The sequence below is a fragment of the Prosopis cineraria genome, unplaced genomic scaffold (assembly GCF_029017545.1).
Source record: "Prosopis cineraria cultivar Desert tree isolate PC_DT_omini unplaced genomic scaffold, ASM2901754v1 PC8, whole genome shotgun sequence".
Lineage (NCBI taxonomy): Eukaryota > Viridiplantae > Streptophyta > Magnoliopsida > Fabales > Fabaceae > Prosopis > Prosopis cineraria.
The window spans coordinates 5,899,815-5,969,662 of record NW_026555339.1 but is presented as its reverse complement, the minus strand read 5'-3'; the positions used below and the strand labels follow the sequence as shown (position 1 = coordinate 5,969,662).

General features: G+C 33.4%; 8 protein-coding genes across 12 annotated transcripts; 6 read left to right on the top strand and 2 right to left on the bottom strand.

Moving 5' to 3' along the window:
* Positions 1-10,650: 10,650 nt before the first annotated feature.
* LOC129318841 (chaperone protein dnaJ 11, chloroplastic) lies at positions 10,651-11,497 on the bottom strand. The gene has a single exon (XM_054963814.1). The coding sequence runs from the start codon at positions 11,374-11,376 to the stop codon at positions 10,891-10,893; it is 486 nt and encodes a 161-aa protein (XP_054819789.1). The 5' UTR covers positions 11,377-11,497; the 3' UTR covers positions 10,651-10,890.
* A 10,089-nt stretch (positions 11,498-21,586) lies between these two features.
* LOC129317785 (probable galactinol--sucrose galactosyltransferase 1) lies at positions 21,587-26,160 on the top strand. The gene is made up of 13 exons (XM_054962162.1): positions 21,587-21,983; positions 22,840-23,087; positions 23,186-23,276; positions 23,426-23,474; positions 23,557-23,648; positions 23,736-23,843; positions 23,959-24,093; positions 24,177-24,587; positions 24,675-24,816; positions 24,914-24,981; positions 25,073-25,207; positions 25,311-25,528; positions 25,613-26,160. The coding sequence occupies exons 1-13, from the start codon at positions 21,793-21,795 to the stop codon at positions 25,990-25,992; spliced, it is 2,268 nt and encodes a 755-aa protein (XP_054818137.1). The 5' UTR covers positions 21,587-21,792; the 3' UTR covers positions 25,993-26,160.
* A 1,140-nt stretch (positions 26,161-27,300) lies between these two features.
* LOC129317787 (cytochrome c oxidase assembly protein COX15) lies at positions 27,301-30,851 on the top strand. 2 transcript variants are annotated; one of them, XM_054962163.1, is made up of 7 exons: positions 27,301-27,570; positions 27,813-28,111; positions 28,575-28,800; positions 28,878-29,123; positions 29,232-29,342; positions 29,709-29,840; positions 30,274-30,851. In XM_054962163.1, exons 1-7 carry the CDS (start codon positions 27,397-27,399, stop codon positions 30,442-30,444), a joined length of 1,359 nt encoding a protein of 452 aa, XP_054818138.1. In that variant the 5' UTR covers positions 27,301-27,396; the 3' UTR covers positions 30,445-30,851. The 2 variants fall into 2 exon arrangements, with proteins under 2 accessions (XP_054818138.1, XP_054818139.1); XM_054962164.1 differs by having other exon boundaries at positions 27,431-27,570; positions 27,743-28,111; positions 30,274-30,599.
* Positions 30,852-31,120: 269 nt separating this feature from the next.
* On the top strand, positions 31,121-36,120 carry LOC129317788 (vacuolar cation/proton exchanger 5). 3 transcript variants are annotated; one of them, XM_054962167.1, is made up of 12 exons: positions 31,121-31,579; positions 31,836-31,877; positions 32,188-32,448; positions 32,588-32,655; positions 32,742-32,770; positions 33,438-33,634; positions 33,706-33,939; positions 34,321-34,455; positions 34,787-34,903; positions 34,984-35,037; positions 35,493-35,609; positions 35,870-36,120. In XM_054962167.1, exons 3-12 carry the CDS (start codon positions 32,188-32,190, stop codon positions 35,963-35,965), a joined length of 1,308 nt encoding a protein of 435 aa, XP_054818142.1. In that variant the 5' UTR covers positions 31,121-31,579; positions 31,836-31,877; the 3' UTR covers positions 35,966-36,120. The 3 variants fall into 3 exon arrangements, with proteins under 3 accessions (XP_054818142.1, XP_054818140.1, XP_054818143.1); XM_054962165.1 differs by having other exon boundaries at positions 31,122-31,579; positions 31,836-31,905; XM_054962168.1 differs by having other exon boundaries at positions 31,127-31,579; positions 31,836-32,448; positions 33,727-33,939.
* A 1,878-nt stretch (positions 36,121-37,998) lies between these two features.
* Positions 37,999-39,907, top strand: LOC129318363 (probable amino acid permease 7). The gene is made up of 2 exons (XM_054963086.1): positions 37,999-38,322; positions 39,639-39,907. Exons 1-2 carry the CDS (start codon positions 38,232-38,234, stop codon positions 39,905-39,907), a joined length of 360 nt encoding a protein of 119 aa, XP_054819061.1. The 5' UTR covers positions 37,999-38,231.
* Positions 39,908-40,022: 115 nt separating this feature from the next.
* On the top strand, positions 40,023-49,631 carry LOC129318116 (probable amino acid permease 7). The gene is made up of 8 exons (XM_054962694.1): positions 40,023-40,041; positions 46,822-46,944; positions 47,062-47,295; positions 47,500-47,593; positions 47,828-48,042; positions 48,382-48,515; positions 48,615-48,842; positions 48,929-49,631. The coding sequence occupies exons 2-8, from the start codon at positions 46,875-46,877 to the stop codon at positions 49,328-49,330; spliced, it is 1,377 nt and encodes a 458-aa protein (XP_054818669.1). The 5' UTR covers positions 40,023-40,041; positions 46,822-46,874; the 3' UTR covers positions 49,331-49,631.
* Positions 49,632-50,680: 1,049 nt separating this feature from the next.
* Positions 50,681-52,727, top strand: LOC129318117 (transcription factor MYB80). The gene is made up of 3 exons (XM_054962695.1): positions 50,681-51,037; positions 51,125-51,254; positions 52,005-52,727. The coding sequence occupies exons 1-3, from the start codon at positions 50,905-50,907 to the stop codon at positions 52,714-52,716; spliced, it is 975 nt and encodes a 324-aa protein (XP_054818670.1). The 5' UTR covers positions 50,681-50,904; the 3' UTR covers positions 52,717-52,727.
* LOC129318115 (proteasome activator subunit 4) lies at positions 52,630-68,477 on the bottom strand. Of its 2 annotated transcripts, XM_054962693.1 has the most exons (35): positions 68,123-68,470; positions 66,909-67,011; positions 66,717-66,829; positions 66,270-66,392; positions 65,525-65,626; positions 65,267-65,432; positions 64,569-64,685; positions 64,414-64,481; positions 64,223-64,324; positions 63,928-64,144; positions 63,504-63,740; positions 63,287-63,414; positions 63,032-63,149; positions 62,720-62,938; positions 62,480-62,635; positions 62,248-62,324; positions 61,952-62,157; positions 61,456-61,669; positions 61,277-61,356; positions 61,060-61,177; positions 60,802-60,972; positions 59,527-59,695; positions 59,397-59,440; positions 59,271-59,313; positions 59,048-59,193; positions 58,793-58,887; positions 57,780-58,678; positions 56,923-57,204; positions 56,746-56,841; positions 54,932-55,110; positions 54,650-54,731; positions 54,169-54,293; positions 53,370-53,462; positions 53,064-53,217; positions 52,630-52,952 (listed from the first exon to the last, which is right to left on the bottom strand). In XM_054962693.1, the coding sequence occupies exons 1-35, from the start codon at positions 68,281-68,283 to the stop codon at positions 52,911-52,913; spliced, it is 5,445 nt and encodes a 1,814-aa protein (XP_054818668.1). In that variant the 5' UTR covers positions 68,284-68,470; the 3' UTR covers positions 52,630-52,910. The 2 variants fall into 2 exon arrangements, 1 of the variants encoding a protein (XP_054818668.1); XR_008595163.1 differs by lacking the exons at positions 52,630-52,952; positions 53,064-53,217; positions 53,370-53,462; ... (2 more) ...; positions 54,932-55,110; positions 56,746-56,841 and having other exon boundaries at positions 57,066-57,204; positions 57,654-58,678; positions 68,123-68,477.
* Positions 68,478-69,848: the final 1,371 nt, after the last annotated feature.

Below are 69,848 nucleotides of genomic sequence, written 5' to 3'. Positions count from 1 at the left end.
TGGATACACTACTTTGATCTAAAATTTAATTTTCAACCAAAATTTTAATCTAATATTAAAGTTTGGGTTGATCTATTCATTTTATCATTCAAATTTAATTTTTCATCAGGACCAACAACTTTTAAATATCATATTTCTTTGCAAGCTTGGGTTTATTTTAATCTGATCTCTATCTCTGAAAAATTACTCAGAGGTTTCCTTTTCTCTCGATAGATAAGCATTTGAACGAAATTTATATATTGAGTGAGCTGATAAAATTAATTAATATATAAAATCAAAATCTAAAACAAAGTTATAGAATCAATTTGAAATAAAATAAAACAAAATAACAAAAGTAAAATTAAAACTAATCAAATGCTATGTCAATGTTGAAAGATAAAACAATTTGAAACAAGCTTATGATAAAAGGAAAAAAAAGTACTTTAACCCATGAGGATTAATTTTAGTAAAAAAGAGCTATGATAACATAAACACGATATCTTGCATTTGAGTCTATCTAAACACATAAAATGATCCAATCAAATGGGTATATAAAAAAGTATTTTAAATTTTGAAATTATTTTTAAAAAAACTGATAATGGATACAAACGGAAAAGTTATTTGGAAGCATAATATGAATCATGAATGGTATAATAAAGAAGTGATACGTGATGCTGTGGGAGGTGAAGTGGTTGAGATGGCCACAACAAAGAGGTTGAAAAAATGGGATGTTATGCCAAAGTGCAGTTGATTAGTCTCTCGTAAAGTAAAGTGGATTCGGAATTTGTTCTCTATCCATGAATTCATACATTCCCAATACATTACGTACAGTCTTAATCTTACCTTTTAATTTCTTTTTTTCAATTTAATGTCATGATATTCTCGTATTATGCAATTATTCTCCTTTTTGTTACTTTTGTTAGGTTTGAATCTTCACCACCATGCCCGCTTAAATGACACACTTTGCATCTATCTGTTGGGCCTCGTTTGGAAGGATCAAAGCCTTTTTCAAAGAATTGCAAGGAAACGAAAATGAAACTGGAATTGAAAAGAGAATAGAACCGTTTATGAACTTTTATGCTTCTAGATATAGAGCAATTTTAAAACTTTTATGAGTAATTAATTTATTTTTTATCAAAAATATTTCTAGGAGAACATCAAAATTGTTTATCTAAGAAAATATTAAAGAAAGGAAAAAAATTTAACAAATAGAATGTTAAATAAAAGTATATGATAATATATAAATTTACATAAAGTTCTCTTTTCTTTTTTACGTGTTTTCACCCACTATGACGCCAATCCATATTTCTAAAGTTATACTTTTTTTTTAATATTATAAATACATTTTTTATTAAATTACATATTTTAATAAATTAGTTCATTATTTTTAAATTTACACACTTCTTTTATATTTAAACTTATTTGATATAGTATTTTAATTAGAAAATTTTAATAATTACATTCATAATTAAGGATGTTTTTAAAAAAACATCATTGATTGTATCTTGAGAGATACAAAATACTCTATACATTTTAACATCTCATTTTAAAAAATATCTTATATTTTTTAATGAAATGATTACTTAGGCTTAACTAATTTGAACCAAATATTATTGAATCATATGAATATTAAATTCTGCCTTCCTCCGACAACTTCATTGTTATTATAAATATTATATTATGAATGTCTCATAAACTCTTAAGATTTTTTTTTTCTTAAGTCCTAATGATGTCCTAATGAGTGATACAAAAGGAGTTTTTTTTATTATTAATAGCCTATAATTCTTAAAAATTACATAATATATCATCATATGCTTCTTCATAGCTTTGTAATATTAGAATATGATTTAAATGTTTAGAGGCTCATAAATAGACGTCATGTCTAAAACCCATACGCCCTAAACGAATAAGAATTTTACTCGATTGTTTTTTCTCTCATTTATATTGTCTTATTATTCTCTACTCTTCATAGTAGTTATATTTTATAACAATTGTTTTTTTTTGGGCTAGCAACAAAATTATTGTCTCTAATTCTCTGTGATTTTATTATAAAGTACTTGAATATCTTTTTAATTGAAAAATCATGTGAAATCAAAATCAAAAGCAACAATAAATCAATAAGTATTCAGTGCAACTAATAAGTAAAATGTACTATCTTAACTAGATATTTTGAATTCGAGACTTATAAATAGAGTAGTACTTGATGACAAAGCTTTCATCTGAAAGAGTCTCAGTAACTTAATGCCTCCTAGTTAAGGAAGATCTCAGGACAACAACTTCCAATTTGGAAAGTGTGCCTCTTTAAAAATCAATAACTTGCTTGTAGAACAAGAATTGCCTATATATGAATCTATTGATTTCTTTCCCTCCTATTTTAAGCTTTTAACAACTTTATATGTATTTTTTTGGTTAATGATTATTTTTATTTATGAACTATATACGAAATATCACAAATACTTTTAAATTTAATTATGAGTCAATTTTATCCATAAAATTTAAAAAAAAATTTCCTCATCATCCTTCCATTTTCTTACAGTTAATTGACCATTAGTGGACTCCATATTATATTTTTAATATTTTATTATTATAAAATATTTGAGTGGAGAGGCAAAAATGACCCTTGACTTGATAAAAAATATTAAAAGAATAATGAGACTTATTGATGACTAACGAACGTCCTGTGTTTTTGATGTTAAGATGATAATGAATGAAATTTTTAAAATTGATAAATAGAATTAATTCATAATTGAGTGTAAGACATTTGTAACTTTTTGTGTATATATTAAAAATAAAAATAATCATTAACATTATTTTTTCTTTCTCATGTTTTCTTTTCACCCAAGCAAGCATATCTAAAAATTGCGTGTTGGGACAGTACTAATTCAAATAGAAAATCACGTGGAAACAAAAAAGAGAAGACAATAATATAAAGAGAAAGACATGACTCATGGGCTCACTTGATTGTGCCATTTTCTCTGACATTTGAAATAATGCACAATAATGTCTATCTCTAAATTAAAGCCAGAAAGCGAGTGGTTTTTGCTCATTCCTTTTCCTTGTTGTGTTTCAGAGAAACATACAGCACAAAAATAATTCATTCAATACATATCAAACTTATTAGATGAACTAAATTTGCTATTTGAAACAAAAATATAACAATATGACACTGATTCAAGAGCAACAACAAGTGTGAGATATTTCTTGGTTAAAAAAATATGTTCTCGAAAGAAATGGAATGGAATAAAACATCTTGATAAAAAAATAAAATTGTGGGATGATGAAGAGATGAGAATTATAAAAAGGTGAGGGTCATAGAGTGATGGATAGGTGGGAATGAAGATTCATGACCTTATTCATATCGATCTCCATTTTCACTCACATGGCCTTTATTTCTATATCATCATCACCTCTCTATCAATTTATAACTTTATTTTAGTTCATTTTATTTTTTATCAATGCAATGCATTTCACTCCATTTTTTTCCACCAATGAAACGGGACCAATATGCAATATTTTAAAAACCTGACAAGATGATGAACTAAAAAGGTTAGCAAGTTATAATTCTAATGGTTTTACCAATTAAACCGAACTAATAACATAATAATTAAATTAAAAAAATAATATTTATATAAACATAAATATATATATATATATATCAATAAAGGTATTGATAATATTATTTCTAATTCATAGTTCATAACATATTAATTTTAATTTTTTTATTTATTTCACGTGTGTATATTTATTTATTATTCATAGGTATCCTTCTATTGAAAATAATTTCGCTCGAGGTACAATTGGACAATAGATGTAGGCATTTCTTCTAGCATGGACTTAAACCTTGGTTCGTCACGTTGTGAGAGTTTAACTCTTTCTATTAGACCCATCCTTCGTTGGTTTTACATATATATATATATATATAGATATATATATATATATCTTTTTATTTACATTATTTGTTCTTTTAAAATAAGATTTCATTGACATAATGCCAACAAACAAATTGTGCATTTAAGATTTTACTATAATAACCAAAAGTAATTTGACATTAATATTTTTAAATTGAATAAAATTTTTTATTAATAAAATAAGAGTAAAAGAAAAAGAACAAATAGGTCAAAGCAATCCAACAATTATGGATTCTGGGTTTTTGCCGAGTTTTCAAAACCCACCCTCAATCAAAGCAAGCTAATTATTATAATGGGTTAAGTGGTCGAATCAAACTGCTTTTTCCATCGAGTGATAATTCAACCATCCAAGTCTCAAAACAATGCCTATAAGCTATATGTTTCCATATATATTATATAGATTTTTTAATGTCAGGAAAAAAAATCCATTTTATTAAACGCAAAAAAAGGAAGTACACACTAAGCATCAACATAATCCAAAATTATTGATACAAATTATAGAGATAGTGACTCTCATCTCCTTAATCATAAAAAGGAAATTACCTCCTTGTCTTTCAAATGAAATGGCACAATAACATAAATGCATCAATAATTCAATATACATGTTATAAAAAATATTGCACTAAGATTAAATTGTCAATATGCATGCGTTCCTTAACGGAAGAAGTTTAATTATTTTTTGGATGAACTATAACTGGTTTCTCCCACTGATAAATTGAATGGAGGAAATTTATCTTATCATGAATAACCCCAACCCCACAATTAAGTTTAAAATAATAAATTTATAATATCCAAAAAATAATAATAAAGTTTATTTCTTTATACCGTACCACACACTATTTTATATAAAAATCCACCCCACCTCCCACCATTTTCAAATATAAACAATTTTTAATCTTGTCACACACAACTTAAGAGAGTTGATTAATTTAAAAAATTATATTTGAAACTAAAAAGTTTATGCTAAAATACCTTTGTAATTACTTCCTCCGTTCAAAAATATAAGGCATTTTTTAAAGAGTTAGATGTTAAAAAATGTAAGGCATTTTAATTTTTTGAGGTGTAATCATTGCATTTTTTTTTCAAAAATACCCTTATTGATAACGACTTTATATTTATTGTAAGGTGTTTAATAGGAGTAAATATAAAAATATAGGGTTAATTTAAAAGTAAATAACTACTTTATTGGTGGTGAGATTCAATTAGAAATACCTTATATTTTTAAACAAAAGAAGTAATATTTACTTTCCTTTATAATTTAATGATATGATTATCCATTTTAGGGGGGTGATTTGAAAAAAATATGATAAATGTTTTTTAAGGATTTGATTTTTTTATGAAAAAATAATGAAGCATATGATCGTATATCTCACATATGGTATCTTTTTTAAATGTTTGTTGATTAATATTTTACCTTTAATTAAAAATTTAAAATGACATGTCTTCAAAGTTTTTCGGATTCAATTTGGACACTTCACTCATGCAAGAAACAACCCAATATTTCGCTCATGCAAGATCCACTCCAAAGAAAGTGATCGTTACATTTCTTTTTCTGTTCTTTTCTTTTCTTTTCTTTTTTTTTTCTTTTTTTGAATTAAGAAAGGCAAGCAAAGCTTGATTACAAAAGAGGGAACAGATTAGCAAGGATGCCCCGTCATGCTTATATTGAGCAGCACATTCGGGAATGATGGAATCAAAAACAGTAATAACATTGGTAGCCCTATGAGCACTTTTGGCTATTAAATATACACAACAAATTGTTTCACGTTGGGTTTGATACAGCTTCAAGTCTGGAAGACCAGCAATCTTGGATAGAATCTCTTGAATCAGATTCCATAACGAGTGATCTTGATTCCCATCTCGAAAAATGAGGTTGAAGGACTCGAGGGAATCAGAATACATATGGACTTGGGGGTATCCACGCCATTGGCAGATTTGGATGCCAGCAAGCATTGCTAATGGTTCAGCTTCGGTGCTTGAGGTATATCCTAATTTTTGTTTGAAGCCAAGATTCCAAATGCCATTAGAGTCTCTGATAATTCCACCACACGCTCCTTGGTGATATGAGTTGACGGATGCTAGACGAATATGGCATGGAGGGTGAGCTATCCACACAGGATCGTTGCGTTTCTCAATTCGTGCTTTCTTGGAATTTCTGTTCTTCAAAGTCATCATCTCAGTGTCTTCTTTACTTGAGATATTGCCGTTTCAATTTCAATCTAATTATGGATTCTGCAGTCCCACGAATTCACGGTCAAACCTTGTTGATCAGAATCATTGAACAAAATATTCTCACCGGACAGGTACCAAAACAGAATATTCTCTAACTCAACACCGAGAAATTTATTTATTTTGAACGACTATAATTGGAATCATATATCTAGAATTTGTCCTAAAAATATAGATAAACTCACCGAACAGGAAATGAATGTAATAGATCAAAACTCATGTATTGCATGAATAAACGAAGGGTAGTCTTTTTTTCTTTTTTTCCTCTTTTAGTAAATGGGATATTTCATTTACTCAGAGATAGCTGTACAAAGAAACGAAAGGGAACAGGACAAAAAATTACATCCAGAGCCTTAAAGTTAAAGGCAGCAAAAGAATGTAAAGTATGGCTTGCTCGAGCTCTAACTTGAGAAATACAGTGTCAATGTTGAAAGTTTCATCAGTAAATAAGTGTCGGTTTCTGATGTCCCACAGCTTCAACATTGCTGATCCCCAACCTTCTATGAGGCGTCCAAATGAGGGTTATGCAGGCAACTAATCAACCAAGAATCAATCTCCTTGCCATAAAAGTCAGTACACATATCAGCTGGTAAAATCTTCTTCCATACTGACGCTGCAAAGGGACATGATTTGATAGCTTGATTAAGATCTTCAACAGGGGCGTCGCATAAAGAGCGTTGTGAATCTTGTGTGAGTCTTCTACGAACTCTCACTCTCTCACTGTTGGTGAGTAATCTTTGAGCAGCAGCCAAATGAAAGTTCTTACCCCATGTGCCATAGGAAGCTTCCAAACTTTGGTCTAAATACCATTTGGATTGTCCCAGTTTAGAGATTCAGAGACAGTGTAAGCAGTTTTAACTGAAAAGTTTCCATGTCCTGTGAGACTCCAAGTACAAGAGTGACTCAAAGGATCACTTACTGTAATGTTAACGCTAGCTATCTGATCAAGAATGTCCGCAGGCAGCAAATGCTCATTTTCTGCTAACACAGATCAAGAAGGCACTCAACAGTTACATTTCATTATCAAGAGCAAAAGAAGAACAACAAATTAATAGTTTATAAATAGTTCTTCGTAATCAACTATCGTTAGACCAGTCTGATTCAGTTGTTGAAAATTATTGTAAAAGACTACACAGTATCCAGGGCATCCACTTAATCATACATACAAAACTTTTGAATTTTCATGATTCTTAATGCATATATATCATATATAAAACTTTTAAATCAGATATTGTGGCTTTATATACTCAATACTCATATGTTGGAAGAAATTAAACTTTCATGAAAATTGGTAGATGTGTGTTAACACACATCCACATATCCCAAAATCAACATCTCTAGAAGAGAACAAGCACAATCACTGCTTCTTCTTAATGACACTGTTCAATACCGCAAACAATAATTAATCAGATGAAAGAGCATGGAGGACCATTAATTGGCAGATGACATGTAAAGTTGCTGAAAATAATCACGATCTACTTGACCAACCACAACATGACAGGAAGAATGTTATTCTTTTATATTCATTACTATTTAGTCACAACAAACTCTTTCTCTGGCTTCCCCTACACATAAATGCAAATCCAACTAGGATATTCATTCCATCTACTCATGTTTAGTACGTATTTTTACTACCATCCTTTCATACAATTTTCAACTAACATCTGCTACATTCATCAAGATTATTCGATTCTGGACCATTTAATTATCGTAGATAATGGGCATATGTATATGGATCAAGTCTATATAAACTAGGGATTTAAAATCATGGCCCTATGGTCCATCTTCTTCTGACATATACAGCGTCTAAATGACTAGTAACCACACCAGTATTAATATTAATAGTAACCTATTGCCTAATTTCTTAAATCAGAGGTATCTATTATTAATATTCATGAGAGGAAGGTTTCAGGTGAAGACATGCTGTGAAGCCTCTCCGAACAGAGGAGACAGATTGAATTTTGAGCTTTCGTACCACAAAAAATGAGAACAAAACATTCACACACTTGGTTTGGTAAAATAAGTGAAATATGAGACGAGTTTGTGGTGATACACACACACATATATATGGTGTTATTGTAGTGCTCTAGAATCATGGAGAGGAGACCAATGGATTTTTGAGATTGTACCGTAAAAAAAAAAAAGCACACATTTCGGTGGAAAATAATTGCTTCAAATGCAGGTTTGAATGTTTTTATTTTCTTTTTGATGGAATGCACAAGCTCAAAAATCCAGAGAGAGAGAGAGAAAGAGAGATGCTTCATATGAAGGAAATTTTTGTTCCAATCAACCATTGATAGCTCGTACTCCATGTGATATGTATTCTGTTCTGTAGGCTTTGAAGGAAACAATAGTGGAATCATACTGTAATCAGATAAAAGCTCATGTGGGTTATAACGTTAGTGGAAATTAGATTCATTGCATCAAAACACAAAATCATGGCATCTTTTACTTTTCAAGCTTCGAATGAATATCCACACTTCCATTCTTAACTAATCAACTTTTGATCCATTTCCTACTCTGTCACGGAATAATAATTAACAAACAAAAACACTATATAGAAAGCCACATGCAAAGGCCACTAATGAGAAGCATCCCTACACCACCAAAATAAATATTCAGAATATCAACACACCATACATGAAAGATTATTCACTGAATATTAGAGTAGAAAAAACAAATTCATCTAACCCCACATGCAAAAACAACTAAGGGGCAATCTCAACTACAATGTAAAGGGGAATCTCAAATACAATGTAAATCTCAGAACAAGTTCAGCCAACAGACATAGATTTACTCAGTCCAGAAACATACTTGAGGAATAGATAAAACTGACCTAAGCGAAGCAAAGCTAATAAAAGAGACGAGCCAAGAGAAGAGGAAAGGAAGAAGAGACTGAAGAGGGCAGTGATGATGTGAGGGTAGGTGAAATGAAGTGAGGCTGAAGAGAAGCTTTGAGAGATGAGGGAAGCAGAAGATTGGACTCACTTGAGAAACTTTGAAAGATGACAATGGAGGAAATGATCGGGATCGACAGCCGAGAACGCGTTCGCAAGAGATGACAAACCGACAGATTTGAAATAACATGGGTTCAAAAAGTATTCTCAAATTATGAAGCAATTAGGATAACATTTGGATTTGGATTTAAGTATCCAAACAAACAAGAAATTTGGCATAAATTCAAATCCAAATCTAAATTCATAGACATCCAAACATAGCATTAAGATCCTTGAGAAGCAATAGTTTTCTACTTTTCTTTGTTTAATGGTGGGTGGTGTGGGTGTGAAAGGCCTGCCGAGCATTTTGTAATGCGTTAGTTATGAAGTTCAGCATTATTAGGTCTTATGATTGAATTGATAACGACAAAGAATTGCATTAGGAGCACTAAGATATGAAGTAGTCTAATCATTAAGGAATCAAAAGTTAAGTGAAAAGGTTGTCCAGTTGTCATCACCAACCTGCACTTTTTTCCCCCCTGAATCGGAAGGGAATGTCTTTAACATCTGGCTGGGACAACGAGCACTGGTTCTAAGATGTAACTACTAATTTTCTTTCTTTTTTTTTTTTTTGGTGGGGGAGGGAGGTTAGATTTTGAGAAGGTATTTTCTTTCAGCGATGATTTAGCAGTAATGCACCCGAAGTCTTGAACTATGGATATGTTCCAACAATTTTATCAGCTTAATTTTCCGGCTTAGGATCCGAGAAAATGGACATTGGATGCAACAAACAGGGAAGCCAGACAGTTCCAAATCTGCAAGATTTTTCACCGGCTTGTTCCATTCAATTTTCTTTGTTACTTTGAATCTTCCTAAATGGGTATATCACAAGATTGGTATAATGTCACTCCTTCCCTATAATTGTATCTTCCTTCTATTCAGTAATTCAGAATACTCCAAAACTCCATAGGTTGGATTTTGAGATTTTGCGTCTTTTATTTGGACTCAAGGAAAATTACACTTCATTCCTAATCGAGTATATAAGAAGGATAAGTTATAATATGAGAAGCAGAGATACCGGCATGCAAAAAATCAGAACCGTCCTGTCCTTTGCCCATATTCAGCTCCAACAACTCACTCAACCATGAATTGCCTGTATGGCAAGGGGGAAAAATCAAGCTCCATTCACACACAGAAGAGAGTTACCCAAAGTATCTTCATAAAATTCACTACTGAATATCTATTGGCAAATGGCACCTACTCTCTGTTCCCTTTCTTTTGCTTTGCCGACTGCGTATGAAAAAAATAGAAACTTTTATCCATCACATTCATACTGCTACCAGACTGCTACACGAAATTTTCGCTTTTGTCTGTCATGAAAATAGAATTGATGCTTTCCAACTTGAGCAATTCATTCCCATTCCCTTTCAATTGACAAGCTTAAGATGCAATCATTAGGATAACAGGGAAAGGACAGACAAGGAAGACTTAATATTTTACATTACGATTATCCCGAGATTAAATAGAAAGAACCCAAAGCTTGGAATCAAATTATAAAGACAAGATTAGATGAAAAGGAAGTAGATAAAAAGAAACACTGAACATTAAAATATATATATATATATATATATAGAGGTAGAATTTACAGAGTCTCCTACATTGCTATGTCTTTTTCCACTCGCATTATCTGCAAAACACTATTGAAAACCTTGTATTTTGCAGAATGCAATTTTTCCCTACTCTACTAAGCACTCGGTTTTTTATCTTCTCTCTCTCTCTCTTTTTTTCCAGCTTTTTTCCTCGGTCTTACTAATTTCCTAAAGCAGAAGCGGCAATCTCTACCAGCATTGATCCGTCTCCCATCTGCGGGTCGTGTAAAAAACGGAAGCGGAATTCTGAACAGAGGACGACGACACCGGGCGCCTCCTCCCATGAACGGCCATCAGAGAAAGATCGTAGATCGCTCTCGCCGAGGGATCGGAGAGCGTGGCATAGGCGTTGTGGATCTCGATGAAGTCCTGGTCGTCATCGGACTCCGAGCGATGCAGGGCCGAATCAGGATGGTAGATCTTAGCCAAACTCCTATAAGCCGATTTGATCTCCCTCGGCGACGCGTTCTGGCTGACTCGAAGCACCTCGTAGAGGCTCGCCGGCCGCCGAGATGCAACCGCCGCAGATCGGGTCTCGGTAGCAAAAGACCGAATAGAAGCCCTACATTGATGAGGGGAGAACCTGACGGAGGAAGCGGAAGCGCCGTTAGAGGAGGAGGAACGAAGAGGATTGACGGTGGAGAGCGGAAGATTTAGGGTTCCAGTTCCAGCCATAGCGAAATGAACAAGGGAATTAAGAGAGAACGAAGGGGCAAATCCGGAAATGAGAATTGTGATATTGGTTTTGATTGTGCGGGACTGTGAGCTTTAGCTTGCAGTTTGCGAGATATGAGGAGCGGAAGTTGTGAGGAGTATCATATATGGTGGTCAAAGGAGAGGGAAGGGCAAAAGAGTCATTTCTCAGGAACGAGCAGGATTCCAGGGGCACAGAATCATGGGAAGGGAAAGTAAAACCGTGTGTTGGTTGTCGGTTTTCGCATTTCAGAGTGGGGGCGAGAGAGAGGCTGTCTACTTCTTGGCCGATGACGTGTCGACGGCCTTTTGTCTGTGCAGGAAGTTGTTCTAGAAGACTGGTCCACATGAGCCCGGTGTGTGGTTCGCGTGGACCGGACCACCCAGTAGCCACACCGTTTTTATTATCAACTCCTCTTGACTGTACTTTTTCCTGCCCCAAGCATACGCGTAATTTTTTACTGTGATTTAAGTGACTGGGGTAATTCAAATTCTACAGTCTCAACAATATGATATGTAGAAAATCAATCAGCTTTTAATTAGTGTTTCACGTCAGCGAAAGAATTGCAGAGAATAGTATTAGATATGACTTTAGTGACTTGCAATATATTTTACCGAACTCAAAAACTTATGTAAACACTTAATAAAGTATAAAAAGAAAAAATATAATAAAAAGTCAATAATATACTTTATAAACATGATAAAAGATATTTTTTATGTTTTTATAAATGTCTTAATTTAAATTATAAATATCACTAGCTTAAATCAGACTCTTGATATGAGGAGTCAAGCTTAACAAGTGACCATCAATCAATAGTTTGATGAACCTGGAGACATACCCCAATCTTAATATTGCATCACAAACCCAACACATGTTGACTGTTTTTCTTACTAAAAAATGGAAGAGGAAGGAGTAACGGGGGCAATGGGACGCAAGGGGAGGGGGAATGAGGACAGTAAGGATAGGGTGAGGTTGACCGGTAACAAAAGGACCAACGTGGCATGACATGTGTAGTGTGGGTTGATTTCATCCTTATCCTCTCTCTCTCTCTCTCTCTCTCTCTCTCTCTCTCTCACCGTCACACACGCACTGTCCTCGCTCCTGTACACTCGCTCTATCCTCCGTCCCGGCCCTACGTTTTAATGAGCCCGCGGTTCCTTGCCCCCTCCCCGCAGCCCCAAAAAACAAAAAACAAAAAACAAAAAAAAACAAAATAGGGATGGCTCCATTAGTATTTTATATTTTATATTAATATTAATATTCTATTGAAAAATTTTATCCCTGATCTTATTTACAAAACATTTCAACAAGTGATTTCTGTGATTCTTTTTATAAGGCATCATATTCACTATTTCTTGTAGTTCTTTTCCCATTATTTGATGTTGATATAAGATGGTTGAACATCCAATGTAATCTATTTGATATGAGTAAAGCAAAAAAAAAAAATATTTTTACACAGGATTAAAAATTTTAATATGATTATTGATTCCAATGAAAAACTCTAGCGGTGACTTAAAATAGTACTCTTCCTAAACTCCTTGCCCTACAGCGGAGAGAATACGAGATTTTTAGTGGCAGTAATGAAAAAAAAAATATAATCTTTAACTCTTATAATTTTATTGAATTTTATTTTTAATTTTTATAATTTTTAATATTTTAAATCCCTGTAAAAACTAAAAATATTAAAAAATTAAAATTACAGAAACTTAAAAAATAAACATCATACAATTTTTTTAAAATTATAAAAATTAAAAATATTTAAAAAATTAAAAAAATTAAAAATAAAATATGATAAAAGTGCAGAGATTAAAAACTATATTTTCGCTAATAATAATAACTATTACTGCTACAGGTTGGTTAAAAAGTTTGTTTTTGGCGTAAGGCAAAAACAATAAAGAAAATCGTCAATATCAATAGTACAATCATTTTTCATTGAAAAAAAAAAATACTACAGGCATTTCAGAAATTGGATGAGACGATGAATAAAAAAGGTCAGAAGTCATGGTTTTTTAAAATTCAACAGGTTTAACTGATACTTGAATGAGTGACATAATAATTAAATAAAAAATAATATTTATATATATAATAATATATTAATAATAGTATTCTTGTATTACAGTTGTTTAGTCATAATATATTAACTTCTAATTTTATCATTTTTTATATCTACATTTTTTATTTATCTTATTTGTCCTCTCGAAGTAAACGAGTTTTAAAACTTTTTCTACACTCTAGTTTACATAATATTAATAAAAATCATTCACTCAAAATTTTATTATAAAATTTAAATGTAAGTCGATATTAATATTTTTAAGTTAAATACAAACAATTATTTTAAAAATAAGAGTAAAAAGAAACTGCTTCAAAACAGTCCACCGCTTTGAATTTTAGGTTAATCCTAGTTCTATAAAAAAAAAAAAATCTCAATTCAAAACAGGTTAACAAATCAAATCGTATCACTTCTACATTTGGGTAGCGATTCAAGCGGTGGGAGACGGAGAATAGTACTACTACTTGAAGTAGTGGAAAATTTGCAAGGCAAGTGGAATTTTGAGGTGACTATGATGGCAAACCTAAAGAGCAAAGAGATAAGGATTGAGTTAGGGGGAGATAAGGGTCGTTCTAGAAGCTTATACATGAATTGTGGCTCCACTTCATGCTGATGTGGAATTCCTGGTAAGTTGCCGGTCATCTGTCCCGACACTTTCTTATTGGGGCCCACTCCCACGCTCTCTTTCTCTGTCCTCCTCTCTATTCCTTCTAGAAAGATTCTCTTTTTTATTCTTTTAATATTTCCCCCCTCCAATTTTGTATGCAATTCTTGTCCATCAAGTTCGGAAAGAATATTATCACAATAAATAATAGAATATACAACTTCCCAAAGTGTTGGTTCCAATTGTTAAACAACATTTTGCACGGACTTCTTCGCCATTCAATTTAAAGTCATCACAATTCCCAATTTCGTGTGCAATGTAAATTTTTTTTCCATATTTTACCTTTGCAATTTTTAAACTAAATTTCTATGTATGTATATTTCTTATTCATCATGAAATGCTTTAATAATTAAAATTGAAGGTAAAAAAAAACTATATTTTCATAGAAATGATAATTTTATTGATATATAATTTTTTTTAAAAATTGTTTATATTTTAAATCGTAGTGAGTATTATTTTCCTTTCACTTTCAAGAAGCTATCATGCTTGTTTATATTTTTATTAATAATCAGAATATGGGTTTCCAGAAATAATAAGATAAGGTATCACATATAAGGGATAATATCTTAAAAATATAGAAATACACAAAAAATATCATAAAATAACTAAAAATATATATATTATTTCTATGCATACATACACACACGAATATATTCTAAAATTTAAAAAATATTCCTTATAATTGCGATTACAAAAAATTCATTCTTCTTTATATAAAATCTTTAGTTCTCTACGCAATAAATTATTTTTCATACAATGTTTAAAATAAAAAACAAATAAATTACTTTTAAATTTAAAACAATCAATATATAAGCATGATAAAATTTATAAAAAAAATTTATTTATAAATTATCAATAATATTCTCATGAAACAATTATAAATAACACTCCCTCAATTTTAAATTATAAGATACTCTTGAAGGAGATTTAACATTCAAAAATATAAGACATTATAGCAAAAATAAGGTTTCATAAATAATATTTTTTCAATATTATCCTTTCCATATATTTTTTATTTTTAATATTTTTGTATAAATGAAGTATTAAATAAATGATATTTTTTAAATTTTATATTTTTATCTTTAAAATACAAAATTATAAAGTATATTCAATGAGCTTTATTTATACCCATTTAATCATATTTATAAGTCACTTCTAACGTATTTTAATATAAATAAAAATATTAAATTTCATTAATTATATGTAAAAATTTAACTAGTTATCAATTTTGCCCACATTAATTATACATACTTTAATAATATTTTTCTCTCTCTAACATTCAATGGAGGATAAAAGGAGAAATTTATGATAAAAATTTTGATAATGTGACAAAAAAATTCTTTTATCTTTGCTCTTTGAATAAAATCAGAGAGAATATGTATAATTTTATTTAAAAGTATTTTATAATTTAAGAGGGAGAGAGTATGATTTATTGTGTCGAAATAATTAATGTCCATGGAAGCTTCTAATGATTTAAATTATGTAAATTTAGGAGCAGCACATGCATTGACAAACCGACTTTGAACGTGTCACAGGTTGACAATTAATTTTAATAACCTTTTATCATGTCTTTTCCTAAAAAATTCTTTTTCCTTCTTGGCACAGTGGTGTGCCTACTATTTTAATTTACATGCAGACTCAATACGTTAACTTGACATTTTTTCTTTGTTGTTTTATTTTTCTGGGGAGGCGGCAGTTAACTTGAGATGGGCTATTTTATAGTTTATTCTCTTTCGTTTCCTATCATTCTCTCTTTTTAATTTGAGATTAGTTAATTTTTTTTCGTGTTGCTTTCATAGTTTCATTCCGTATTTCGTGCATGATTTTGTGGTTTGGCTGTTATTTTCCTTTAGGCAAGACATGTCAATATTTGTTCATTAAATAGATATTAGGATCTCATATGCTTCATATAAGGGGAGAAAGCTGCATGCAAGTCAAGAAAATTAGTTCGAGTTAATTAAACTTCATTAATTTTTTCTCACCTTCAAAATTTCTCCCAAAATTACCCTTACCTAAATAGTGGAACAAGTGGTGGTTTAAAAAAAAAAAATTAGTGGTATGATGTCTACATACCATTTAACGACCCCTGAGATGCATTACGTGATCTCTCTCGTAATTAATGAAGGGTTAATTTTGGCAAAAAGCAAAATTAATGCACCGTCGTGTTGTCTTACTCTTATATTTTGGACGATTTTGTGAAATCCACATCGGCCCATGGGCTTATTATAGTTAGGCCCAACTCCCCCAACCTTCTTTCCTTTAAGTTTTTTGAAGATCAGTTGACTCAAACAAGCTTCCTAAACTTGGGCCTAGGGTTTAGCCGATAATTCATGTGGGCTTGGTCTCAAAAGATTCAACACCCCAGTTCATGTTTTTACAGAAATTCCACATCAATCTTCTTTATGCAAAGTCACATCAATCAATATGCGTGTTTATGAAGATTCATATTATTTATGACGCATAAAAATAAGCACAACTTGTCAGTGGCCTTTGCACTTTGCAAGTTCAACCTTCTGCAGGTGCGATGCCTATGTAGGTTCTATTAATTCCTTCTAAATTATGTCTTGTATTTCTTGTGATAAATTGAATCAACCTCTAGTTTAACGTTAATATTTTCCTACGATATATATATATATATATATATTTCTTAATTTTAAACGTGCTTACAAGTTTCAAGCGTGGAGTCAAAGATGCCATGAATGGGGTTTGAATTGTTTCTTGTTTTGTGCTCTTACTGTGGTGGAGATTTAATGAATATCATGCATTTACAAACTTGGTCATATTTTGTTGTTGTTTATTATGTGCTAAAAAAAAATCTGCAGAGATTTGATACAAAGTTCTCAATCCATCTTCTCTGCAAGTCCTACAAGTGTCAAAAGGATCAGATCTCCGATTACATGCTGATTGTCTCTTTCTTCGCTTACGAAAGGGACCACCTTAACCCTAACCTCACATTCACATAAAAACGACACCAATCCTGTTCCAACTTTTCTTTTCTTTTCTTTCCTTTCCTTTTCTTTTTGACATCTCTCACACTCACCTTTTTCATTTTAAATTTTATTGATCACGATTGGATATTGATTCTGACTCTTGCCCGTCACCGTCTTTGATAAATCTGTATGTAAGAGTTGGCCTGACCTTGAGAGCTCAGTCCTGTAAATTAATCAGCATTTTTTTAAAAAAATCTGGTCCTTATTAAAATAGCTCAAAGCTCGAATAATTATATTAATACATATATAAATCATAAAGCACCTTAATTAAGCATTTAAAAAATGATAATAAACTCTGAATTATAATTGAAAAAATAAATGTCTTAAAATATAATATATATTATATAAGTCCAAATTGGCTAATATAAATATTCTTTAGTCCTCGTCATCAACTTTCAGTCAAAAACAAAACATCATACTCTTTAGACGGAAGTCCACTTGGAGGAGATAGTTTCAACAATTCTACCAACTTCATTTTTATCACCTAAAATAAATATATAACAAGTCATATTATTATCATATACAATTTTTTTAATACAATATATTATAAATTAAAATGTTTTTTTTTAATCTTGCATGGATTTATGAGCTAGCTCGAGCCTAAATTCATCTTTTAGACTTAAATAGGTGGGGGCTTAATTTTTTTTCCATATAAAAATCCTCCATTTTTTGAAGCCAATATTTAAAAGTTAGGAAAAATAGTGATGAAGGACCATCGGAAGAAATTTATATCAATTAGAGATTAATTGTTATCAAAAATTAAATAAAAAAAGTCTGAATAGATTGTTATTAAATTAAAATAAGTTATTAAAACTTAAATAAATAGTTGTTGATAAAAAACTAACTTGAATTAACAAATATCCATTTAAATTTTAACAAGTAATTATTGATTGATATAAATTCCCTCCAATGATCCTTGATTGATATTTTTCTTAAAAATTAATGAGCTTAAAAGGATATACTATCACAGAATATCTTATCACTTGAAAGTTATTTTAACAAATATTTAATAATTTTTAACTATTAAGTAATAAGGCGTCATATATTAGGATCACCCTTACTTAACGATTAAAAACTGTCAAGCATTAAGGGCTTTACTTAATGATTATTTAAAAATAACCATCAAGTATATACTTACATGGTTAGTAATCCATTAGTCACCAGTTACATCAATTTTTCTCTCTTTAATCTTGTCATGAACTTTTAACTAATCAAACTAATAACTGACTTAATTTTAAAAATATATATTGAATATTACACTCAATCAAAACTAAACAAATAACTAAACTAATTAAACTAATAACTAATACCTAACTCAATCTAAAAAGATATATTTTTTTTCTTCAATCTAACAGTGTTATATCTAATTAATTGATGAACAACCAACAATTGAAAAAAATTGGTACTATAACAGTTTAAGATTAAGTATATCCGAAACTTTATGCCCTTAAAGAATCATTTTCTATAATAATATCAACAACAACAATATATAATTTCACAAAACAAGAGTAAGTTTGTGGGAATTTAATAAAATTTCAAAAATATATTACATTTTTAGTTATTATTTTATTAGATATTTTGCATTCAATCAAGATCCATTTGTGAAATTAGTAAAATCTCAAAAATAAGCATTTGATCAATTAAATTTTGACATTCAAATAATCAATCAAACTTTGAATTTTGCAAATTATAATATACTCAACACAATAATTCAAGTAATCAAAAATTCAATTTCAAGCAATGTCTATATATAATTCTCATGAATCAAGCGTTCAAGTAATCAAAAAGAAATCAAGCATTTAAATTTATTTACATATTTTAACAAAAGTATGAACAAATCAAATAAGTTCAAGCTCGATTTAAGGATAAACAACCATCTCCAAACCGCAACAAATAATCTAATTCAAGTTCTTTTCAAGCTCATGAATTCAAAACAATATTTAATGAAGCAAACCAATCTCAGAGATGATCCAAGAGCATCCATACAAGCAAATGACAATGGAAGAGAAAATGAAGAGCACCCACAAGCATAATGATGCTAAGAATCCAAAAACCAAGAAGAATCAAGTGTGAAATGATGGATTTTGGCCACAAGGATGCTGGAAAATTGTCTTTAGAGGGGTTGGAAGCAAATTGAGAGTTGTAGAATATGAAACAAAAACAAAGGGAGAGCTAGAATTTAAAACACAATACTTAACATTTTTGTCATGATAACTGTCAAGTATATAACATATATACTTAACGGTTATTATGAAAAAAGCGTTAAACATATATATTTTTTAAAAATTACTTTAATATTATATAATTGATCATTAAAAAAAACATATATTTGACGGTTATTCTAAAACAAGCGTCAAATATGTTTGTGGTATATAAATGACAGTTTTTAATAAAGAACCATTAAATATATAGTCAAATAATTGACAATTGTTTCAAAATTAGTGGATGAAAAATCAAACTAACTAATCAGTTCAATTGATAACTCGATTAATCGACTAATTGATCGATTTGATTTACAATTAAATCAGGAACATTACTAGCCCGAGCCAACTTGGCTAACTTGGAGTGACCCAATTAACCTCGATTGTAACTTGATGGGTTAAATGGACTGGCCAGGCTATATTTTTCATCTGCCAAAGCCCTAAAATGACATCGTTGGGTTTAAAAAATGAAAAAATAAAAAGAAATTCATGGCTGAAGCCTTTCATGCCTCTCACCGTCAAAGTTTTCTTCTTCTTAAAGTGTCTCTGTCTAAAAGCTTGTTATCACCATTGATTCACTGTCTCTCATCATTGGAGTTGCTTATCTAAAACCTTGCTATCTTTATAAGTGTTGTGAGCCGGAGCTCATCTTTATCGTTGCTGCTCATCTCTGCTTCGCATTGCTTGTCTCAATCTACAATTTTGGAGTTTCGATTTGATTCGTCCCTCCCTCTTACTTTACCTATTCCCACTTTTGCTTTCTTCCCCCACTAACTTTGCCAAAAGTCAGCACTTAATTACTTCCATCTTCACGTGGGTAGAATTGCTTTTATTATTATTTGTCATTTGAATTAAATTATTTAATTGCTTATTGAGATTTTAACCGAGTTCATTGAATTTTAATTGTGATGGTACTTATATGTATAAGATTTTTCTCTCTTTATTAAATCTTTGTTGGGTTATTTGGTTAGAATTAATGATTTTTTATTTAAATCTTCCTTTTTCACATTTTAAATATGAATAATATTATATTATTTTAATTAAAATTGGTTTGACTTCAAGATGACCCCCGATTAAATCACTAATATTTAATTTATTATTTTAATTAGTTTAATAACAGGTCTGATTTTTAACATCTTATTCAATACATCAATTAAATATTTAATGCTTTTTTTATTTAACACTTTCCTTATATAACTGTCAAAATATGGGGCATTATATTTAAATAATTTTGTCATAACTTATTAGGCTCGGCTCTTATTGATGACTTTGCCTCTTGACACTCGAGCATTCGTATCTGAACCAGAGAGCGGAGCGACACTTTGCTCGATTCAATACGCCAAAATGGCATGGATTTTATTTTATTATTTGAACAATTAAAATGATAAAATGCCAGTTAGATCCATTGAATATCTGGTCTGACCACACGTTTTTTGCCACGTGTATCTGAATCCCGTACCTTAGCCTCCACGTCATTTCCACGTACTTCTTTCCTCTTTCGACGTTACCTTTCTCGCTTAAACAAAAATATCTTCAACGCTATTATAAAAAAAAAAAAATCTTTCACGCCAATCATATTGCTGACGCACGAAAGAATCACGTGCACTTTCCCTCACCGGATTATTGGTCCACGACTATTTGATAGAGTTTTTGTTTTGACTAACAAACACCACTTGTCCGGCTGTCCCCCATTTTTCTACGTGCTGCGTCCGCAGTGCCACGTAGATCCAATTCACGAAGCAGATATTTTTCGGCCCGCCAATTATCCACTGCTTGGCCACTACAGTGTTCGACTCTGAGACCGCCTCAATTGCGCTTGATTTTTGTGAACCAACGGTGCAGATCTATCCCTTGAAAATTGGTCTTTTCTTTCCCCCAATCAAACCGGAGTTGGGCCGGTGAAATCACAAGGACCAATCCTACTGGGGCCCACCCGCAGTCATCAAGTTCACTGATTGGTCTTTAAAAGCGAGATTTTAAATACGTGAACGTATATGAGTGCCACTGGGTTGGCGCCATATGTACATCTCAAGCTGTTGAAGCAAGTGGTCGCACACTGCGGCACTCGTATCATTCCAAGCATCGTGATTTGTACCCTATTTTTGTCTGGCCAGCATTGCGCCAAGTTGACTTAATCTCAAAATCGAATTATTATAATTATCATTTTTATATTAAATTATTGCGATGGAGCTTAGTCACGTCGCAAATCGCAAACCCGGCGCGTCTCTTCTGGCAAAAAAAAAGAAAAAAAAAAGAAAAAAGGGGCGTCTCTGCCTTGCATGGTAATTATACAGTTTTTTTGCTTCCTATAAATGCCTATCCCTTCAATTGCCTCTGCCCGTATCTCCGTTCCACATTTTCTGTTTTGAAACTGCAAGTACTGTAAGTACTGACTTCTTTTTCTGCCACTATACTAAACTTGGTTTGAGCCAAGTCGGCATTCATTTTGGGGAGTTTCAGAGCTCAGGAAGAAGAGAGAGATTAACGAGAGAATGACGGTGGGAGCAGGGGTTTCTGTGGCGGATGGCAGCCTGACGGTGTTGGGGAAGAAGGTATTGAACGACGTCCGTCGCAATGTCGTCGTTACTCCGGCTTCAGGCGGTGCTCTGCTTAACGGCGCATTCCTTGGCGTCGACTGTGATCAGAAGGGCAGCCGGAAAGTATTCCCTATCGGGAAACTGGAGTATGTTATTTCTTCTTTCTCAATCGCTGATTTTTTTTTTTTAAGTTCTGTTATTATTTTTTGTTAGTTTCTATCCTTCAGGATGATGGGAAGATTGAGCGAGAGTTTTTAATATGTTAATGATAATGATTAATAAATTGTATTTATTTTTTTAATCTTAATCCCATTTCATTCTAGTAGGCAAACATGATCATTTTCTATCCAACTTGGCGAGTCATAAGGTTACTAAAGCATTAAGCCGGTATAATATAGCTGTGATCATCATGAAATTAAATTATGAGACTACTACAATGATATTAGTCGGGAATCGGTATATTGGCCAATTATGATTATCGAATATATAACTAGATAATGGCTTCGCGCGTTAATAGCGCGCCTTTTTTTTCCCCCACTTATATGTATATATATAATTTATACATGAGTTTTTATTGATATTTTAAATTTTAAATTTAAATAGTTGTAACCTGAATCCTTTCATTTGGTTCAAAATTATACATTCATGTATAGACAATTTAAAAAAAAAAAGACAGATATGTGAGAGAGAGGGAGAGGGGGAGAGAGAATCTTTTACTATTTTTTCGTTTAAAATTGTGTAAAGTTGAATTTATAATTTTTTGTACTAAAACTGCTATTTTGTCCAGGAAAATAACAATTTATTGATTGAAAGACTGAAGTCGGGATTATAAGCTCTGCTCTGGCATGGCATGCACTTACTTACTTATTAGTATTTTGATTCAAAGTTAATTATCGTAACTTCTCATTGAAGTCAAAATATTGTATTAATCCTATAACCGTGTGATCACACAAAATAAGGATAAAGGTTTAATAATAATAATAATAATAATAATTGTTTCAGGGGGTTGCGTTTTATGTGTCTTTTCCGCTTCAAAATGTGGTGGATGACCCAGAGGATGGGTACTTGTGGACGAGATATTCCCTTTGAAACACAGTTCTTGCTTGTGGAAGTACACAACGCTTCTGATCTTGACTTAGAAGAAGACCACTCTGCTGTCTATGCAGTTTTCTTACCCCTCCTGGAAGGAGATTTCAGGGCTGTTCTTCAAGGCAATGAACAAAACGAGCTAGAGATCTGTGTTGAAAGCGGTGCGTCTGAAAATTGCAGAAACTAGATGGATCGCGGGTGATTGAAAAATGATCATTAGTTTTTCAAGGTGATGAAATTAAGATGTGTTTGATTGTAGGATGTCCTGCTGTCGAAGGATTTGATGGGACCAATCTGGTATTTATTGGCGCTGGCTCAGACCCATACCAAGTCATCACAAATGCTGTCAAGTAAGTTACAGCTCTTTCTATGTAATTTTTTCCCCATTACATTATGCATATATATGCCATAATTACACTGTTAGATAGGCAATTTTTTTACCCAAAGATGGTATTTATTTACTGAGGTCATAATTTGATTTCTTTTCCAATTTCTTCAGGACTGTTGAGAAACACTTGCGGACATTTTCTCATCGTGAGAGGAAGAAGGTAGTTTTTGCTTTCTCGTAAAGAGTTTCCTCGGATGTTCTTATGATTAATACTTATTAAATACTCATTTTCTTGTATTCAGATGCCTGGCATGTTGAACTGGTTTGGCTGGTGCACATGGGATGCTTTCTATACTAATGTCACTTCAGAGGGTGTGAATCAAGGATTACAAAGGTGTTACCTCTACCATCCACTGTAACACAACAAATCGGGAAATATAGAATCCGAATTGTGACCATTATTTATTTTTACTTTTTGCAGCTTGGAGAAAGGTGGAATTCCTGCTAAATTTGTTATAATTGATGATGGATGGCAATCTGTTGGTATGGACCTTAATGCTGTAGAATGGAAAGTAGATAATGCAGCCAAGTGAGTATTTATTTCTTAAAAATTTCATTACCATATTTTAACTTCATCCTTCTGCATAATTGGCTTAGTCATGCTATTTCCTTTTCTAATGTTTTCTTTCTTTCTTCTCCATCAGCTTTGCAAATCGTTTAACACATATAAAAGAGAACCACAAATTTCAGAAAGATGGCAAAGAGGGTGAAAGGATAGATGACCCTGCTCTTGGACTTCGTTATATGACCAATGAAATCAAAGAAAAACACGCCATAAAGTTTGCTTAACTTCATTTTTACTTCTTTCTTTCTCTAAAATTTGAGAGAATATTCAATTCATGTATTCAGTTTGAAACTGTAGGTACATATATGTGTGGCATGCGATAACTGGATACTGGGGTGGTGTTAAACCTGGAGTTACAGAAATGGAGCATTATGACTCAAAGATGACCTACCCTGTGTCATCTCCTGGAGTTCAATCAAACCAACCAGATGAAGCTTTAGAAACAATTGCCATAAATGGGCTTGGCCTTGTGAATCCTGAGAAAGTTTTTCACTTTTATGATGAACTCCACTCGTATCTGGCGTCTGCTGGTATCGATGGTGTCAAAGTTGATGTTCAGAACATCCTTGAAACTCTAGGGGCTGGCCATGGAGGGAGGGTCAAACTTGCAAGGAAATATCATCAGGCATTAGAGGCATCCATCAGTAGAAATTTCCCTGACAATGGAATCATTTGCTGCATGAGTCACAACACTGATGGTCTTTACAGGTAAGGATGGTTCACTTGCTTATGTTGAATGCTTTGGTGAGTGACATCATTCATAACATGATATTCTATGAACTTGATTTTGTAAAGTGCAAAACGGTCTGCTGTTGTGAGGGCATCTGATGATTTTTGGCCAAGAGATCCAGCATCCCACACCATACACATTGCATCAGTTGCTTACAACACCATCTTCCTCGGTGAATTTATGCAGCCAGATTGGGATATGTTTCATGTAAGTTGGAAAATGATTAATTCCCCTCTTTTTCTGAAAATTAAATTTGTACTTGGTCTTCTGGAGCTAATCAAATCTGAACCTTTGATTTTGATAGAGCTTACATCCGATGGCTGAATATCATGGTGCAGCTCGAGCCATTGGAGGGTGTCCTATTTATGTTAGGTATGATCGTTGCTGATGAGTGATATGTGTTGATTTTTTTGTTGTTGAATTGGACGAATGGTTTCTTAGTTGGATAGTTTCATTTTTACAGTGATAAGCCTGGGCACCATGACTTTAATCTATTAAAGAAACTTGCACTTCCGGATGGTTCTATATTGAGGGCTAAACTTCCAGGAAGGCCAACCAAAGATTGCTTATTTACTGATCCCGCTAGAGATGGGGAGAGGTAAGGAATCCAAAATGAATTAGCCAACCTAAATACGTCTGAACGATTGACATAGATCATTAACCTTTCAATTCTGAAAACTCATTGGAAGTTGCTATTGCAGCCTTCTGAAGATATGGAACATGAATGATTTTTCTGGAGTTGTTGGGGTGTTCAACTGCCAGGGAGCTGGCTGGTGCAAAGTTGGAAAGAAGAACCTCATCCATGACGAAAATCCGGGCTCAATCACCAGCATCATTAGAGCTAAAGATGTTGATTATTTGTCCAGAGTTGCAGATGACAAATGGACAGGAGATACTGTTATATTTTCCCATGTTGGTGGTATGTTTCTAGCTAGGCTTCGCATAATAAACTTCTATACAGTGTTACTTCAAGAGTTACATGCTGACTTATGGCAATTTGCAGGAGAAGTGGTGTATCTTCCAAAGGATGCATCAATGCCGATCACATTAAAATCTCGAGAATATGAAGTTTTCACAGTAATTCCAATCAAAGAATTGAGTGATGGGGTCAAGTTTGCTCCGATTGGTTTGATCAAGATGTTCAACTCAGGAGGAGCCATCAAGGATTTGTACTGCGAAGAATCTGATGGAACTGCAAAGGTTGTCATGAAAGTTCGTGGGTGTGGTCTATTTGGAGCTTATTCATCAGCTCGACCTGAGAAGATCACAGTTGATTCAGAGGAGGTGGAATTCACACACGAGGGAGCATCTGGATTGATCACTATAGATCTGAGAGTTCCAGAGGAAGAACTGTACCAATGGAACGTATCTATTGAATATTGATTTATGAACAGAGCGGATCTTATGGATTAGCTTTTCTTTCGTGTAGACTTGGAGCACTGCGCATCACTTGATATAAATAATGAGAAGTGAATGGAAAGTTTTCTATATAGCGACGTTTTTTATGTGATAATCACATTCAAAATTGGGATAAAAAAATCATTGTATCAATATGATCCATCAAATGACTAAAATGTCATTCTCTCTCCTTTCATTAATAGCTTCCTTTGTTGGTGGTCACCACCTTCAGTCTACCGACATCTCCCATTTTTGTTATTGGCTTGTGGCCTTTCACTTGATGAAAATTACGGTGAAGTTGAAGGTCAGGAATATCTGAGCTAAGAATTGTATAAAAAAATCCTTAATAAAATTGAATATATTTGAAGATCTAGACTTTTATAATAACTTGCTGGAAAACAAGTTAAAATTATTATTAGCAATGCACGGAAATTTAATGCTCAATTAATCTTATACTCCCAGTGTCTCTTATTGTATGATACCTTTTTAGAAGAGATGAAATACAAATTTAATTTTTTATTTAAATACAAGTAAAATTACTTTTTTGTGTTTGAACAAAATTAATGGTTAAGGAGTGTGTTTGGACAAAATTAATGATTTAACTATTTTTTTTTATTCTGAGATGCTAAGGCATCATACGAATTGAAAGGAGTATATCATTTAATTTAATTATATTTATAAATGCATCTCTTTTTTGTTGGCCCTATACTTTAAATGATAGATAGGTAAAAAATTATTTGAAATAGTCGTACCCAATAATTAGTGAAATATTTTACTTGCAAATAAAGATTAATAATAAGTCATCATTAACAAAAAAGATTTAAGTTCTTATTTTAACAATAATACATTTTGCGTTGATACTTGTCTATAAATAGCATTTTTAACATTTCCTTGCATGCAATTTTCTCAAATTGTTTTATAGTCCACTTATCTAACTTTTTCCCTTATTATCTAACTGGAGCTGCATTTCGGACGGGAGAAGGACGGTTGGGTTTGGCAATTTTTTTTTTAAATTTTTCAGAAGAGTAAAATAAGCTTTTCATATTAAAATTAATTGAAAAAATGACATTTAAGACTCTCTTTTATCAAAAGAACCCAATAATTTGTATTAATTAAATATTATTTTATAAAAACATGTAAATATTATTGAAAATTGAACCTTAGCTCGTATTTTTTTATTAGGATTTTCTTAAATATTTAATAAGGTTCAGTTTTTAATAAGAAATAGAGTATCTGATATAAAACTGACGAGTCTCATAAATTCCATTTCTCCCAAATTAATTGTTGCCCAAAACGACACCGTCGAAGGTCCGCTGCAAGGGATTGCCGCATCGTCGTCTTTGCTAAACGCTGGCTAAGCCCCTCACTGCTCAGGCTAGCTAGAGAGAGATGTTTCGAAGCAGAGTGGCCTGGTCACTTTTGAGGCGCAGCAAAGATGTAATTGGGACGTACAAACTGAGAGGAACAAGGCCAACTTCTAGTTTTCCATCTGACGATTCATCAAGGGTTTTTTACCTGACCATCGCCCGGCAATATTTACACAATTTTCGATCTCAGCCTAAGGTCTTGTGTCTCTTATTCTGACTTCAACATAAACATTTCTTGCTATCTTTTGCATTTCGCCTATTGCTTTCAATAATATGTTGCATGTGTTGCTGATTAACTTAATTGTATCGGGTTCATTAGTTATTATTGATTATGATCATAATAATTGTATGATCATGCAACTCTTCAGGGTGATGAAGCTTTCTTTATTGCGATGCTTTGTATATTTGGTTTGAAGGAAAATGTTGCCATGCTTTTAGGGTCATAATGTACCCTACATGAGGAGCTTTTGTAACGTGGCATCTACTGAGGTGGCACAGAAAGAGGGTGTAAAGCTGCTAGTAACTGCGGGACCTCGTGCCCAGAAAGTGGTTGGAATATGGCTTTTTGGCACAGCCGCATGGGTGTTTAGCATGGTGGTACTTGGGGGTGTGACTAGACTGACGCGATCTGGTCTTTCAATGACTGATTGGAAATTCACTGGCAGTCTCCCTCCTTTGTCAGATGAGGAATGGCAGCAAGAATTTGAGAAATATAAGCAATCACCTGAATACAAGCGGTAAGTAATAAGTGCAAACACCACTATGATTCAAAAGATGTTAATGTAATTTTGCGTTGTTCAGAATGTATGCTTTACTAAACTTCATCTTCTATTTGTATACCTTTAATTCATGGAAATTAGATTGTTAAAATATTATCTAAGACTATCAAATTTTTGGCTAAAAATATTGTAATATTCAATAAGATTAATATGTTAAAAGAGTAGAGTAGTCTGCAAAATTTACTGTTTGCTTACCGTAGTAGAACTTTGTCTATCGAGAAACTTGTTTTACTTTTAGTGTATGTTTAGTATAAATTTTGGGTATTGAATTTTGATTGATTATTAAAAATCGGATTGACCAGAGTTTAAGTGAGTCAAGCTTCCAGGCCAAAAAAAAAAAAAATTGAGTCAAGCTTGGTTTTGAAGATGTAAAAAAATTCTGATGGATGGTAGATGATACTTTCTTTGTCACCTGTTGCAGAGTAAACAAAGGAATGAAGATTGAAGATTTCAAGTTTATATATTGGATGGAGTATGCGCACCGTATGTGGGGAAGGGCATTGGGGGTTATGTTTGCTTTGCCCTTCTCATATTTTCTCCGTAAGGGGTACATTACCTTAAGATTGGGACTCAGACTCTCTACTCTCTTTGCCCTTGGGGCTGGCCAGGGTTTAATTGGGTGGTGGATGGTTAAAAGTGGTTTAGAGGTTGGCAAATTCCTCTCTTGATTTTTCAGTTTTATTGGTTAACAGTATCATATTCTAAAACCAATCTTCTTCCACAGGAACCGGCATCAGAATATTCTCAGCCAAGGGTCAGCCCTTATCGCCTCGCTGCTCATCTTACTTCAGCATTTGCTATTTACTGTGGCCTCTTCTGGACTGCTCTGTCTGTCGTTATGCCTGAACCACCAGCAGAATCACTAGCATGGGTTCATGGGGCTGCTAAAGTGAAGAGACTTGCATTACCTATAAGCTTAGTTGTTGGTTTGACTGCTATCTCAGGTGCATTTGTTGCTGGAAATGATGCTGTATGTTATTATGTCTTTTGTTTCAATGCTTTCTATACTTCTGTCTCCTACATCATTGAAACTTTGATGAGTAAAGAAAAATCTTTCTGCTTGCTTGTTGATTTCCAGGGGCACGCATTCAATACTTTCCCAATGATGGGTGATACATGGATACCAGGTGATATTTTTGAAATGAAACCTCTGATTCGGAATTTCTTTGAGAACACATCAACTGTACAGGTGATTGTCCATAATATGGATAGCGCTTGAAGCACCTTTTTTCTCATGGTTTTCTTATCTGCTTTCAAGAATTGAGGGAATTAGATGGAAATGAAGGGTAGTTAAAATAAAGCAGTATCATGTGAATGTGATGCATCCAGTTTGGCATGGTTACTCACTGGCAGTGCATTTTGGCAACAAAAGTTTTTAATTTCAAGTTGGAGCAACTATTTATTCCATAATTTCTTTAAACAGATCAGCAAATGATTTTTTTTTTTTAAATCTGTAGCACCATTTGTAAGTCAACAAAACCACTAAATGCCAATGTTTATTCTTAGAACTATGCCCATGTGGAATTTAATCATGAGTTTCAAATAAATGTCACAGCTTGATCATCGCATCCTTGCAACTGCAACTCTGATTTCAGTATGTGCTTTATGGTGGTCAACTAGAAAGCTGGACATACATCCTGCCATTCGATCTCTGATCGGAAGTACTGTTGGGATGGCTGCTCTTCAGGTTATTATTTCAATTTGAATGTTACTTATTTGTGTTTGTCTTTTGTTGCTGTTGCCCGTTCTGTATCTTTCCTACTCATGTATCACCTCCTTTGGCTGAGCTGAACGTTCAAACTCAAAAGACGTTTAGTTTTCTTTTGCGTGAGCTCTATGCTTTCTCAATTGCAATCGTGTCATTAGCATCTGTACCTTGACATATTCACATTTAAGTCTCCAAAAGTTTTAGAGAGACCCTTTTATGAAAGATAAGTAATCTAAGGTGATAGAGTGATATTGAAGCATGTTATGCATATTTTTCAGTGAGTCTACTCAATGCTTTTACACGTTACCTCGTGATCAGTCTAGTCCATGTCTTTTGTAGATTGAATTTATTCAAGAATACTTGCCCTCTTGTCTGAGGTATAAAATATAATTGATTTTCTGTTGGCTTGTAGGTTACGTTAGGAGTTTCAACTCTTCTTTCATACGTTCCTGTATCACTGGGCACTGCACATCAGGCTGGTGCTTTAACATTTATGACACTCGTGATGCTGCTCAACCACACTGTTCGAAGGCCCTCATTGTCCCTTCTCAAGTCTCTGCCTCAAGTTGTGAAAGCCAACTAATTGCTTCCCATTAAAATTTTACTAAAAGGACAAAAAAATCGTTGGCATGTCAAATTCCTTTATTGAGGTTGTTAATGGACAGTTAACTTCTTGTAAGTTAGTTTTGGGCTCCTTGGCCAAATTTTATTGGTGGAAAACATGTCAGCTTCTGCATTGATCTGTTTTTGTACCTTTGAAGCCATATGTTCGTGGTGATCACACAAGTGATCTGTTAACAACACGCTGAAATTTTATTATGGGAAGAATTATTCTCAATCTGATATGTGTCTTCATTTCAGATAGAGAAGGCACAACCTTGGGGAAAGGAGGAACAACTTTTGGTTATATTGTCAGTATTTTTCTTTTGAATTAAATATATTATGACTTTATTTAGAACTTATTAATTCAATATAATTTTCTTTTTCTTACTCATAGGTATCCTCATATTAAAGATAATGTTTTTTTGAGTAATATTTTTAAATTAAATAAAAATTATTATTATCAAAACATGAGTATAAAAAGACGTTTTCAACATTTTCTTTCACAGCATCGCATTCTGCCGGTAAAATTTTTATATTTTTGTAAATAAATTGTGTACTTTTAGTTTTCTAATCACATGGACCGTCTAATTTAGCCCTAAACCATACATTAATTACTTGTTGAGGTTAAAATTGAAAACCATTTTAATTGTGCATTGAAGTTATAAATGACCAATAAAAGTGGGACAAAAAAATTTGCCAGAATGACGGTTAAATATGAGTCGGATTGAGGATTCCTTGCAGGCAACATACCCTGGTCTGGTTGGGCCACGTGTGAGAATGAATCTTTCCTAGTTTCCTCACTATATATTGACAAGTACACTTCTTTTGTTGTTGACAGACACAATGCTAACGTTGTCTGAAGTGACGTAATGATATTATTATTATTGGGCAACTAAATTTAATCTATATGAACCACAATATTTAAATCAGAAAATTTGTAAATTTATTTATTAAGATTTATTGTCAACGACTCAACTGATCAGTTTCGAGAGAGAGGGGTGTTTGCTAGAAGAAACTGCTTTGGAGTGACCGTGGTCATTTCCTAACGAAACCACAAGAAGAAACTGAAATGGTCTTTCAAGCCAAAAATTGCCTTCACTCGATTTTTATTACTGGTGAGTCAGATTTATTTATTGTTAATCTTCTCTTGGAATTGCTACGATACCTGCTTGAATCTGCTTGTCCTTTCACCCCCTTTATGCTTGTTTATGACAAGAAGACATGGAGACCCGTCCATTAATGTCAGAACCAACTCTCGAATATTCTAACTTGTGTTTTTACAATTTCATTTTCTTTTTTCAAATGTGGAATTGTTTTTGGGTTCAAGAATGGCTTATACTTTCCTTCACACCGAATATCTTTGCTTTGCAGTGAATGCAACCTGTTGGACGAATTGTCTGAAACGTGCAACGTGTATTCTTTCTCTCGTCCTGAGTATCCGGTTCTAAGTCTTCTTTCAATTCACATGCTGATTTCTATTATGTTTCTTTGATTTTCCCTGTGTTTGTGGTTATGCCTGAGAAAAAATGGATTTTTTTTACTGCATGATGGATCCAAATGCCGATTGAAACAATGTTTCATATTATATTTTCTCATTTCAAAGATTTTAAAAACATACCCAAGAATTAGCTGCCAAAATACTATGTTTTTGGTAATTCATTGTCCTGTGAGTATGAAGGTCTGAAGCATCTTTATAAATACTATATGATGTCTGCTGTAATAGATGGACTCTCTAAATGAAAGGCCAGTTCAAGAGATCGAAAACGAGAGTCCTCATATCCCTGAAAGATCTGCTCAGAATTCAGAATCTACCAAGGAGGCTGAACAAGGATCATGTTCTGGAGCATTGTATGCCACGCATCAGAGAACACTCAGGAGTATGGTTTTCAACAGTATACAAATTGTGATGTTCTCAAATAGACTCAATTTGCTTATGTCTCTTGGGCCTTTGGCAATTATTGTGGAGAAATTGACTAATCATCACGTGAGTTCCAGTTCAAGTTTAAACGGACCTTCACTAAGTTTTCTTTCTTTCCTTTTCTTTTTTCATTTTTCTTTTTTGATGATAACTTCACTAAGTTTTCTTTAGATATCTTATGTTGAAATATAAAGATGGGTTGCAGGGTTGGGTCTTCACTCTGAGTTTGTTGGGTATAATGCCTTTGGCTGAGCGGCTAGGTTATGCTACAGAGTAATATTGCATTTGTCTGTCAAAGTTTGTTTTATCTATCTCGCTTTTAAGGTTTCTGATGTTATTATTCTCTTGGTGTTGTATAGGCAGCTGGCATTTTACTCTGGAGATGCTGGTAATGATGTTAACGGTTTAAATAAGCAGCATTCTACCAGATTCATCTCTTTCCCCCCTTCAAATTAATCTCTTTTAAGTAGTTATACGAAATGTGTGATTTGATTGTGCCACTTTAGATCTTGTGTTTTTTGTATATAGTAAAGTAGTAATCGGACTGGAGAGTGAAGAGGCTTCTCCCCCCGCCCCTAAAAGGGGAGAAAAAGAACTCCGTATAAATATCCTGTTAAATGTCATATGTCATAGTTGACCTTATGGATTCTAGTTTTTCTTCAGTCTACAATTTAGATGGTCTGAGCGATTGCATGGAATTCAACAAAAGAGGAAAAGAATTAAAAAAATAAAAAAAAAGAGATAGAGAAAAAATTGGATAGGCAAAGCAAACTAAAAACCACAACTTAGATGGCTTGAGAAAATGGAATAAACCATAAAAATAAGTTTATATATAGCTTGTTTTCGTTTTTACTTTATCTATGTTTTAGAAACCTGGTCTTGCTCTCCTTTAGCTTCAGCTTGTTATACTAAAAGTTCCCTTGAACATTATAAAAGTTTATAGAAACCATAGAAATTTTGCATATGTGGTATCTAACCAGCTTGTTCTACTAATTTTGTTGCTTAACATATGCTTGTGATGCTTTATATCTAATTTTATTCTATGGATCTTGTAGTTGGGGGTCTTCTGAATGCGACTTTTGGAAATGCGACAGAACTGATCATTTCAATATATGCATTGAAAAGAGGAATGACAAGAGTTGTCCAGCTCTCTTTGCTGGGGTCAATTTTGTCTAACATGTTGTTGGTGCTTGGATGTGCATTTTTTTGTGGTGGGGTTGTTTTTAATAAGAAGGAGCAGGTTTTTAACAAGGTAGACATGTTAGCTTCTGTATCTTACTTTATCTTCCTAACTTCCACCTTTAATAATTGACCTGTCTGTAGCTGATTCATATTAGCATCCAGGCAACAGCTTCAGTGAACACAGGATTGTTGTTGATGGCAGTCATGGGCCTACTTTTTCCTGCTGTTCTTCACTACACACGCACTGAGGTCCATTTTGGGGAGTCAGAGTTGGCCCTTTCAAGATTCAGCAGCTGCATCATGCTTGTAGCTTATACTGCATACCTATTTTTCCAGTTAAATAGTCAAAGAAGTCTCTATCTCTCTTTGAATGAGGTTGGCCCTTTACCTCAAGTTTCCTGCTCATTTTATTTCTTAATTGATTTATTTATTTTTGGTTTGTGCACATGCTGTTCCTTTTGATACTCTTGATTTTTTTTTTTTAAATGCCAAAAGTATTGTCTCTCGCTTTCTCAGAAGTCAGAACATTATCTCTTGAATGAGTGAATAACTGCATGTAAGATGATCAGCTTGTTAAAGAAATTTTCTGACTTGGAAGTAAACAGAGTAATTATTCACTGCTTATATTCTTTTAAGTTTTTAAAAACTAACTGATAGATAGCTTTTCTGGCGTATAACTCTTCTAGTTTATGCTTAAAAATAACATTTTGATCCTTGACTCACAAAATTGTGGTTTAATACATGGTATGAACTCAGGAGGAGGGGAATCATGGAAACTGCATAGAAGACGATGAATCTCCTGATATCTCTAAATGGGAATCAGTAACCTGGCTTTCAATTATGACTGCTTTGATATCAGTTCTATCAGAATATTTAGTTGGTGCTATAGAGGTGACCGATGTTTCATCTTTTCCTCCCTGACATAATGCATGAACTCCTTGAAAGTTTTTGTCTTGGCTAAAATAAAGTAGGATCATCTATCTGAGATTTATCTGTTTCTTTTTACTCTCGTTTATTGTCCCTGGTATGCATATTGACTGAAGAAGAATTGAAGCAGACTCTTCAGAAAGTTTAGCTTCTGATAGCCAGTGTACTAACCTCTTATCATGCCATGTTGTCATATTAAAAAAAAAAAAAAACTATTTGTCTTAGTGACTGCTGAGTTCATGTTCTGAAAGGATTGAAACAAGTGAAGCTTTATATATGATCATCTGTTTCACAGGGAGCATCAACTTCATGGAAAATGCCAGTGTCTTTTATCAGTGTAATATTGCTTCCCCTAGTGGGAAATGCTGCAGAGCATGCCAGTGCTATCATGTTTGCAATGAAAGATAAGCTTGTAAGCTTTCATCAGTTATTTTGTTTTCCTACCATAAAAAGAGCCCATTGTTTCACATTAATAGTTTCTATCACCTACAGGATCTTTCCTTGGGAGTAGCAATAGGTTCATCCACGCAGATATCTATGTTTGTGGTAGGTGCTTAACCCTGCTGAGAATGCATTGTTTTCTAAATTTGTAAATACTTGACTAATTCCAGTTTTTTCCCTTGATTTTTGAAACTTCGTCATTGTTTGTAATTGTAACCTCGCATCCAAATATTTACTAACGTTGGAATCAGACGAGATGGTGTCTAACATGGAGGGTTATAGTTTTATGTAGGACTAGAACCGAATAAAACAAAACAGAATGAAGTGAACTACTTCCTTCATGTAGCAGTTAATGCAACATTGATAGGCTCTCTTCTGCATTATCCATTCTAGACTTCCTCTTGTATCAAAATGCAAATTTCTGTAATTATTCTTTCTTGGATATTTTGTTCATTTCTTGAAACTTTCTGTCTCTGTCTTCCTCCCAATGAGTAGTAAAGTCAATTTTCTTTTCTATATCCTGACGATATTACTTCATTATTTCCTGTGTCTTTCTGCAGATACCACTTTGCGTGATTATTGGGTGGATAATGGGGCATCCTTTGGACTTAAACTTTCAACTTTTTGAGACAGCAACACTGTTTCTAACTGTTATTGTTGTAGTCCTCTTGTTGCAGGTATGTATTCAGAGATAAATAACTTTTCTGCAAAATATTGATATCATTCTAGAAACCAGAAAAAAAAAATGTAAACATATTTAAAAATGAGTTAGCCCACTTTTGCTGGCGGGTGCAGGACCAAAAAGGCCTCATATTATTTGAGCCAGTGATAAGCCAACCCTATTCCCAATTCGATGAGCCAAGCCCATTTTGATTGATTACCGTCATAGTAATCAGAAGAGTACACTTATTCTGATCGCTTTTTCTTGAACTTGCAGGAAGGGACTTCTAATTACTTCAAGGGACTTATGCTTATTCTATGCTATCTGATAGTGGCAGCCAGTTTTTTTGTACATGTAGACCCTTCTTACTAGATCAGACAGTGGACATACTGTCCTAAAAGAATGGTCAAGAGGAAGAGGTTACGTTCTCTTGTCCTATTGTAAATTTAAGAGATAAATTTGTCTTGATTTTTAAACTTCAACCTTCAGCTTATGCTTCCTAAATGCAATACTTCTTTTGCTAACTATATTGCTTGAGGCTGATCAGATGTAGCGGCAACTATTTTTTCTTTTCTATGCATACAAATTCCTTATGACAATATCCTAAAAGAACAAGCAAAGGTTATGTTTTGTTTTCCTACACCGTAAATTTAAAAGATCAGGCTCTCATTCCTCTGGTTTAGCTCCATAAACGCCACTCAGCATCATTCTTCACTGATACATAAGATTCAACTTGAAAAACTGGCAATGGCATGCATGTATTTTGGTGGAGGCAGATAAGCGTTTCACATGCTGAATGGCGAAAACATTTTTCATATTTAATCTATAAAATATCATCTCATAAAAACTATAGTCTCACACGCACTGGTTCTTAATATAAATTTGATAGTGGTTTAGACTCGTACTAGTCATTCTCAAAAAGAAACGAAGTAGGTTTGTTGAGGTTGTGCAGCTGCAGTGATTTGGTAATGGCTTAGGTTGGCAAAAGACTTGCACTAACACTGAAACTTCTAGAAATTAATTGAACCCATTACGCCATTTAATTCACTAGTCAAATGCCGGAAACATCATGACATGACAACAACATTAAATTACTAAATATCATGCACAGTTCAAAACACTATAGTCTCACAAAATGGTTCCTAATATCAATTTGGTAGGGTGATTAGACTCGTAACGGACATAGTCATCATTCTGACAAAGAAGAGAAGTTTGCTTGGTGAAGCTGGAATGGTTTGGTAATGGCTGAGTTTGGTATATGACAAATAGTAACTTTGACGCTTCTGAAAAGTAGATAGGTTGTGATGTGAGTGTTGTTAAATGAAATAAAAAAAAGACTTAGTTTAAGTGTGGTGTTCATCACAGTAATAAAATTTATACCATTCAAATTTTAATTTAAATAATTTAAATTTAAATTATTATTATATATTATATTTTGAAAATAAAAATTATAAAATAATTTTAATAAATTTTTTATTTTTAATATAGTCTAGATTTAATTTAAAAGGTTAAATTTAATATTAACATTTTTATAATTGATATATATTGACTCTTCAAATATACTCTGCATAGTTTAGATTAACACCAGATTTTAATTTAGACTGTATAGAGTATATCTAGATAGTCAATATATATCTATTACAAATATTAAATTAAACCTTTCACATTAAATATAGACCACAATAAAAATAAAAAAATTGTTAAAATTATTTTATAATTTTTATAATTTTATTTTAAAATATAATATATAATAATAATTTAAATCTAGACCATCCAAATCAAAATCTGAATGGTCCAAATCTCATCACGGTGATAAGCACTCAAACAAAACTAATACAAAATGAGTTATATTGTTCATGTGCATGTGAATGATTGGGACCCGGTTTGGGTGCTCATCACTGTAATGAGATTTGGATGGTCCATATTTAAATAATTATTATATATTATGTTTTTAAAAATAAATTTTATAAAAATTATAAAATAATTTTGATAAATTTTTTATTTTTAATATGATCTAAATTTAATTTAAAAGGTCCAATTTAATATTAAAATTTTTATAATTGATATATATTGACCATCTAGATATACTTTGCACAATTTAGATTTAATTTGGTGTTAATCTGAAATGTGCAAAGCACATCTAAACGTTCAATATATATTAATTATAAAAAAATTTATATTAAATTAAACGCTTCAAATTAAATCTAAATTATATTAAAAATAAAAAATATTAAAATTATTTTATAATTTTTATAACTTTTATTTTTTAAAAAATAATATATAATAATAATTTAAATTTAAATCATTTAAATTAAAATTTAAATAGTTTGGATTTCATTACAATGATTGGCATCATAGGTGGGCACCCAAACCAAACTGCAATGTGATTCGATATCAAAGGACCACAATTTTCCAAAGGGAAAAGGCCTTTTGGTATATCCTGGAGATATTATTCAGTAAAATGAAGGACAGGAATGGTCAGAGTATGCGTATGTAAAGGCTTATCTTACAGTCCAACGTTGTACTGTGTCTGGCTTCTTCAAATTCTTCTAGAAATTAAACCCATTACGCCATTTACTTCATATTCTGCTTTACACGAACGAGTTCTCAAAGAGAAGCAAACAATCTTCTTGAAGAAATGATCACAGAGGAGGCCATATGTCAACGACCCTTCATTGAAAGCTCTCTTCCTTCTTCCAATGTGACTCAAGAGCCTCCTCGTAGAACAGGTAATCATTAACTGCGTCCTGCTATTACTCTGTCGAGTAATTATCGTGTAGCTTTCTCGTATGAAATCAGTTAGCCTCTCTCAAAAACTGAGATGGGCACCTAATATCTTGAGTTTCAATCTTCTTTAAAAAATATCAATCATTGAAAAAAATTTATATCAATTAAAGATTATTTATTATTAAAACTTAAATAGATACTTATAAATTCAAATTAATGTTTTATTAATAAATATTTATTTAAATTTTAATGATTTATTCTAAACTAACAATAATTTATTTAAACTTTTTTTATTTAGATTTTGATAACAATTAATTTTTAATTGAAATAAATTTCTTCTAGGAGTCCTTCATCATTATTTTCCCATCTTTTTTTTTACACTTCCCTTCTATATAATCACAAAATAAATTTGTTTTTTTTGGCTGGTCAGTTGATTGATATTTCTCATGGAACTAGTTTAATTTCATAGTGAAATTGAGGTAAATTTGATGTGTCTAATTGTCTGGTGGGTTCAACTTTTATAATATGCATCAGTTCCTCTTATCCTACCCCGTCATGATCTTGGACTAGTAGGACCAGTAACGTAACCCAGAAAAGAAGGAAACCATCAAAGTCTTATGAGACAAACTCTGCAACCAGAACTGGATATTACAATATAATAGAATCGAAGGGCTGAAGAAGAGTGGAACTTTGTGTTGACTTATAGGTGGATATGAATGGTAGCTGGAAGATTAAGAAAATTTGCAAAAGTAATCAGAAAAAATCAATAAAAATTAGTCAATAAAATTAGGGTTAAAGTTCCCTTGCTTTGTTTTATGAGCACTGGGTATCTTATATTAATAAGTGAAGATTTTTTTTCTTTTTAAAAATAATTTAAGAAAAAAAATACTTTACTTATTAATACAGAGTATCCAATATTCCTTGAAGGAAAGTACATAGATAAAAATACACTTTAACTCATAAAATTATAAATTCACATATATATTCTTACCGCTTTTGCATTAATGCATGGAACCCACACCAGTGAAAACGAATAAACCAGGTGTAAATTTAGAATGATGGTCAAGTTTCAAAAGCTCAATTTAATTACATTTAAGTCATAAAAGATTTTATCAAAACATGAGTTGCTAATATTTGATCAAACACAAACACAGAAAAATATGAGCGTCTCATCAGGAGTTACTCATATGACTTGACTTTAATACCATGATTTGCAACTGAAACTCTCATGTCTGCAACACACTCATCCATGATCAAATTTTGACAAGTGATTAGCATGTGACAAAAATAAATTAAACAAACAGTTGATGACAAACAGGGAAGGTGGGGAGTGCAGTGGCACATATAATAACAGCCGTCATAGGAGCCGGAGTGCTGTCTCTGGCTTGGAGCATTGCTCAGCTCGGCTGGCTCGCTGGTCCTATCTCTATCCTTCTCTTTGCTGTCACCACTCTTATTTCCTCCTTTCTCCTCTCTGACTGCTATAGATTCCCTCATTCCCATGGCTCCATCCGCAACTCCACCTACATGCACGCCGTCAAGCTCTACTTAGGTGAGCTGACTCTAACTCGGCTGTTTAAAGTGTGAGTAAACTTGAGTTAATATTGCATCTAAGTGTTTCTTCACAGGAGAGAAAAAGCAGAAGGCTTGTGGAGTGCTGGTGCAAATCTATAGGTTTGGTGGTGCCACTGCTACGTCATCACTTCCGCTTCTAGTGCCAGGTATTCTTTTTTCTTTTTTTTTCTTCTCCATGTTCTTTTTCCTTCAATTTGTTACTTAAATCTCAAATTAAGAAAAACAAAATGTGAAAAAAAATCATCCAGCAACGTTTTTATGTTTTTCTCAACAATTTCGGTCCTGCTTTATTTTCGAATTGGAAAAAAAAAATCAAAAAGATAGTCATTTTAGTCACGTGAATTATTTTTTAAACTTCAAATCAGATAAGGTGTAACATGTATTATGTAAATTTAGGCATTCATTTAAAACAATAATATACAAAACAATGTTATGAGAATCAAATCGGCTAATTTGACTTGTTGAATAGAGAACTGGTCATTAATCCAATCCAGTTACAATAAAAAACCACTTATCTTGAGAATTAGCTCAAAACCAGTCAAAATTGACAAAACTGAAAGGCAAACTAGTTGGATTGGTCTTGCTATTTTTTAAAAAAATTTTAATGTTTAAAATTTTAATTTATATTTATAAACTACAATTTATATATTTACACCTAAAGATGGAAATATGCTAATTTAAGTTAGGTTTTAACTAAATAGGCTTGAACTTTATAGTAAATCAAAGGTTTAAACCTAACCTAAAGCCTGTATAAAACTTTTTTTGTGGCTCAAACTTGAGCTTATCTAAAGCTTGGTTTGGCTTAAAAACCTATTTAAAAGTAAATCTTTTAACTAAGTTTTAGTTTTAATTTTAAACGTCTCAAATATGCTTTAAGACTATTATAGCATGTAATATATAACTTGATTTATCAATTATAATATATAATAATTAAAAGGACTTAGCAATTGCAACACAATAAAATAATAAGGTGACAAAATATGATTAAAAATATAACTAAAAATAAAAATCTGAAATTGATTTAAAATTAAATGGTGAAACTGATGTATTTGTGATACATTATATTATATATGTGTGTGTAAATAAGTTAGTCTGTTGGGCTCATAGGTTAGACCTTAAAAAATAGGCCTGGCCTATATAGTTAAATAGGCCTAATTAAAAAACTAAACTTGACCTGAGCTTATTTAATGAATAAACTAGGTTAGGCCTGAAGTAGGTCAAATTGTAGGTCCTTATTAGGGTCATGGCCTATTCTCACCCTTATTTACACCTAATAAGCATTGATAAATGGAGAAAAATGAACAAAAATGCAATGAATACATTTTAAAGTTCTAAATTATGAATTGTAAAATAAGCATATATATTTTGGATCAAAATGATGGATTATCGATGGATATTACCTTTTTTATTTTATATTATGTTGTTTGAAATTTAAAAATTTATTTTTATCACTATATATAATTATTTCTTCTTATTTTAATTATATATTATTTTATTTATAACTGGTTGGACTTTAATTCAAACCATAATTTAACTATTGAATTGTAAATTAGTATTATATTCAGTTTGGTTCAATTTCCTTAACATTAATATGAAATATAAGTCATCACACTTGATTCCATGAAGGGCTAGGATGGACTCTTGATAATTGGGCTAAAAAATCTAAATGGGTCATTCCCATCCCATAGGCTGGTAGCTGACCCTTTGTGAGAAAGAAAAGAAATGTGACCCTGTGGGAAGCTGATCATTTAAGAAGAAGAGGGAAAAAAAAACTATGAAGAAGAAATTCATAACATTAATAAATATTAATTTAATTAATAAAGATTTAGCTCATAACTTATAAAACCAGAGATTCATATTTTATTACCAATATAATAACCTTATTAGTAGGTAATTCATAAGCATTTTTATAACATATTTTGAAATTGATCCTAATTTTAGTATCAAGACTCAATTCATTTAAACTTTTTGTTATATTAAAAAAACTTAAAAACAAAAATAGAGTAAGGTAGGATATACTTTTCCAATCCCTCCCTCCCTCACCCCTAAACTAATTTTCAATTTTTTTTTCTTTGGTAATCTGCTTTTGATATTTTTTTCAATAGAACTGTTGCTAAAATTAAAGTAAGAGAGATTAACTTGTGAATCTAGGGCCATTTACGCTTAATGGACAGAAATTAAAGGGATAGAGACATTTTTGTCTAATTTTCTTTAATGATACTTGCATCCTAATCCTAAGTAATTGTGGAATTCTTTGTGGCACATGCATTCTTTCTCAGAGACTTTGTCAACATTTTCAATCGTTTCAAAGGGAAGATGTTATAGGGTCATCGGATTTTGAAAGGATTCAAAGGTGACTTTCGATATCAGGATTGAATTGTGTTGATTTGATTTGAGTGGATATGAAGCTTATCTAGATTTAAAAAAAAAAAATGATTTTTTATATTTATATTTTCCTATTTTTTTAATTATATGAAAATTGTTTGCTTGTCAAATTAACGTTAAAAGTGATCCATGTATCACATTGTTTTTGTTTTTGAAAATATACATAATAAAACAAAAAAAATATTTTTTAAATGTTGTAATTTCTAACGACCCCTTTTCTGTGGACGGCATTTGATTAAAAAAAGTGATAATAAAGACAGACAAAATTCACAAGTTGAGCAACTCGTGTTCTGAAACTTTGGAAGTATGAAACAGCTCAAATCAAAGGACGACGACAAAAAGTAGGGACAAGTGTGAGCAAGGCGACATTATTACTGACTTTTTGGTACATTAATAATAATTAATAATGAATAATAATAATCTTAAGGACAATAATTCAGAGCGGAATTGACACGTGAGGAATGGGCTTGGAATGTGGGCCCATCGGAGCATGTCATCTTCGATCAAGCCCAATCAATAGGTCCACGCGGACCATCGTTTCCCAGTGGCGTGAGGGGCCAATTATAATCACCAATATCAAACATCAGTCAACTTATTATTTTTTAAAGGTCAATAAGTCAATTGAGTTTTGATTACACTACACAACTTGCACGATTTGATTTTGACTTAGAGGATCTTGGGTTTCACATTAGTATATGTAAATAACAGATATAAATTGTGGCTTTTCCCTGTTTCTGCATAGATCAGTATCAACATACATGATTTATATCAAACTGTACTATACATAATATATAAGTAATAAGATTAGAAAGTGCATTTTTACCATGAAAGTATTTTCAAGAGTTATGAGCTCTCTAAAAAATTGTAGTGCAGTGTACAAGTACTCTTTCAAAACTAGTGCAATTAATGTTATCTATTTTTAATTGACAATGGATTTTTTTTAACCTAACATTGATTATTTAGGAAAGAAAAACACATACACCTACGCAAATACGCAAACATGTTAAAATTAAATAAAAACTTTGAAGTGGAGGATGTGATGTTGTTATTGAGACAGTTTGATTTGACATCCAATATTGATTATTAATGAAGAACAACAATGCATTAGTTTTGAAAAATCATATATACATTACATTGCTTCACAATTTTTTTAAGGGTGCTCATAATTCTTTCAAAAAATTGGTGTAATTTTTTTTTTTAAATGCACTATGAGTCTATGACTAACCCTTATGTAATGTACAGAGTAAATATCAATACATACACAATACATGTAAAGTCTAAAAACTACACTTCAATTATATATGAATTGTACACCTTAAATTCTATATAATGTAAGAAATTTCATATAGTTTTTTTATGTCATTTATTTGAATCAAGTTTGATGGGAACAAAAGTTATGCACTTCGTTCAAAACTCTCACGCATCCATTTTATGATCAAAATTCAAACCAGGTTGGATGAAATTAAAAAATTCATCTGAAAATGAAAGCAATGTTCTCATTCATTAACCAAAAATCATAAAAGGAATGTTATATAGCATACATGCACCATACATTGTTCTATGATTCTCCATCACTCTTTTAGGTCCTCATATTCATGTTCGTGACCAAATGAATATGACCCTCTAGTTCGTCAGCTACCAAACGGCTTCCCGATAATGATAATAACTCTTTCTAGATATTTAAAAAAAAAAATTCGCTTCATTTTTATTTTTGGTAAAAAAAAATTAAGTAGGCAAAGTTGATAATAAATATTATACATACGCATAACATAAGCATTTATTTATTTATGACCTTTTAGTTTCTAGTTTGGTTGGTGTTATTTTCTCAAGTAGTTTGGTGTGGTTAGTTAGTTCATCGTCCCTTGTTCTATACAAGCCGTGGGAGCTTGCATTTGAGGCTATTAATTTGAGGAAATTCGGTTTTAAATTTTCAATTATTTGAAAGAAATATAATGCACATAGAAAGAAGCTTAAAAACATTTAATAGACAAAAGTTCAATTTTTTTTAAAGATGAATCTCATATCAGTTGTGATTCTTTATCCTCGAATCTTAGAGTACCAAATTCCTTTCTATTAGTGATATAGTTCTAAACAATCTAGTGATTCTCTTTCAAAAAGCACAAATGATGAGAGAAAAAAAAGAAGAAGAAAAAAAAAAGAGCACTCAATTTATTCTAGTGCTCACGAAAAGACAGATCTAAATGGGCAAGGAACGATCCTAACACGTCTATAGCTCTATAAAAAAATAAATAAACCTTTTTTTACTTATAAAAAAATTTAAAGTTGTTTTTTGCCCCCATCATAAAAAATGCTCCTCATCACCACACGACTTGAGAAAACTCTTACAGGACAAAGTTTTAGATGTTAGTTAGATTCACATTTGTAATAATATATCTTAGTTGGAATTAATGCCCCTAAAAAATATAAGATATTTTATTGAAAAATATCACGTTAAAAAATTCAAGATATTTTGTTTTCTATGAATAATTAATGAGATTTAAAAAAATTTAATAAATATTTAAAAAAAAATTTGCATTCATTTATGATTTAGTTACCCCATTAAATAAAGATAGATATACAAATAATAAATAGTTTTAATGATATTAATTGTTTTTTAGTATAGAAGTTTATAATTTTCAACGGACACCTACTTTTTAATTCCCACAAAACCCGCATGAAAGAGGTGAGCCAACCATTAAAAAACGGATCACTAAACAGGCTTGAAGTCACACACTTTCTCTACTAGCAATGGGTACTAGTATTTCATTTTCTGCAATATTCTATCAAGTTTTCAATTTGTCTCTTTACACATTCTGTACATAAAACGGCCAATCGAATCCCCATTTACAAAGGTGCCACATTTAACGTCCGACCTGAATTACTTTTGATAATAATAATAAAATAAAAAAAAACACTCATCACCCCCTCCAAATCGGATAGCTAGTCATTTTAGCAAAAAGCTCAGTTCCATTCTCAATTTCTTGTCATAGTTTGAGTACATGCTGTAATTATTCAGTTACCAGAGTGTCAGGGCCCATCTTGATTTCAATGTTTGATCAACTAAATTTACAACCGAGTGAAAAACAAGTCATGATATTTATAATTTTTGATATGAATTTTATATTATCCATAGATATTGATGAAATATATTGATTCAGACTCTGTTTGAGGAAGGAAAGACAATAACTTTGGCTACTTCTACTTTTATCAAGCTAGCTAGAAAGGATCCAAATTGATGTAGGGTCTGCGTCTAGATGAATACTAGTTACTGGGTAAGGTTTTAACTCTGCATTATTGTTTTTCTTTGTCTGTGGAATATCACAGACAAAGACATTATAACATGCAATAAATATTCTTGTGGTGTTTAATACTGCTAATGTCCATCACGTCTCTAACAACACATCTCCTTCACTTAAAACAAAACAATCCACATCAGGGCTCATTATCAGATTCTTGCCTGGGTTACGAATTTGAGTACTTGATTCTACCTTGAAAACTATCTAAACCATGATGTTAATAAAAACATAATATAGTATAATTTTAATAATTTTTCAGGTGAAACCAAACATTCTCTTTGTTATTTCTCACATTTATATTCTCTTCCGTAAACTTGGCTTCACGAGTACTCAGAGTCCGGCTCAATTTATCGCCATGATTAACCCTTGTGGATAAGGACAAGCTAGCTATCTACCAGCTGATACAACCACTTGCAGGCAGTCACACTTCTCAGTACAGGACAGGATGCTATTGATATGAACAAATATACATGTGTGTGTGTGTGTGTGTGTGTGTGTTTTCCCCGCACTACAATTATTGAGATTCTTTCAACGCTTGAAGGACAAATACATGTTAATTTCTATGACTTGCTTTGTTCAACTCAATCTTCTATATATATGCTCTAGCGTACTGATTACAGACAGACATTACACTGATTGCTTACTGTTATCGAGAACCAACGGAATATTATACAATATATAATAAATAAAAACACGACACTCGTTTTGGACTTGAGGAATTGGTATGGATACCCACTCACATGCCTTGAAAGATCTGGTCCCAAAGGGTTGAATATTTTACTACTTGCCCATAAAGTAGATGGTAGATGATTCCTCCATTATTTTTTATCAAGATGACTAGAGCAGTCTTCAAAGTCTGCTGATAATAATTATAAAGCAATCATATCTTACCTCATTCTTTGCTTCATAGCTTCAAATTAGCAACTACGTCAGCTTCTTTATCCTCTGCAACTTTTTCTTCTCTACTTATAGTGAACCCCAGCGTTAGGTTTGAGCCAGACAGCACAGAGGAGCTTCATTGGTGATTCAGATTTGAGAATTGAGAGTCCTGTTTGGTCATGTATTGAATCATACACAGTCACACCAACATATACTCAATTTCCAGATTTCAACTTCTCTGCTCAGACACTGACACTAGACACGACGCATAGTACCTGAGGCTCTCATGTTTTAATATTTTATATGAGGGCATAGTTTTTCTTGAATGTACTTCGCTTAGGCGTTTTCGTCTTGTGGGATTCACAGGCAGTGACTAAGAACTTCACGGCCTTCTATTGATCTGGGATTTTGGATTAAAGATGGCTGTGCAAAACTCTCTACAAATAGCAAGTGGTTCTTATGATGATGATGGGCGAGCCAAAAGAACCGGTAAAAATCCTCTACAAAATTTTTTTTAAAAAAAATTATCTTCCATGTACTCATCTTCTTCTTCCTCTTCTTGATGAATCTTGAACTGTTATCTCATCCTTCAAATTCCACTACCAGGAACACTGACAAGTGCTGTAGCGCACATCATAACTGCTGTTATTGGTTCTGGTGTGCTTTCATTGGCATGGAGCACTTCCCAATTAGGATGGATTGCTGGTCCAGTTGCTTTGCTTTTATTTGCAATTGTCACATACATTTCCTCCTTCCTCGTCTCTGATTGTTACAGAACGTCAGATTCTAAATCTGGCAAAAGAAACTACTCTTACATTGGAGCTGTTAAAGTCTACCTTGGTACTACTAACACACCATCTCTACCATTCTTCTTGTCTATTTAAAAGGCACAAACACTAATTCAGATACGACATGACCATAAAATATGTATTGCTTAAGTGCAGTTTCAGGTGTGGTGTCGTGTCCGATACAAGTATCAAACATTTGTTGAACACGATGTTGTGTCATGTTTATACCTTCTGATTGAATTTAGTGTTAGTTCAGGAAATAAAAGGAGATGGGTGGCTGGTTTGCTTCAATTTCTGACCTTGTATGGGACCTGTGTTGCTTATGTAATTACCACAGCAACCTGTTTAAGGTATTTCACTTGGTAAACCCCTCATAAAATAAGAAAATTGAAAATGCTAACTAATTAATCTTCTGCTTCATGAACAATTAACTTCAACACTTGCAAGAATACACAATACAGCAGCAAAATATGTAACGTTGAAGTACAATTTGAAGTGTAGTGTACTGATGTTTCATAGGTGATGCTGATAGAGAGGCTGTGTTGCTGATGTTTTAATGACACATGTTTGATCTTCTGATGCAGGGCAATTCTAAAATCAAACTGTTATCACAAGGAAGGGCACAAGGCTCCTTGCAATTATGGGGATACCTTGTTTATGGTTCTATTTGGACTTATTCAGATCATCATGTCATTCATACCAGATCTCCACAACATGGCATGGGTTTCGATTGTGGCTGCAATAATGTCCTTCACATACTCCTTCATTGGACTAGGACTTGGCATTGGTACAGTTATAGGTAAGCTTCAATATTAAGATGCTGATGTAATAATATAAAGCCTTGTCTTCATTTAATAATTTAAACACTCGAGCTTCAATAATTCTTAGCGTGGTATTAAAGAATGATAGGCTTATGCTTTATTAAAGAGGGTATACCTGCAGTCTAACAGATTATCATATAATTATATGTAGTCTTTCAGTTATTTACTTCAAGTTTTCACTTAAAGTAATAGTCTTTGAAAATAAAATCTACTGACTTGAGAAAAAGAAGAGTGTAGTGACCATATTCATGAAACAATGAGTGAAAAAAAAAAATTATTGGAAATCAAGATTTTATATGTTATGGCTGATATTGCAGAAAATGGGAGAATTATGGGGAGCTTAACAGGAGTACCTGCAAGGAATATTGCTGAGAAGCTGTGGTTAGTCTTTCAAGCACTTGGTGACATAGCTTTTGCCTATCCATACTCAGTCATTCTTCTAGAGATACAGGTAACTCTCATATCCCAATCATGGTGAAAAGAAGAAGAAACCCAGTTTAAAGCTAAACTGAAGCATTATTTTTTGTTTCCTTTTTTTCTTTGAGTGAAGGATACATTGGAGTCTCCTCCACCAGAAAACCAGACCATGAAGAAAGCATCCATGATTGCAATCTTCATCACAACATTCTTCTACCTTTGTTGTGGATGCTTTGGATACGCAGCATTTGGAAACAACACACCGGGAAACCTCTTGACAGGCTTTGGCTTCTATGAGCCTTACTGGCTCATTGACTTTGCTAATGCTTGCATTATTCTCCATTTGATAGGAGGATATCAGGTACTGCTGCTGCTATAGTATTCACTGTGTTTAATTTAATATCATGTTATCTGACTCTTCATAACTTATGATTCTTTTTACTGCAGATTTACAGTCAACCCATATTCAGTTCTGCAGAAAGATGGTGTTCAAGAAAATTCCCAGACAGTGGGTTTGTGAATGACTTCTACAAGCTGAAACTGCCTCTGTTGCCGAGTTTCCAGATAAATACTTTCAAGTTTGTGTTTAGAACAGTGTATGTGATTTCAACCACAGGGCTTGGAATCCTCTTTCCTTACTTCAACCAAGTTCTGGGAGTGTTAGGGGCAATGAGCTTTTGGCCACTGGCTATATATTTCCCAGTGGAGATGTACTTTGTACAGCAGAAAATTGAAGCTTGGAGCAGAAAATGGATTGTGCTCAGAAGTTTTAGCTTCGTTTGCTTTCTTGTTACAGTGGTAGGTCTTATTGGGTCTCTTGAAGGAATCATAAGCCAGAAACTTAGCTGAAGAAGATTTATTGTGCTCTGGACACAGATTGAGGTAAAGGATTTGTTACCATGTTAATCAATAAAAAGCATTACACACGTAATGTTTATAAGTAAATGGTAACAAACATTAAGAAGAGGAATGACCCCAAGAATGAGAAAGAAGGAAGAATATGTTGTAGTCTGGTGGCTAGATTTCTTGTAAAGAGTGCAAATTGAGGAAAAGTTTTAGTTCTACTACAGAACTTCTTTGTAATGTGGTTTGGCTTTTGATTATTAATAGGAAGAAATAAAAAGAAAGAGCAAATTGTCAAATTGATTAATATTATTTGTGCAATCTTTTTGACATGTTTTCTTTATAATAGTACAATGAACGTTTGAAATAGTTTTATCAATCCATTTGCTTGGAGAATGCCACCTCTTTGTTACTAGTTTTAACTTTTAAATGAAAAAATACGAATGTCAATTGAGAATAATAATTTAGGATACATTTGTTCTATTAACATATAATATGAATCGATTAGATTAAAGTCAACATAGGACCGTGAAGAAAAACGGTATAGAGAGATAAATTAGTATACAAAAGAATTTAGGACACATTTGTTCTATATGAATTGATTAGATTCAAGTTAATATAGGACAATTGAGAGATAAATTAGCATACAAAACAATTCCAACATTTTCAAATGTCATTGAATACCTTGAACGAGCTTCGAAACTTAATTCATTTGGGAAAATGAAGTAACAGAAAATTTTAAGAATGCTAAATACTACAGATTTTGTTGTCATGAGCACCAATTATCCTCTCTACAAACCATAGTATAGTGCATTTTTATACACATTGTTCATACGGTTGTCTACTTTGGGAATGCATCAACTTCATCCGTTCTTGTCCCATGGAAGACCATTTTATCTATTAAATATTTAAATTATCAATTTCAAGTCTTTGTACATGTTTTTGCAGAATTTCACATCAAAATTATGATACATTATATATCTCAATTAAATTTTGCAAAACCAGACAAATTTTTAAGATCAACGATTTCAATCTATAAGAAAATAGTAAAATCTTCTCTCGCCTTCGGGTTTTTTGAGAAGCTCAATGACACATGCTGTCTCAACGTTTGGCGTAAATGGGAGTAATGAGCTGCATTTAGTTTACCCAAACCAAAACGGAAAGGCATCAGAACAGAAAATTGCCTGAAGGAAGATAACAAGATAGGTGCACGTGAAGGAAGATCTATGGCTTGGTGCGGGAAGAAGAAAGCAGAGAGAGAGAGAGAGAGAGAGAGAGTCAACGGGGCGAGGGTTGACCAGGCATCTTGTGGGTGAGCTACCTGCCTCACAAACACACGCTCTCAACAGCGTTGAATTCTTTAATCTCCTCATGCCTCTTTGATGCTCCTCTCTTCTCTTCACCCATGTACATTCACTCCATATATAAAGGTATAACAGACCAAACCCCAAATATAAGCCTAAAAAACAAACCCCAACAAATACTCCTCGCCTTTTCTTTTTCCCTCAAACAATTCAAATACTGAAGCAAGCAAGCAAGCAGAAAGAGAAAATTTGAATTGAAAAAAAAGGTAGAGAGATATGGGTCGTATTCCATGCTGCGAGAAGGATAACGTTAAAAGAGGACAGTGGACACCTGAGGAAGATAACAAGCTCTCTTCCTACATTGCTCAACATGGCACCAGGAATTGGCGCCTCATTCCTAAGAATGCTGGTTTGTAGTCTTGTCTTGCCTCTAGCATCATGTCTTGTTCTTACTGATGTCTACAATGAAACTCACTGTATTTTGGCTCTGATGAAGGCCTCCAGAGGTGTGGCAAGAGCTGCAGGCTAAGGTGGACTAATTACCTTCGTCCTGATCTCAAGCATGGTCAATTCTCAGATGCAGAAGAGCAAACCATTGTGAAGCTTCACTCTGTTTTTGGCAACCGGTACATCACCCCCGTCTTTGACCTCTATTTGACTATCATGCAACTCTAACGCTTGTATGGAGGAAAATAAAGGGAAAAGAATACTAGGACAAAAAACTGCCAAAATAATACCTTTTTTTTTAATACTATTTTTGGCCACTTCCCCTTCTAATATTCTTTCCTTTTCATTTTAATCCCCATCCAAACCAAGGAGATTTTTGGTCTCTACTTAAATGAAACAATCTTGTCCTTCAATTTTGTAACACGGTATTATTAGATGCCTGTATTCTCACGTTCATGTTGTCCCCAGAAACACCATGAACTCGGGAATTTGTTTTCCATTAGTACCCGTGGACGGGTTATATGACAGTTCATAAAGTGAACTTGCACAGGGCAGAGGAAGAGATTGGAAAAGGAGACCACCTGCCTTGTGTTCAATTTCACTTCACGACCAGACACTGCGAGTTAATTCGCATTCTCGCATGTACAAAATGCGACAGAACACAAGACATTTATTGCAACATATTGAAAATTGATTGACAACATCAATTCATCCAAAAGCAGAAGGGCCATAATGAAACTTCCGCTATACTGGAGAATAGAACCATGTTTATGCCTAGCACCTTTCAAGCCATAAAAATCTATGTTGCATCCAATAGGTTCTGGTAGCTCAAGGGGTCACGTTTAATCTTTTAACACTAGAACGAATATATGCTAAATAGCCCCAAAAAGATGAATAAATGCTAACAGAACGGCTTAATGAATTTTCAGATGGTCTCTGATAGCAGCTCAGCTGCCAGGCCGCACTGATAATGACGTCAAGAACCACTGGAACACCAAGCTGAAGAAGAAACTTTCAGGGATGGGGATCGACCCTGTGACCCACAAGCCATTCTCCCACCTGATGGCTGAAATTGCAACAACATTGGCACCCCCACAGGCAGCTCACCTTGCTGAAGCAGCACTGGGCTGCTTCAAAGATGAGGTGCTTCATCTTCTTACTAAGAAGAAGATTAACTACCAGGCTCAACACCCCACTGCAGAAATGGGGAATAACATGGCCTCTTTAATTAACTATAAACCTGATGAGAAGGATGACACTACTGAGAAGATTAAGTTTGGGTTATCCAAGGCTATGCAAGAACCTGAAATGATAACCTCAAATAAACCTTGGGACTGCACTGCAGCCACATCTGCTAATTTTGAGGGGACTTGCAGTGTCTTCCCTACAGTGCCTGGGTTTCAATTTAGTCCGGTGTCGTTTGCCAACGAAGGGGATGGATCGCCATGGAGCCAAAGTGTGCGTACCGGAAGTACATGCACAGCCATGGATCAACAAGGCCAGTTACATGAAAAACTTCAGGAAGAAAATGGAGATGATTCTAACACTGCAAAAGAAATTAGAAATAGATCCAATTTATTCAACGCGCAGTGTGTTCTGTGGGATTTACCGTCAGAAGATCTAATTGATCCCATGGTATAAGAAAGATCACAGAACACACAAGGGAAAAAAGTCCAACATCAGAAATAAAGAATAAGCTGCCTATGAAGATGATCAATGATACAAATGTAGATAATGGCTATTTTTACAAACTAAAAATACACAAAAAATTTGGAAAACATACTTTGTATCCTATATTTTCAGTACTCTTTTAACCACTTCTTGCTAATATTGGATTAAGCGAAATACGATGATGATGAGGATGTATCTGCCAGAATCTGCCAGTAATAAAATATATAAATCAGAAGAATCTTTGAAAATAAACAGTAAGTAATAATTAAATTTCATGAGTCACAGGAAGAAATATGATTGGTTCTTTAAAAAGTTACCTCAAGTTGTTCTTCAGTAAATGATTCTTTCTGAACATTCCAAGTATCTGCATGAGTCCGCCTGAACTCTGCAACTGCTTTTGTTACAGCAGATTTCACAGGAGATGGCTCCCCACTAAAGCGAGCCAGCAATGTAACGTGCTCAGGCAACCAGCTGAAACGAATTAGTTGAAGTAAGATAACAGCAAAAGAAAAACGGATTGGGCGAGAGAGAGAAAATGATGGGTGAATATGTAACTTTTTCCTTCCAACGTCTTTAAAAAAGCTAACTTATATTAGGATATTATTTCCTTCAACAGAACAAACCTGGGCACATCATAAGGGGCTGATAAAACAGAAGCTGCCAATGCTAGTACAGCACCATGAACTGATGCTACTGATGAACCAGAGCTTGCATTTCTGCAACAGAAAATTTCCAAAATACTTAAACAGGACATAAATTACAAAGAAATAGAACTAAATACATGACCAATTAAGACAAGGTCATAAGAGCTATTCAATCAGTTAATATATGTTACTTGAGGCATCTAAAGGACAGAAATACTGCAGATGCTATCATCTTCCATGTCATAAACGCCAAGAGATTAAAAGTGAACCCCACAGCGTCTCCATGCAGAGAAAGTCAAATAATGCATTTTCCTTACTGCTATGTTTAGATACATCTGGATTTGGATTTGGGCCAAATCCCTTATTTGGACACTCAAAAATTTATGGAAATCCAAATTTTATTTTAATTTCTTCATAATTTGAAACCCTTTCTAAACAACCTTATTATTTCAAATCTCCATATACACTCTCGAAACACTACCTAATAGTAATAACTTTTGTTATTTAAATTAACTTTTGTTATTTAAATTACTCAAACAAATAATTTTAAATACACGGATTTGCAATGTGAGATTTTAAATCTAAATTTCCAATCCAAACACTACCTAATAGTTTTTCTTGAAGGCCCACAGCTAGGATTACAGATAATTTCACAAGACCATGCAAAAGAGATAACATATTGAATTCAAAGACAACAAGCCAGCACTGATTTTTCATAGGCCCATAATTCTTAGACATCATAACTCCACATCCCAGAACAAAGGGAGAAAAGGACAACCTCATCCTTCTTTTCTTTTGTAAAACATTTGCTTCAACATAAGCTCGATCACGGAAATCTTTAGCTAGATCTTCATCTCCACCCTTCAATAAGCCTGCTAAGACTGCTGCTGCGTGCTCTCTTACCTAGACAGGGGATCAAGTTTTCCAAAATAAGATATAAATAATACCACTCTTTAAAATCTAATAGAGACGGAAAACAGCAGTAAGGCACACAGCATAAGTCAAGATATGGTGTCCATTACTTATATGCAAGATTATATTCTGTAACCATGAGGAACCACACACATACTGGTAGTGACGAACAAAATAGTTAAAGTTTAAGCACTCTCAAACATAAGTCATCGGAGAAGATTAGGTGGATGATATTGATCTTTTCCACAACCTGGTTCTCAAAAAAAGAAGGGGCAAGCTAACTAAACAAGGGATAGCACCAACTACTCTACATTGCCATTCATATAGGTTTTGTGCTAAGTGCTTGCCTCAACTTGGTTGTCTACAAGCAATTTCTCTACAGTTCTCCAAATATCCCGTTTCATTGAACTCGGGAGAATGAAAGTGTGCCTGTTATACGAGTGAAAATAATTATCAGTCAACAAAACTAACTATCAAGTACAAGTTGTTCATATTTCAAAGCATGGATGTAAGTGACATGACTTGTAAGGATTTTTACACCTGAAGCTAGATATCCATAAGCACAAAGCAGCTATATAAAATCTGAAAAATCTGCCCTGACAAAGCAAACTCTCACAAAATTATCATACCTATACATGAAAGTACGAAGATATGTCAATGTAGCAGATCTAGTTCGCCAGTTGGAATCATTTGCAGCAGATAAAATCACTGAGACAACCTTTTGGAGGTGAGGTTGCCGGAAAACACTCCATTTAAGCAATTCAAATACTCCCTTGGCTAATGTTGACAAATCTTTATTTGATGTTTCCTTCAAAAGCAAATAAAATTAGCCATGAGTGAAAAACCCAATACCCTTTCTTTGCACATCATGGTGGAATTTAATAATTCAGGAATATAATAACATTTTTAGTAAAACACTATCACAAGTACAGGAATCCACAGCAAAAGAAGCATGTTGCCATTAATAAGTCTTGCAATGATAAGCATTTAAAAGTCCACAGCATATTCCATCTCCTGATTTAATTAATTAGTAAATGAAGGTGATACCAAAATACAAGGCTCATTTGGCAATATGTTCTAGGAACAGTATTCTATTCTCTAGAACAAAAAAATAAAAATAAAATTGTTTGATAACGTGATTTTAAAAAGCATTTTGAAGAATAAAAAAACTAACTATTGTTCTAGAAAATAGAAAAACGGAAACACTTTTTAAGTGTTTTGAGATTATTGTTCTAAAGAGCAAGAAAAAATGCAAAAAACACCTGTTTTCATTTTCTTTTTCCCTTAGAATATGTTTTACAAAATACCAGTTCTCAAAACAATAGAACAAAAACAATTTCAAGCAAGCCCATAATCTCAAAATTGTGGAAAATATAAATCTCACGCACAAGTTTTGAGAAAACAACAAACAAGACAGCCTCTGCCATATTAATATTATGTAACAATAGCATCACGCATCTATTTCAATATGCCAATATTTTTCAAAACCAGTCTTTTTTTTTTTGGGCAATCAAAACCATTCAATTATGTATTGAAAGAATGGTGTGAGAAAATGAGTGTTTAAAATTTTATCTAATCTGCCCAAACCCTACTTTAGCACGAAAATCTTCTCATCTTTTACACCAGAAAGATTTTTTTTTAATTTTTTTTACTTGCATAACATATAACACTTCATTTGAAAAATAAAAAAGAAACTTTAATATTGCTGAATAACAGACCAAATAATAAAGCAGTGGAACCATCATAGTATTTAACTACTCCAAAAGGAAAAAGAAAAAAAGAAAAAGGGAGGGAATGGTCATTAAATATGAACAGAGTTTAATATTACAAAAGCCTTGATATTCTAAATTTGGCTGTATGGTCTATTTACATTGACTAGAATAATAAGCCCAGGTCGGATATATATACCATCCTACATCTAACCCAAGAAATAATGTGCTCTTGGTAAAACTAATTTAAGGGAGGCCAAAAAATCTGATTCAGCATTTGTATTGTATCACAGGAATAATGGCCAACCGCCAGCCATACCCTAAAATGCAAAGAGTGGCTCAATATTCAATTGCAGAAAGAATATAAAAGGAGCTGCAAGTCAGGTATAGAATTGACAGAGACTAAAGCCCCAAAATGTTTAACCAGAGAGGGGTAAAGAACAAAAAGTAATGATCCAGGTAAAAAAATGCCAACCACAAATATTCACATGTAAGCCTGCTCTATAACAAAAGGTAGATCATACAAAAATTGGGGCTTTTTCCTACAAAAATACAAAGGGTTTCTAACAACCAAATTGGCCTCCATACAATGATGTCAAAGCTCAATGTCCTAAGACTTGACACGATTGGAAACACACAAAAGAATATTAAGTAGCTATAATGAAACAAATAGCACTAAGAATCAAAAGAAATATTTAATTATAATTATAATTAGAGACAAATATGGGGCAAACCTGCAGGGAAATAACAGGATAAAGAAGCCCCGCAATCACATCAAGCAGATATGAGGATCTCCCAGACTTCAATGATGAGAAGATGAAGTAAAATAACTACATAAATGGAAAATAGAAAAACGATCAGCAAAAGATTTATAAGTAAAACCAAAACTGTGTGCCTGCAGCCATGAGTACCGTTTCCATCCATTTTATATCATCTTGTGAATCACCATCCAGAAGTCCATTTTCAAGATTTATATCCGTAGAATTCACCCCTTTGTCTGACTGGGTAGTATCCTGAATGTTCACAACTGCCTCAGCAGCTCGCTCTGGAAGAAACTGAACCCATCTTGCATCTTTTAACAAATTATCAGGATTGCTTTGTCTCTCATCATATGCACTATCACGATGACTTGAATGATATAGCCGAATGTTAGAGCACAATATTGTGAGGGTGATACCTAGAACTTGCCTCACCTGTTCAATAGACAAAATGTCAATTTTCCCCTTCTGAAATGGTTTCTGAAAGAGCTTTCAATGATGCAGTCAAGTCATACGGATTTCTGATCAGTAATATTAACATCATTGTATACAGACAATACAGAGCACATTATGTAGTTAATGCAAATTAGAATGTAATCCTTTAGGATGTTAATTCTGTCAGAAAAGCCTTAGTGCGTTTCTACTTGCATAAACAAGGTTTAAAAGCATACAAAAAGTATGAATTAATTTAATACTGATGTGTGTTATTTGCAGCATATCAGCATGGCTTCTATAACAAAAAATATGCTCTTAAAGGTGTTATGTAAGTTCGTTTATGCAGTCAAACATATTAAGTGAATCAAAACATTATATGCCTATGTGATACCACTTATCCTCTGTTATCAACAAAAGAAAAAAGAAAAAAGAAAAAGAAAAAGAAATACCATTTATCCTCCCATCGTGGATGGATCCTAGGGAGAGATCAAGTTCTATGAAATCAAATAAGATTCATAGGACTTCAAAATTCAATAGATGACTACCAGAACATCTGGAGTGAACGGAATTCTTACTTGGGATGATGAGTGGCTCATATTATCAAGCACTTCCTTCAGAAGTGTATTGTGGAGCTGGATTTCAGTTATTGGCATATTCTGTGGGGATACTTCAACAAGTGCAGCTACCAAGAAATTATATCGCTTAACTATTACAGTGGTCGCTACTGTTGGAGGTAAGGATGCCATCATAGCATCTAGAATTTTCTGCCTCAATAGAGGAACCGTAGTGCCATACTTTCCTTTACCAGTAACTGCATATCGTATGCAAGAGGCCCACTCAGGAAGTGATTCAACAGATTGTGCTAGAATAATATTCTGTAACTGGGGCATCAGCCAACTATCCCATTCTCCTGATAGACCATCAATATCAGAGTGTAGCACACCTGCCAGTGCTTCAGCAGCTACACATTGTTTAGACCTCTCCTTGGCACTTGTAAACTCATCTAATGCACCTTTAAGAGCCAATATAACAGGCATGCCACATTCTTGTACTAGCCGCTTAAAAATGCGTGCAAAATTTGGGTAAAAGCAATCACGTTGTATAAAGGTATCACTGGGCGTACGTGGCCAAGAAGATGAAAATTCAAAGTAGAATCGAGTTATGGCTTTGTCTGCTAGGCTTTGGAAACTAGAATCACCAGGACCTCCTCTTGTAGATGAAGTTTCATTATCACTTATTATATGAACATGAGAGAGACTATTTAATGTCTCATTGAAAAACCCCTCTTCCTGAAAAGTTTGAGTTAAAGCTCCTTCTAGAGATGACTTGACATTGCCTTGCAAATCGTTAGAAATAACAGATTTCTCACCAGCAGACAGCCTATAAGGAGATTCCTTTAACAGTGTATTAAGAGCTGAAATTGCTAGTATTCTTGTTTGAGGAAGATGACTTTTCAAATTCTTGAGAAAGTGTCCTAAACAAGTGACGGCACAAAGATCATGGGACATGTCAGTAAAATTCACTTCAAACAAGGGAATAAATAAAAGAACAAGAGAAAGATGCAAAGCATACAAGATTCTATGCATACCAGCAGTTTCACTCAGGATTTTAGATGATGAACTTGGGTGACTTCTAGAGGCCAAAGCCAACAGAAGCAAAACTCTGTTAGCCATCAAATTATACCTGAAAAAACAACGATAATAATCCTATGGTTAAAATGTTCAAGAATCTAAGAACAGAAGGCATAATCTCTTGAACTTGTGGAAGGTCATGCAAACTAAAATAAATTTTTTAAAAATGCACCTAGAAAGAAAGAAAAAAAGACAAATATTTAGAAAAATACCGCCAATGCAAGCCAGTAGAATCAAAACTCATAGAGCCAATCTGAGAAACCAAATCCGAGAAATCTGGTCCACTAGTGTGATTATCTGACATCCTGAAAAAGCTTCTAGATACTCCGGGAAAGTGGTTGTTGTATTTTACAAAGAGCTGTACAAAGTAATGCGATGTTAAACAAGAAAAAGTGCACAAAGAACAGTAATCATGTGACACGGAATAAAGTTTACCTCATTGATTGCTTTCTGGGCTTTCAAAGATTCATGATGTGAACTTCAAGAAAATGAGAAGAAATTATTATCCTACATGGTACACAAAAATTAATTAAAACCAAGAAGCAAAGAAAATGTGAATACCTCGAAAGAATCCCCAGGATAAATGAAGAGAATGCCTTTGGATCCTGTCATAACAAAAAAAGTCAGAAAAATAAACTTTATTCACCATCTAAAAGAATATAAAAAATACAAACAAATTCTCAACAATCACCGTTGTCAAATGCTTGAGGACTGTTTGTGAGGAAAGAACTGAACAAGAACCCAGCACTGCATATTCCTCTGCATTGGGGTTGCGCAAGTTGTTAGTAAGTGTGATAACACACTTTGAAATCATAGAAGGCCATCTCTTGATCATCTTAATAAGAGATTTTCCTGCAAACCTGACAATATGTAAATAAATTGATCAGGCATTATAAGAACTGCAATGGCATGAATGAAGCATGTTAGATAACACTAAAATGCATACCAATGCTATGACGAGGCAACCAAAGGACAGAGGATCAAAATAAATATCAACATACCAAGACACACAAATAAGAGCATCCTATACTTCTTAGACACCATTTATTAAAGACTTTCAAAGATCAGTTAAAGTCAGACATTGCAGCCACTGAATAGACTAGTCTGACCAGCAGCTTTAAGCTCCCAAAATTAGTTTCCAGCTTTCCATTTGCCTTGTGCAAACTAAAAAAATACGACTCTACTCACACATACAATTATTTATAAGCTACTTGGAATGCAGGAGTACCTAACAACCTGTTCGGTATGCAGAAAGGAATGAAATGTTAAAAAGGAATTAATGAGAAATGTCATCTTTGAGATGAGAAATATCTCTGGCGGCTAGTGCCCTTAAATAAAAAAAATGAAATAAATAAGACCATCACTCATGAGTAATGATAACAGGGATATACTTGATATTATTCATGTACGCATTTGCCCCGAAGGAAAAAAAAACAAAGAACTATCTCATTAAAGATGGGGTCTCTAGTCAATCATTCTATCTTTCTTTTTCTTGGTCCTGTCCTATTTTTTACAAGGTCATCCATGTCTGAGCCGTGATTTACATCCAAGCCTCATTTGTTACATGTTTGAGCTGAAAAGGAAAAAAATTTCATATTGATATGTCCATACATATCAGATGACTGTCAACGTTGTGGTGGCTCAACATCAGACACATGACATGCCTAAGAACAAGTTTGTCCATGCTTTCTAGATTTTATCACACAATTTGGCAGTCATTTTTTTCCATAGTGGACAATTCAAGACATCACGCTAAATTCAATAAATTAGTCCAAAAGCCAATTCTTTAAACTGATTTCATTTGGCTATCTGTGCTCCTTAAAATGAATTCTTTATCCTTTCTCGGTTCATTAGATATAGTAATAATCTGATCAACTTCAACAATCCCAATCCTGAGTGAAACATCACAATGTGCAAAATAAATTTGATCAGTAAGATATTAGCCATGGATGTCTTGTTTACTCACACGCGGACAGTTTCGTAGCTATGCATAGAGAGATTTAAAAGATCATCCATCAAAAGAGTCAAATGATCTGATGGACAGAAATTCCCACTCATACGGTAAAGATGATAGGATGCTTGTGAAGATCTCCATGTACTGTGCATGAATGCTTTGTCAATAAGTGCCCACCTAGGTCTGGAACAAAAGTAAAATTCAAGGTTTTAATCCAAGTTCTTCATGAATAACTGCCGTGATCAAGAGACTGAATCAAAGTTGTATCACCTTTTCTTTCCCTTAGAATGAAATGATACAATGAAATTAATGGGAGGTTCTCTAATTGCCGCAGATTCCCACTTCCAAGCCTGTCTGTGACTAGACCATTCATCAAACTCCAAACTACCTATGTCAGAAAAGAAAATGGACAGGATGAGTTCAGCTGTGCATAGAGAAATTGGATTTGAAATAATATGTTGAAATTCATCCAGAAGGAGCTCATTACCATAGTTTCCTAAAGCATCCATAACACGAATAATTAGTATCAGCAAGCTGCTGTCATCAGATTTTTTTTCCAGTACATATCTTTAACAGAACAAAAAAAAAAGATTAATGGAAATCATCATAATTGCAAGTATATAGGCTAAACAAATAGGGAAAAAAGAATTTAACAACGATCCTTACTTGCATGCTTCATGAACAACCTCAGTAGCCTTTTCTCGCAGAGCAGTACTACCAACAGTAGAACCAGTCGCTCCAGCAAGCAAAAAAGTATGGTCTGAATCCTCAGCCATTCCATTCCTGGAGGCAGGAAGGAAATCAGGCAAGCAAGAAAATAGACCTTGCAATGATGATACTATACGTAAAAGAGTCACTTTCAAGTGCTCTTTCTCATCTCCTGCACAATAAATTACATTCCGTGTGCGTCACAATGCTTTAATATATATTCATAACAAGAACTTCCTTCAAAAAGCACAAACATCCAAACTTTTTTTTTCATGAAATGTATATCTTGAGATTAGAAAGTGACGCATAAAAGCAGAAATGACAATCAAAATTCTCAGGGGCCACGTGCAGAATTTCCACAAAATGAACATCTAAAATTATCATTAGTCTTCCGACTCAATCAAAGTATTACTCAAATAGGAAATTGTACTTGGGAGAAATTAGCATGTTTTACCTTGATCAGTATGGATTTTATTTTGGCATATATTCAAAAGATCAACCAAAGCTGACTTAAAGTGAATGTCTAAAAGCTCATTTGCAAACTGTACTTCTTCATCACATGGAATATGCCATTTTGGAATCAATCTTTCATCATTGGAATAATCTTTTGTGCTGATCCATTCTTCAAGAACAGCAGCATCAGGGTGACTAAGAATGCACCTAGAAAACAAAAATTATAACATTTCTATCACAGACAAAACTTTGTAACAACAATAGCAATAGCAAGCAAACTGCAGACAGTATACATACTTATACTGATCAACTGGATAATAGTGAATCTGACTCCCAAGAAGGGATCGAAGAAGATGATCAGCAGCCACATTAACCTGTCGTTAACCCAGAAACAATAACAGAGTTTATATATGCAACCAGGAACTCTAGAACTAACAAATTTCATGTTTATTATGTACATATTCAACACTACAGCAGAGAACATGGCAAACTTCTTCAAAAGCATTAATCAAATGCAGTAAAGTAAGACCTTCCAAGAAGGTGAATCAAAAGCCAAGAAGATGGCTTCTTTCAATTGATCCTTGCAGCGAAGAAGTGCCAGGCCTCCATATGTGATGCCAACTGACAATATCATTAGTTGATACTCGATTGCAGCCTCAAGAGCTGGTGACAGTGTGGATTTAACCTAGGAAAAAAAGCTCTCAACTTTGAAGAGAATCCAACCACAACATTGAAAACAAAGATAACCAATTCTGATAAAACAAGGTACCTTGGATGAAGCAGAAGCATTGAAAGTCCCTCCTCCCCCAAATCCTGTACGTGGTGTTCCTTTTAAAGAAGATATTACAGATAATAGAATTGGCTCAACAACTTGACTAACTGCCTCTTCCGGGTTTGAATGAACGGATGCACAACAAAGAAGTCCAACCTCTCCGATAGCACCAGGAAGAATGTTCGTCCTTACAAACTTGGAAATTTTCTTCAAAGCCTGTTAGATATTTCTCAAGATTATAAAATTAAAAATCCGCCCAGAAATTCTAGCATGAAGAAATATCAGCAATACGCAGCCGGACGTCGATACCTGATTATACAGTGGTTTTGAAAGCCTTCCAAGCAGGATTTCAAGCACACAAAAGTAGTATGGACCATCATTAACCAGAAAGGTTCCTGATGCTGCTGATGAGTGTAAACCTTCATTTCTAACACAACAGAAATTATTTGTCCAATTATAGATGTAAAAAACTGAACTTGCTTAAAATCCAAGGAAACAGTAGCTAAACTATTGCTGATTAAATTTATGATCAAGATAATGGGGTATTTTCCAACATCAACTTACATAACACTGCTTGGCTCCAGGTGAAGAAGCAAGGAAAATAGACGGCACAAAAACTCATCCAGCCACTCAGAAAAGTGAATCATTGGCATAAATGACAAATCATCAATTTTATCATCCAGTAAAGCCAACTGCCATTACAGGGTAAATAGATTAATTTTTTTTCTTTCAATGGGATGTAAGCCACTTCATAACACAGCTTAGAAATCCTTGCCCTTACATTGGAAAAGATGGAACCTATTAGTTGCATGGTAGCCAATGTTTTTGGAGGGTCATTAGCATCCATGCCAAGCAATGCATTGGACAATGAAACTGCCATAAGATCCATGAATGTGTCATCCCCACCACCAAGATCAACTGATTTTGAAGAGGATGCTGATAGAGAGGTAAAAAATAATGAACGCCCAACAAGTGCTACAGACGTAACAGCAATTTTCAACTGGTGGGTGGCAGTCATCTGGCCAGACAAAGAATTTTATCAGAACCAAGGTAAAGGGCAAGAAAAATGCTAATCAGAATTGAGCAGCATATCGTGTGACATTTTCTATCAAGAAAAAAAAAAACTAATGCTTCGGATAAGCCATTCACCACATGTATAACTTGTGTATTCCAACCAAAGAAGAAATTCACATAGTTGTACTAACCGTCTCAAGAGCCATTCGGAACCGAGAGGCCACAAATGGCAGAACCAACGAAGGCTCCACATATGACAATACAGGAATTGCAAAAGCAACAGTTTCAGAGAGGTGCTCATTCTTGCTGTATTGACCTCGATCAATTAACTTAAGCACTGAATTAACAAAGAACGCTCTCTCTGATCCTCCAAGATGTTGTTCAGATTGTTTGCCATCATTTACACTCCTATACAGAACATTATTAGTTGCATAAAATACAACACAGAATAAGCAGAGCAGATGCCAATTTTACATTGATTCTTACTCTTTTTCATGCTGTAGACGCTTCTGGAATTGAATCACCAAATGGAACAAAAATCTCGACAATGAGTAAGTCCATCGGCCACCATTTGAGGGGTGATAATATCTACAAGAATTGATGCCAGTAAGCAACTGTGGAAATGACTAAATTGAAAAGAAGGCATGCCTGGAGCAATAAAATATGTATATACTAACTGTTCCAAGATGTTGACCAATTTCTCAAAGTACTGCAGTGCTGAACTACCAGGTTTTAATAGATACACCTGTAGTTGCAGTATCAGAAAAGTCACTTAAAGTCAGAAACCTGCTACAAGACAATGATAAAAACAAACCAAAGCTTATCAGCTCACAATTGATTTTGCAATAGCCTTTGCAGGGGTAGCAGTTTTGTTGGAGAACAAGAACCTTGTGTTTCTTGGGACATCCAATGGAAAGGGGTATGATCCACTTCCATTTGAAACTGGAACCTGCAGAAGTAAAAGTATTTGAGTGTATGGGATTGCTTCTGATAACATTATAAAGTTTTGCATCACATATGACATAAACTTACGCAAACAAAAGCTCAATTAAAACATTTGTAAAATTCTATAACCAAAAAAAAAAGACATGAAAAATTGACCCCAAAAAAAATTCATAAAGCAAAAAATGTTAGGAGAAAACTTAAGGAAACATACTATATGCCAAATGCAGCAGGAAAACCACCAGATATACTGAATAATCATAATAGTGAAGCCCAAGAAATTGTCAAATGCAAGAATTTATTCATGCCACAATGCCAAAAACACACATAACTAGTTTTGTCATATAACATCTTTTAAATGCTGGCTTATTAAAATCTAATTTGCAATTAAAAATAAGGTTACCAAAATTAATTTTAAAAAATGTTCACACAAGCTTCAAATCAAGTCTGCACCAACTGTTAAAATCAACTTTGAGACCAACAATATGCATCTACTTCCTCATAAATTTCATCACTCTGCACCAACCGTTAAAACGTCTGAAAAAAAAAAAGTAATGGCAACATTGCTTGAAGAATCTATATGCTTACCTCAAACATGTTTAAGTATCTAGCGAAAAGTGCAGGCAAGAAGCACTCCCAATCAACATTGTGGTAATTTTTTACAACACGAGCTATAATAGCTGCCCATTGACCATTCCAAAATTGGCAATTTGGTATAGAGTCCCACAGCTCTATACACTCTTCAATCCAATCACTACAGGGCAATAATAAAACTTAATATCCCAACAAGTCAGTGAGTAACCACAACGAATGAAATCCTCAAATGTGCACACATGCGCTTCTTACTGTGAGAAGAATGGCTGATTGTCCAAGTTTGTAGGTAGAAAGAGTCTTGCAAAGCCAGATCCCTCGAAGGCGGAATTATGCCAAGGGTTTTGCAATAATGATCTACAAATTGTCCGTGAACCAAAACAAAAGGATTAAGAGTAAAAATGCTTCAGTTCATTCTTGCCCAAGAAAAATATAAATAACCGCCACGGCAAGCCAATAATTTGATTGGTCCAAATATATAATTTTCAACATATTTTATTAAGTTTATCAACTCCTATAAAAATTACAGACGCCAAAATTATGAAGCAGTATCATTAATGGCAATTCCCTTCACAGTGACCACGTATCCACTCATAGCTCAAACATTTTAGCTATAAAAAAACCATATAAGTATGCATGAAGATTGAGCCTGAAATAACTAAATTGATATATTTTCAATTACAAAAACTCTATAAAGCTACAGCAGATGGTGAGAAAAAAATTCATACTTCCAATAAAGGCCCATTGATCCAAAATTCCATGCCTAAGTCCAATATTCACTCATTTCTTTTAAAGTCATTAAAACAGAATATAATATTGACCAAAAAAAATAGAATATAATATCTAAACAAGCATGCAGCTATGATTCCGCTTGATTGAAACATTGATAATTGATCATTTACTTTATTTTAGCCTAACATCAATTTAGTAACACTAAAAGAGAATCGCTCACAAATCAAGATCACTTGACATTATGGCTAAATCATGTCAGAGCACTCACCTAAACTCAGACCATATTTCAACAGCAGAGCCCGATTGAAAGAACCTTCGGCAAGAACGAACAAGGGAAGTTATGATTTCAAAATGGCGCTGTCTTAATCTCCAACCTTCTGGCCCTGTACTTCTGCAACAGTATTAGACTCCAAAATCAATGCCCCAATATTTCAGATTTAATATCTATAAATCAATTACCACATACAAGATAGTTCAGACTTTAGGGATACAATAGTAGAAATTCAAAAAGATAACATGGAAATAAATGCCAAACATGACTTGCATCTCTTGTGGTATGATGGTGAGAATCCTCAGAATTTGTTGCTTTTGCCTTGTCTTCAATTTTAGTTTATCAATAAATCATAGGTTACAGAGATTGGCATCACACATTAAGGTTACTAGAAGATAAATTTAAGCAAATTAAAGCTGAAACAGCAAGAATTTGGATTTGTACCTGCTGAAATGTGTGAGAACCAATGTATCATACAAAGGCCGCCACTCAACAGTTAGTGTAATTTTTTTCCTGTACTTGTTGAGAAGTCTGACTATTAAATTTCCCCATCTAACCTAATAGACAAAAATATGATAACCAGCTAAGAAATGAGGGCATGTGAGAAAAGAAAACAACAAAATTCATGCGACAAACCTGAGCATAAAGTTTATTACGGGCCATGTGAAACAATTCTAGGCCCATCTCAATAACTGCATGGACATCTTCCAAAGATACTTCACTCTTCGCCTTCAAGAAACTGCATGACCAACAGAAAAATTAGAATTCAATCCATCCACTAATTCCATTCAGAAACAAGCAATGAGTGAAAAAGTTGGCACTTGGTTCAGTTGTAAATTATTTTTAGATAAAATCATTACCAGATGGAACATTACAAGATATCTGACAGCCCATAGTTAATGGACCAAGGCGAAGTCACAAGGCTTGTGAGGTGTGAAATGCAGTGCAAGAGAGCGAGAGTGAATATTCTTCTATCAGCAGGAATATCTATATAGGGAGTGAAGGTCGGTGAGAGGCAAGTAAGAATTTGGCAATTGTGAGGAGAGTTCTCTAGGATCTCGAATGCTAGAGGTCCTTTTATGTGTCTGTTTGTATTATCCACGTTCTTTTCCTTCATTTTCATAACTGTTTGTAGCTTAATCATTAGACTTGCACACTGTGGATTATTATGTGTTTGAATGCTAATTCTGGAATTGGTTCCCATCAATATCATAGCAGGCAAGAAATAAGAAACTAAATTGCACAGCCAATAGCTACCGTCATGAATAAAAGGGACTATAAGCTATTGAAAATCATTGTGCAACTCATATATGAAATTGTAGTTAACTGTAAGCATTCTTTATCGGATTGCTCTTTTGCACAAATAAATAGCCTCAAAACAGTCGAGATTATTAAGGACAAAATACCAGAAAAGGTGAACAAAGAATAAAGAGTAGAAACAATATGTCCCAGCCATCCCCCTTCCCCACCCCAATTATTTCAGTCGAGCCATCTGCATAATGCAACTTGCTTCTAAAGTCATAACATGGCCATTGATCTCACAAAATCACGCCCTTCGGTTAACGTTGAAACGGATATCTACCAAGCACTTCCCTATCCCATCTTGATAGTCTTTGATCACGCCAAGAATCAGTATCCCTCAATTCAAAATCCTTACACAACTAACACAGCACCCGCTGCCGCTCAAGTAGCAGTTGAACAAGCAAGAAGAAAAATTAAGTCGCAAGAACGAATTAAATGTAGTGAAATTGCATAAATTGATTGGGTCGAAGCAACATCAACACTGAGAGAAGAAAAGAAAAGAAAATGAATGATTTAAACCACAAATTGAAGAAAAGTAAAGAACTAACAGGTCAAGGACGGAGATGTATCTGAGGGTTGAGAAGACCGAATCGGGATCATCAGGGCTGTAGGAGGCCTTGACGGCGCTGATGACGCGGGCAAAGGAGTCGCGCTCCTTGACGGTCTGAGCAGCCACAGGCGGCGGAAGCCATGCATTGTAGAGATGCATGCCGTAGAATCCAGCAAGATCAGTGATGAAAATGGAGAAACTGTAACTGAGGAGAAGCAAGAAAGTGAGGAATTCGTGGTGGGGAGAGTATAAATAGGGTAATATTTCTTAGAGAGAAAGCTAACAAAAGTCTGCGAAGGCAAGAGGAGCGAACGAACGAGCTTGGATAGCAAGAAAAATAATACTGCACAGGCGGGCCTGCGTCTCCAAATATGACTTTCAGGAGCTTAGGTGTAAACTAGTGTGTAATCACAAGCCACTGTCTGTGGGTGCGTGCCATGTCGCTAGCTCCAGGGGAAAAAATTGAAAAAAAAAAAAAAGTTTATATATTGTGTTGCCCTAAATAAATGATTGAAATGAATAAATCCGGATTAGATTGCCTTGTTGTAATTGTAATAAATAAACTTAAAGAATATGTTATTGAAAACAAATGAATTAGTAAGACTTTATACAAATATTAGAATTACTGTTCAATTTGAATCATAAACTTATATTTTGTACATTATAAACTCTAAATAATTAAATTTAGAGCAATTTCACCCCACTACTAAATTAAAACAAACATCTCTCATTAAAAAAAATGAGCTAGATGTGCAATTTTTCTCTAATTCGACTCTCCCTTTCTTTTCTACTATCCTTTGAAAAAAATTACACATTGAATTTCATTTTTAAAACAAATAATGAGTGTTTGTTTTTATTTAATGGTGGAGTGAACTTGTTTTAAATTTAATTGTTTAGGATCTATAATATATTAAATATGAGTTTAAAATTTAAATCATTCCTAGACATTTGAAGAGGTCTTTTTTTTTTTTTACCAGCAAAGAGGTCTTGATTTAATGTTAGCTTTTTTAATTTTTTATAAGGTCTTAATTGTCATTCTCCCTCTCTCTTTTTAAATACAGATCTTTCATATTTTTTGCACACTTTCATTGTTACTGTGTTAGTCTATTAGGGCACTATCGCAGAACATGTAAATTTGGAGCTTGCTTGGTTTAAATAATCATGCTTTTGAAAAGCCGATCAAGTATATTTCTCAAGCAGTTAACTCCTCAAAAAGTCCACGTGTGAGTTCTGGCTGAATATTTTATCTTTATGAGAGGTTGAAATTATTTTCTAATGAAAATAATAATTTTTAGCATTGAAGGCTTAAATACATTTGTTTCAAGTTCAGGGGGTTAATTCCCCCCCCCCCAAAAAAGTGCTGGCGTTAATTGTGAAGGATATTTATTTTACAGCATTAACGTTTAAAAAAGCTACTCCTTAAAAAGTTTCAGAGAAATAGTAATACTGTAAAAACATAAGAAATATACTCAATTCATTCAAAAATATAAAGTATTTTTAATTAAATCTTACATTCAATAAAATAATTACATACTTTTAAACTAATTTTATATTTTCATATTTACTCCTATTAAACATCTTATAATAAATATAAAGTCATTCATAAAAAAAATACTTTTAAAAAAAGTAATATTACATCTCGAAAGATTAAAAATTATTTTACATTTTTTAATATTTAATTTTTAAAAAATGCTTTATATTTTTAAATGAAATGAGTATATATT

Bases quoted from the DNA above. Each gene is read 5' to 3' on its own strand.
- LOC129318363 (XM_054963086.1), top strand. From the start codon at position 38,232: ATGATCACAGAGGAGGCCATATGTCAACGACCCTTCATTGAAAGCTCT. The intron at 38,323-39,638 runs GTAATCATTAAC...GATGACAAACAG, and splicing joins AGAGCCTCCTCGTAGAACAG to GGAAGGTGGGGAGTGCAGTG.
- LOC129318115 (XM_054962693.1), bottom strand. From the start codon at position 68,283: ATGCATCTCTACAATGCATGGCTTCCGCCGCCTGTGGCTGCTCAGACC. The intron at 63,415-63,503 runs GTAAGGGCAAGG...CTGTAATGGCAG, and splicing joins TAGGTTCCATCTTTTCCAAT to TTGGCTTTACTGGATGATAA. The intron at 59,194-59,270 runs GTAAACTTTATT...TACTTTGTACAG, and splicing joins CCCAGAAAGCAATCAATGAG to CTCTTTGTAAAATACAACAA.
- LOC129318117 (XM_054962695.1), top strand. From the start codon at position 50,905: ATGGGTCGTATTCCATGCTGCGAGAAGGATAACGTTAAAAGAGGACAG. The intron at 51,038-51,124 runs GTTTGTAGTCTT...GCTCTGATGAAG, and splicing joins CCTCATTCCTAAGAATGCTG to GCCTCCAGAGGTGTGGCAAG. The intron at 51,255-52,004 runs GTACATCACCCC...ATGAATTTTCAG, and splicing joins CACTCTGTTTTTGGCAACCG to ATGGTCTCTGATAGCAGCTC.
- LOC129318841 (XM_054963814.1), bottom strand. From the start codon at position 11,376: ATGGCTGGAACTGGAACCCTAAATCTTCCGCTCTCCACCGTCAATCCT.
- LOC129317787 (XM_054962163.1), top strand. From the start codon at position 27,397: ATGTTTCGAAGCAGAGTGGCCTGGTCACTTTTGAGGCGCAGCAAAGAT. The intron at 29,343-29,708 runs GTGATTGTCCAT...TAAATGTCACAG, and splicing joins AGAACACATCAACTGTACAG to CTTGATCATCGCATCCTTGC. The intron at 29,841-30,273 runs GTTATTATTTCA...GTTGGCTTGTAG, and splicing joins TTGGGATGGCTGCTCTTCAG to GTTACGTTAGGAGTTTCAAC.
- LOC129317785 (XM_054962162.1), top strand. From the start codon at position 21,793: ATGACGGTGGGAGCAGGGGTTTCTGTGGCGGATGGCAGCCTGACGGTG. The intron at 23,088-23,185 runs GTGCGTCTGAAA...GTTTGATTGTAG, and splicing joins AGAGATCTGTGTTGAAAGCG to GATGTCCTGCTGTCGAAGGA. The intron at 23,475-23,556 runs GTAGTTTTTGCT...TCTTGTATTCAG, and splicing joins CTCATCGTGAGAGGAAGAAG to ATGCCTGGCATGTTGAACTG.
- LOC129317788 (XM_054962167.1), top strand. From the start codon at position 32,188: ATGGACTCTCTAAATGAAAGGCCAGTTCAAGAGATCGAAAACGAGAGT. The intron at 33,940-34,320 runs GTTGGCCCTTTA...GTATGAACTCAG, and splicing joins TCTATCTCTCTTTGAATGAG to GAGGAGGGGAATCATGGAAA. The intron at 35,038-35,492 runs GTAGGTGCTTAA...GTCTTTCTGCAG, and splicing joins CGCAGATATCTATGTTTGTG to ATACCACTTTGCGTGATTAT.
- LOC129318116 (XM_054962694.1), top strand. From the start codon at position 46,875: ATGGCTGTGCAAAACTCTCTACAAATAGCAAGTGGTTCTTATGATGAT. The intron at 46,945-47,061 runs GTAAAAATCCTC...TTCCACTACCAG, and splicing joins TGGGCGAGCCAAAAGAACCG to GAACACTGACAAGTGCTGTA. The intron at 47,296-47,499 runs GTACTACTAACA...GTGTTAGTTCAG, and splicing joins AGCTGTTAAAGTCTACCTTG to GAAATAAAAGGAGATGGGTG.